This window comes from Mytilus californianus, unplaced genomic scaffold (genome assembly GCF_021869535.1).
Source record: "Mytilus californianus isolate M0D057914Y unplaced genomic scaffold, xbMytCali1.0.p SCAF_4, whole genome shotgun sequence".
Classification (NCBI taxonomy): Eukaryota; Metazoa; Mollusca; class Bivalvia; order Mytilida; family Mytilidae; genus Mytilus; species Mytilus californianus.
In genome coordinates this window covers 18559209-18628411 of record NW_026262690.1, presented here as the reverse complement: position 1 = coordinate 18628411, position 69203 = coordinate 18559209, and the positions used below count along the sequence as shown (strand labels likewise).

The 69203-nt window shown below is 34.5% G+C and overlaps 2 long non-coding RNA genes across 4 annotated transcripts; one reads left to right on the top strand and one right to left on the bottom strand.

Annotated features, from left to right (window-relative positions):
• Positions 1–10034: 10034 nt before the first annotated feature.
• Positions 10035–45715, top strand: LOC127737615 (uncharacterized). 3 transcript variants are annotated; one of them, XR_007999709.1, is made up of 11 exons: positions 10035–10350; positions 24371–24450; positions 33411–33464; positions 34399–34581; positions 35426–35530; positions 36419–36724; positions 38554–38680; positions 39786–39915; positions 40868–41023; positions 42729–42836; positions 43629–45715. It is a non-coding gene; the product is annotated as an uncharacterized LOC127737615 (long non-coding RNA). The 3 variants fall into 3 exon arrangements; XR_007999710.1 differs by lacking the exon at positions 10035–10350 and adding an exon at positions 23146–23972; XR_007999711.1 differs by lacking the exon at positions 36419–36724.
• On the bottom strand, positions 20677–21839 carry LOC127737618 (uncharacterized). Its single transcript, XR_007999715.1, has 2 exons — positions 21792–21839; positions 20677–20786 (listed from the first exon to the last, which is right to left on the bottom strand). It is a non-coding gene; the product is annotated as an uncharacterized LOC127737618 (long non-coding RNA).
• Positions 45716–69203: the final 23488 nt, after the last annotated feature.

Here is a 69203-nt window from a genome sequence, read left to right as displayed (position 1 = left end):
GTCGATGACTTGTCATACCTCACGTATCAGAAAACTCAACATTTGTTGATTCCAAGTGGACATTCAGAAATAATAACATTTGCAATAAGAGGCGGAAATATCAAATCTGTAATGTAAGTGTAAATGCCAGCTTATGATTTTTTATTTAGAGTTCAATATTCAAATAAAAACAAAACAACAATACAAGCAAATCCCATGGCATATTTACAGATGGAAACGCTCTTAAATTAGTATTATATAGACATGTGTTTACAGTTCACCTAATCTGCTTCTAATGTAAACTAGGCTACAGGAATTATATAGTGCTTGATATGCTCCAAATTATATGCCATGGTTAGCGGGAGATTTGGCTAGCCATAAAACCAGGTTCGATCTACCATGTTTTTCTTAAAATGTCCTGTACCAAGTCAGGAATACGACAGTTGTTATCAGACAGCCCGTTTCTATGTATGTTGGCGTTTGCTTTTGTTGTAGTTCAGTGTTTCTGTTGTGCCGTTGTTTTCCTCTTATATTTGATTTATTTCCCTCGGTTTTAGTTTGTTACCCAGATTTGTTTTTGCTTAATCGACTTATGGCTATTGAATAGCGGTATACTGCTGTTGTCTTTATTTATAGCAACAACAACGACAAAAAGACATACAAAATCATTGATGTTATATCTTACAAATAGCTTCCTTTTATTAGAGTGTAACTCGTAGGTAATTCATATCGATTTCTTGTACTTTTGTTTTTTAATAAAGTTTTTATATTTGCATTTGTTTATCACGTTATAATACAATTACGTTTTGTGCCATTGTTAATTTGAAAGTATTATATAGACATGTGTTTACAGTTTACCTAATCTGCTTCTAATGTAAACTAGGCCACAGGAATTATATAGTGCTTGATATGCTCCAACCTCTATGCCATGGTTAATGTTGTCGGTTAAAACTTCCGAGATACTTTATCATTACGCTACTAAAAAGTACAAATATATCATCTAAACATGAATCAATTTGACATCCAGAACCAATCGAAAAAGTATTCTAAGTTAACTCAAAGAATAAGCATAGCTATAAGAAAAAAACATAAAAGCTACACATTCAAATTACACATGTACACAACACTTAAACTGAATCCCAAAACATATAAAAAATATATTGATCAAGCCCTTCGGTTCTCAATTTTTCACACATATGACCTATGGTAACGAAATATATGTAAAAGGAGACAATGACACAATACACCTGAGTTTGATGTATAAACAGTACTAATGTATTTTTGGTGGGGTTCGTGTTGCTCTGCTTTTAGTTTTCTATGTTGGGTTTTGTGTACTGTTGTTTGTCTTTAGGTCTTTTTCTTTTTTATTTGCTATGACATTGTCTGTTGATTTTCGATTTATGAGTTTGAATGTCAATTTGGTATCTTTCGCCTATCTTTGACAATAGTTGTATATTGTTTCATAGTGTAATACATTAGAAGCAATCAAAAGAAACGTAGTACCCTATTGAAAGGATACTGTATATAGTTTTGGTGCTGCTGCTGCATGGTATGTAATGATATTTACTTTTTATTTAGAAAAACACAAATGTAACTCAGACCAATTAATATTATGATGAATAAACAAACTTCAATAATGTGATCCCGTATCTAATATTTCAGGACAGTTAGAATATCAGTAAAAAACCCTGATAATCAAGTTCTGCAGGAAAAGGTTTTGAAATATATGGTAAGTTTGCAACATCCATGCGAAGTAAATAAAAGGGGGGAAATCAATAATGATAGATAAATACATGTAATTTAAACCAAAAAAAATAATTAAGTAATTATTGCAAAACGTTTCAAAACGATGTGAATTTGGAGAGCCATATATTTTTTCTGCTCTATCATTTGGGAAGAAAGCTTTCCATGCAGATAGATATTTGAAAAACAGTAATATAATAAAACACTGAAAGGTTATTTTTCAGAGGCAATCACATTGTTTTCAATAATCTTTGCAAACGCATTTATATTGACCCTGTTTTATTATTCTGTCGAGGCAGTTAAATTATTATTTTGATGTACTAACAGGTAGAATTATTTTGGCTTATAAATAAACCCATGTATTGCATGAATAAGATTCAAATAAGAAAATCATTTGATACATGTACGACAGAGATTTTCACAACAAACCTTAGTCTACAATAACTACATTTTCAACTTTTTATAATAAAAGATTTTTAATGATTTCAATGTTTCCATCTTTTATGTATTTCAATTTAGATTCGATTTTAAGGTATCGTTGACCATGTTCAAAAACATGTCATTACTCTTTAAGGGTCCATCGGTGGCCTGTTATAAGCACATTTCTGTCCCTATCTAACACATTGTTTTGCTATTGTATTCATTGACAGTTCAAATCTGTCGACAGTTGTTCCGACAAACCCTTCCTTTCGCATTAATCATTTAATTTATTTTTGTCCCGGGTTATGAATGAAATACTTATCACTGGGCGTTACATAAGTTTCAATCAGTTTAAGTTCAGGGCCATTTTAAGCTCACCTTTCCAAAGGAAATGTGAGCTTTTGCCATGACTTGGCGTCCGTCGTCGCCCGTCGTCGTCGTCGTCCGTCCGGTGTAAACTATTTCAAACATCTTCTCCTCTGAAACTGCTGAACCAATTCCAACCAAACTTAAGCTGAATGATCCTTAGGATATCTAAAAAAAAGTTTGTGTTTTATTTTCTGTTTAGTCAAAAAACATGGCTGCCATGGCTAAAAATAGAACATAGGGGTAAAATGCAGTTTTTGGCTTATATCTCAAAAACTAAAGCCTTTAGAGCAAATCTTCTGACGTGGGGTAAAAGTGTTCATTAGGTGAAGTTCTATCAGCCCTGAAATTTTCAGATGAATCTAATAACCCATTGTTGGGTTGCTGCCACTAAATTGGTAATTTTAAGAAAATTTTGCAGTTTTTTGGTTATTATCTTGAATATTATTATAAATAAAGATAAACTGTAAACAGCAAAAATGTTCAACAAAGTAAGATCAACAAATAAGTTAATACGACAAAAATTTTCAATTGACCCCTTAAGGAGTTATTGCCCTTTAAGGACAGTTTTACACAATTTGTTTATCATGTTTTCTAACTTTAAAAAATCTTCTCCTCCTCTGAAACTACTGAACCAAATTAAACTAAACTTAAACTGAATGAGTTTCAGAGTATCTAGTATAAATTTTGTATTTTATTTCCTTGTATGTTAAGAAATAGTTATCAAAGGTACCAGGATTATAATTTAATACACCAGACGCGCGTTTCGTCTACATAAGACTCATCAGTGACGCTCAGATCAAAATAGTTATAAAGCCAAATAAGTACAAAGTTGAAGAGCATTGAGGACCCAAAATTCCAAAAAGTTGTGCCAAATACGGCTAAGGTAATCTATTCCTGGGATAAGAAAATCCTTAGTTTTCCGAAAAATTCAAAGCTTTGCAACAGGAAATTTATAAAAATGACCATATAATTGATATTCATGTCAACACCGAAGTGCTGACTACTGGGCTGGTGATACCCTCGGGGACGAAACGTCCACCAGCAGCGGCATCGACCCAGTGGTGTAAATAGTTATCAAAGGTACCAGGATTATAATTTAATACGCCAGACGCGTGTTTCGTCTACATAAGACTCATCAGTGACGCTCAGATAAAAATAGTTATAAAGCCAAACAAGTACAAAGTTGAAGAGCATTGAGGACCCAAAATTCCGAAAGTTGTGCCAAATACGGCTAAGGTAATCTGTTCCTGGGATAAGGGGACATAGCCACTATAGCTAAAATGGAACATAGGGGTAAAATGCATTATTTTGCTTTTGAAGAAAATATGACAGATACAAAGAACATTTAAATGGCATTTTTAAGCCACTCATTAATATATATTGAAAAGCAAAAATTATCATTGATGAAAGATTTAAGCAAAAAATTACAGGTGAGCGATTCTCTTGAGAGCCTCTTGTTAATCTTTTTATTCATATTTTAATCTACCGTTTGAAAAATTCATGTTGCCTTCATAATCAAATGTGTATTAGCTTTTATTGGTCTTGAGAGTGGAAAATGAGGAACAGAAAGTAACAGACAAAAACAAAAAGCCTCAAACGCTTTAGTCCATGACATATCAGATCATATATAAAACAAAATATTTGTTTTTAGAAAGATTTCTTTTACCTTTGGGAAAATCGAGTCGGTAGTTTCAATTTTAAAGATAGGAACCAATATTGCAAGAATTAAACATGCCCGGGATAGGTGAAATGATTCTTGAAATCAAATAATTGTCAGGGTTTTAGTAAAATGGTTCTTTGGCAGCATACAAAAGAGAGGCGAAAGATACCAAGGGATGTTTAAACTCATTTGTCGACAGACGAACTTACAATGACAAGGCAAAAACGAAAAACGACCAAAAGACAAACAAAAATATACAAAACACAACATAGAAAACAACGGACTTAGTTTCACGAACCTCACAAAAAAAAAACGGGGTGATCTCATGTGCTCCAGAAGAATAGGTATATCCTGTTCCACATGTGGTACCTGTCATGTTTCTCATGTAAGTACAACGCCAGTGATAAAAGAGAGGCGAAAGATACCAAAGGGACATTCAAACTCATAAGTCAAAAATTCACTGATAACGAAATACCAAAAAAAAAGAAAACGACCAAACGAAAAACAACAGTATTCAAAACACAACATGATAAGTTTAATTCGGTAGGTCAAATTCGAGGAAAAAAGTTCGGGGTTGTTGTTACGACAATAGGAATATATCTGTCGTCATCTGTAAAACATATATTCCATAACGGTCAATCAACTTGTGATGTCGTCTGTAAAATTTTCAAAGGGATGATTTTAACTTCAGCACTTGGAACCCTTTGTTTAATTGCATCATTGTAGGCAGCAACCCTCTGTCAAGAGAATGGTGATGGAAAATGGAAGCTCTGGAATATCGTATCAACTCTATATGAAGGCACTGCTGGAATATAGCTAGATAGAAATGGAAAGTTTCCACTTGGGATGCTGAAGGCATCTCTTAAGTCGTAAAGTTTTGTTCTCAACCTCCCTCATTGTCAATTTCTAGATGTTAATCAGATAGTAATGGTTTTGTTTTTTTTTTGTTGTTGTTATTGCTAGTATTTCACAGGTTTTGTTTCATTTATTCACAACTTCAATAAAAAAGAAGGAATATCGGGTATACATCCATGCCACAAAATCAATATGTGCACAGCAAAAAACAAAAGAAGCAAAGGAACAGCGCTTTTATTGCTGTTCTTCATCTCAAAGTCACAGTGAGGCCTTCAACACTGAGCCCATAAAAAAAATTCATTGCAAGTTTTAGACGGCTCCCATCACTGGTTTAAACGGAATTCTTTTCAAAAATAATTCGGATAAACTTTGTAAATATCAAACTATGCAGAATATATTTTGGTGATTTAGGTATCAAATGAAAGGTGAAGGACTGGTGATTTTGTTTCATTTATTCAGAACTTTGTTAGACATAAGATGATACAGACCTTGGTATTGTATTAAAACTTACTGTATGTATTTGTTTGTAATTTGTATTGTTTAGGTGCGGTATTATTAATGTATACACGACATATACGATCATTCATATTACATGAAGATGACATCGACTTGCTGAAAAATCGACCGATAAAAATCAAAGCGTAGATAGTTCTTATTGGCTACGTTTACTTTTCATTTTAGGTTGCTGAATTTATTCCACCATTTTTAAACGATATCAGCATAAGCTCCATGTGTATGTTAGAATCGCTCAATTTCGAAAATTGTTCCTACCAGAATATAGGCTTGAATGTCAGCGTGAAATCTACATTAGGTCTTCAAGCTGTTTATTGCAAGCCGAAGTCAATCGACGTAGTAGTTAAGAATGGAACGGATACCTCGTTCAATAACATTGTCATCAGGTATGTGTAGGAAACTAAATAGAGAAGGAAAAACAAATTATTACAGTATTCTAGACCTGCGATGTCCAGTTTAAAAATAACTTTAATATATGAATGCAAGATACTTTAAGTATATAATTACGTCGCTTGTGTGTTTTTCTCTTTTGTAACAAGTAAGCTATTTCTTTGTTCTTTTTTTAAGACAATAATAACATTTTGTAAACGAAACTGTTTTGCTATAATTTGGTTGCTTTTGTAAAAACGTTTATGTTACCTCTTAACTTAACGTCTCGTAAACATCCAAGCCACTGCTCTTCTTCTCCAAGAAGGGAAACTTAGTAGCAACCCTTAATTTCGATATAGTATCATTATGACATAATTTCGTGGTAATACAAAGTATATATTCTTTAAAATCATCAATGCCTACGTATAATGAACTAAAATATACTTACTTTTACTCATGAAATAAATTACTTTCTAATTTTGCAAGAAAAAACGTTTTAATCAGTTTTACTACATGGTTTTAAACTTGCGTCAAAGTAATATATGATAAACAATATTTTCAAATGCAATGGTACTGATTTATGTCAAATTCTGAAATGGACAGGCCGGTCTGCATTAAATTTATGTTTCTTCTCTCTTATACTATTCATAAGGCAAAATTTGGGGTACTTTGCTAATTTACATAGCGGCCATATTGCCTTATCAATGACGACAGCTATATTGCAATAGGATTTTTCATGCCCTGAAATAAAAATGCAAATATATATAAGTCAAATCAACAATTTTTCGCATATAGTGAATTACACATTTTTTTTTGTCTTTTGTTCGTGTACAAATGAACATTGTCTACTTTGAAAACTTTCGGCCTTTTCAATTTGAAAATCAGAAGAGTGACCGTAGTATAATAGTTATATAAAATAACGCAAAATCGTGAAAAAGCAAAATTCAAAATAGAAACAAAGATACAAGAAGAGGTAGTTCATGATTAGTTCACATATAGGGTTGAATTTTCAGGTAAAAAATCTTTTATCTTACCTGCTTTCTTAAGTTTTCGGCCAAATTCTTTTAAAAACATGATGATTTCATCCTTCCCATTTCGTAAATATTCAAATATTTAGCTTTTTCCCTTGGAATTACACAACATATTAGTAAATATCCGCCAAAGGAAGTTTTCTGGGACGCGTTAGTTTCAGATCCAAGACGGCAAAAGACTGGGTTATTCGTAAATTTGATATAATACATATTTTAGATTTACAACTAAGGGAAGTAATTTAATCAAAAGGACCCAGGTCACGTGGTGTAAACCATAAGCATAAAGTACCTTGGATTTTGCCATTTCGGGCGGGTCACAATCAATTACCACCATATTCAATAGTGGCACTCCAACTTTCCATCTCTTACTTCTGGTCGACCAACTTTGCAAATTTGACCTTTTAGATGCATTACTTTTATCCCTGTATGTTTGTTCGTGCAACAGTTCGTGCGTCCCATGAAAGTCCGTCGCATTTTCTCAAGAACTTCTACATTTGGTTCAATTCTTCACTCTATGATGGAATGTCAGAGTTATCAATCATCAACGTCCTGTTGACCAAATTCCTATATATTCCTACACATAATGACCATGTATAACAATTTCGTCACATTTTCGCATATGGATCAAGGCACTTTGATATTATGTATCAGGCTCCATGTGAGCATGCTGTACCGTATGCTCCATTCTCACATCAACCTTCTATTTACCGAATACTTAGCGAGAGTATCGTTAGTGAGCAGGAGCTAACAGTTCAACCTGCTATTTATTTGTTGCCGTTCTGAATGAACTTGGAACGTAGATTTAAAGCAAAGAACAACCTATCGTTTCATATGGAATCGGCATCGTTCGCATGGCTTGCTACGTATAATATACACTCTTGATGTGTTATTATATGGTGTGAAAGGTCACCTAATCATGTTATGATAAAGTATGCAGTAAACGTTAACTTCAAATAATGTAGTCTAGAAAATATGATAGGTAATGCTGTGTCGAGCAAACCAACCTAAGAGCTTTTACGTAATATTAAAACATAATTGTACTATTTTGAAATATTTCTACATGAAACTGTCAACGACAATCAAATAACACATGTAAAGGATAACAGAAATTACTAAAACTACTGGAAAAACAACAGAACACGGTTAGCACACACAGTATCTCCAAGAAAATACAAGTACAAACAAAGACAAACAACAACGAACAATACATGGTTCAAATAACCTGGCTTGGTACAACATTTTGTTGGGTTAAACCACATATAAAGACCTCACACTTATTCATCTTGTTACATTAAATTTCAGCGATAATGCCTCTCCAAAACATTAACCTTATATCTTAATTTGGCGGAAGTTAATCTAAAAAGGTTTAATTTAATAATTAAGGTTTAAATGAACTTTTGTACAGATATGTAAATTTGTAAAAAGTTACCTTTGTAAACAAAAACAGTAACCGAAGATTGCTCATCTTGCTCATATTTCAAACATATGTAGTTTTAAGTTCTTTTCTTTGAAATAAGGGACATGATCAGCTACGTCCGGTTAAAAATAGTCACTTCCGGTGACAACTGATAGTTTGTTTTTCACTGAGATCAAAAATATATTGTTCTTATGTTTTCCCTTTGAAATAAAGGCTGGAGATAATAGGTTACTTCCAATGTGTAAAATTGCATTACCGGTGTCATATCATAGCTTTCATTACAGTGATTTAAAATATATCTGGTTTCTGTATATTTTTACTTGAAATAAAGGAGATGATTTGCTACTTCCGGTTTACAGAATATCACTTCCGGTTTCAAATGATAGGTTACTTTACACTGATTTTAAAAATAATTGGTTTCTAGGTACTTGTACATAAAATTAATTCAAAACTGGCTTCTTCTGGTTTACACAAGGTAACTCCGGTTGACCCTTTTCAAGGTCACATATCGTCATGCTTATGGAAAAGACAGCATGAAGTTACAGCAAAGGTCAAAATTTAGAATGTTAAATTGAACTTGGATCTCAGTTAAGTTCAGTGATATATCAAAAGACCCTATATATATATATATATATATATATATATATATATATATACAAGTCTAAATTGAAAACAACGTTCATACCTATGATTGCGTTGGATAAAAACCGCAATTTTTATACGTGTGCATGTAAAACAAATTTCTTGTTAAAGGGGTCTAAATACAGCACAAACAACATTTTCCAAAAGACCAAAAAAGTGAAAAAGTATATTTTAACAAAACGCATTTGACTAACAGGTCGAACAACGGATGTTCTTAAACCCTGCTGACTGCCATTGGCGATTGCCAAATAAATTGATCACAGATGTAACAAAATGATCGTAATAGTAATTTAATACAAAACAGAAAAAAATAAACTTGTGGAAAAGATGGTATACCACAACCATGAGGTGCAAACATTTGTACACCATATCCGGATTTCGACAATTAATGTCTCTTCAGTGATGTTAGGGATCGAAACGGTATTTGGAAGGCCATATAATTTACCTCAATTTAGGATAGACTCTTGAATTTTAAAGAGTCGAAATAGGATGAACGGATCATATAAACCCGAAGGAAAATATAATACAAGCCCAAACGAAAAAATATAAACAAGTCTAAATTGAAAACAACGTTCATACTTATGATTGCGTTGGATAAAAACCGCAATTTTTATACGTGTGCATGTAAAACAAATTTCTTGTTAAAGGGGTCTAAATACAGCACAAACAACATTTTCCAAAAGACCAAAAAAGTGAAAAAGTATATTTTAACAAAACGCATTTGACTAACAGGTCGAACAACGGATGTTCTTAAACCCTGCTGACTGCCATTGGCGATTGCCAAATAAATTGATCACAGATATAACAAAATGATCGTAATAGTAATTTAATACAAAACAGAAAAAAATAAACTTGTGGAAAAGATGGTATACCACAACCATGAGGTGCAAAAATTTGTACACCATATCCGGATTTCGACAATTAATGTCTCTTCAGTGATATATATATATATATATATATATATATATATATATATATATATATATGTGTGTGTGTGTGTGTGTGTGTGTGTGTGTGTGTGTGTGTGTGTGTGTGTGTGTGTGTTCTGGTACACGTATGTCAATGAGGACATGTGTAAGTATACACACCAGTAAGTGAGGACTTCACTCACAACTAAGGACGTCCTCAGATGTAAATTGTATGATTATCGCTAAATTGCTTTAATTTTCAATCAAACATAAAATAAAAAGAAAAAATAAGCAAGTCTCACTCGCCGTCTATTATGAGGAAGTGTGAACTATGTGTGTACATCGATATTATTAAACGCCATTTTTGTGGTCGTGCTATAACACAATATCACCAGTGCGCATGCTTCAAAATCGGAACAAGATGGCGGCATCTGGAGGAGCAAGGTACTTTTTTTTTCAACATTTTATCACGTTTTACTTTTCATTACCATTCATGTTTTTTATTTAGGAAGGGCAATGCCTCTAAAATTTAGCAGGAGCTGCCGATCGACCATAACTACAGTCCCAGGCTGGGGCGGATGATGGATTCAGCTTTTTTCAAAGGGGCGTAATTCCATGAATTGCCTATAAAATTGGTAGATTTTCACGCCGAGTGGAGTGATGCAAAACAAATTTGGACGATTTTATGACATTTTATGCTAAAAATGATACTGTTTCAGATCAAAAGAGGGGAGGGGAGTATGCCCTCTACCAGAGTTGGTAAATTTATCAGCCTGCCCGAGGATGCACGGCTGGTAACTTTCAAACAGGGCTTGCTATTTTTTCCCAAATTTGTATAGCTATATAAATAGCAGAAATTTTTGTTCAGGATTGGCTTGAAATATGAATGAATTTGCTACCCTTACATAATTTCCCATTCTCAACTCTAGAAGTATGAAAGCGATTTAATGAAAATATGTGGTCAGTCACTGTGGCTCTTTTATTTCAAGAATGCATGGACCTCATTTGATGAGCAGTTTGCAGTTATAGCCTTCTATTTCCATTTTAATAGTAAAAAGGATTTGTCTGATCACGGAGTATGACCAGTGTTTGATCTATGTTTGAGAAAAGTTTTTTTCATTCAAAGTCCACAATGGATGATTACAATGATAAAAAATGTACATGTAGTTGTAAACAAGGTTTCCAGAAGTAAGCAGCGGGAATGTCTTACGAAATCCATCGCTGAGAATGCTGCATACATTACAAGGCTTAAATATAAGGAACAGGATCCGATTATGCATGCATTGTTTTATGTTTGTAGAAATTTTCTGTCCAATTCAAGTAACAAAGACCAACCCTTGTTCAATGCAGGGCTCAGAAAAGACCATAAATAACTCTTTCATGCATGTTATAATATACGACTATATTGTCTTACATTGTATACAGTTCTTTTACTAATTTTGATTTCACTTTGAGAATATTATTTTATAAATATAACGAAAAAAAAATTCGCTGAACTATTTTACATTATTGTTTAGGGGCCAGCTGAAGCCCACCTCCAGGTGTGGATTCTCTCACTTGTTGAGACCCATTGGTAGGCTTGCAAGGTTGGGTCACAGGTAAATACACATACCAGAATATAAACCTGGAATGTGTTTCAAAATACAAGTACCTGGGTTTATATTTAAGCTCATCTGGCTCATTTAGTTATGCTCAAAGTGAACTGTACAAGTATCCTTAAAAGCTTATTATCAATTGCGGAAAGATTTTTTATCTCTAAATCCTAACATCAAAACAAGTATTCATGCTTTTGATCACACTGTGAAACCTATTTTATTATATGGTAGTGAAGTATGGGGAATGTTTAATTCTCTTTCCTCTAAATGTAAGAAGGAAGATGTATCTCTTGAAAAATTATATTCAGGTTTACCCGGTGAGAAACTTCACATTAAATTTAACAAATTTATACTTGGTGTGCACAAAAAAACAACAAATGTTAAATTTCCAATTTATTTTAATATAATTAAAGCATTGCTATTGTATTGGTATCGATTAGAGAATTTAGGAAGTAATTTTCCTCTATTAAAAGAGGCATATGAACAATTTAAAACACTTCACCAACTGAATAAAACATCATGGTATGGTTCAATAAATGTTATATTGAAGTTACTTGGAATTGATTGTACAAATGCAGTGTGTGAAACCTTTTGTTTTTCTTACTCGCCAAATTGACGAGCAGCTTTTCATTTCAACTCACCAAATTGAAATTCCACTTGCCAGCTTGGAGAGTGACTTACTTTTGGGACTCACCGTCTTTTTCATACATAATTATTAAAAGATATTATTCCAAGTCCACTTACTAAATGTATGTACTTACATGTATGTACGTTAGTTTTATCCATAACTGGTAACTTGACAATTTAAATTACTATTAACATATAGTAGTCTCAGTTATATAAGGGAGCAGTCAACTTATCTTTTGATTAACTTGGGAGAGGGGTATCAAATAGATTTTTACCACAGCTGACAAGTCAAAAGTTATTTTTATGTCATAACCAGATCTAGACTTCCTTACCTCAATGATTATGGATAAATCTTAGTACAAATGCTGGATTTTGAGCAGCCTCTTCTACTATAATTGTCACTTTTTTATTTTATAAAAACATGAATATTACACTGTGTGGAAAAGTTCTGCACCAAAGGCTTTTTTATATTCAGTTTCTGGTTTTGCTTTTTTATTTAGTTTCTTTTGTTTTTTTAAATTATTTAGCCTTAAAAACTTTTCCATATTGAAATTACTATTTCATAATTTGCCTCCAGATTGAACTTGTTTAACATTCAGAGAAGTATAAAAAATGGCTTTCAAATCTGGTCAACGAATACAATGTCCATCCTGTATTTTGCTTAGGCAACAACCATTTTCTTATCTGGGGGGGGGAGGGGCTGGGATTTTTTTGAAAAAAATATTTTGATGGCCTAGCTGACCGAAAAAAAATTTCGATTTTGCACTGTAGCTGAAATTTTTTTTATGGTTTTGTGAAAAACATGATAGGGAAAAAAATTTTGCTTTCCTTCTCATAAGAAAAAAAATATTTTATCAGAGGAAGGTTCTGAAAAAAAAATTATGAACACAATGAAAATCCCAGGCCCCCCCAGATAAGAAAATGGTTGTTGCCCTAAAATAAACATACATGGACCATAGGAAAGTAATAAAATTATAAAATGTTTTATTTGTAACCCACTGATAGTCCCCACTGTATGCAAATTACATTTATTTTAGTCATTTCAAGAAATTAAAATCAGTGAGGTGGGGATCGTATAATAGGTTTTAGCACGCTGATTCAATGAAGTGTCAAGGTCGTCATAATAATGTTTTAGTTTGCCATCACTTCCTGGGTATATGCACAAGGATATGTCTTTTTTACCCTCTTTGCCATGGTATTTGCCTTTTTACCCTTCACACAATGCCTGATCATTTGTGTGTTTTATTAAATACAGTTAGTGAAAGAATTATGGTATAAAATCAAATATTTAACTTAATCATCCATATTGATATGCAGTGTAATTAAACAAATAATGCCCCAAGGGTGACTGCATGGGGAATAGAAATATGGTCACTACAGGTCTTCTTCCGACCGGCAGTAAAACCCTTGCCAAAGTGGGGCGGCCATTTGGCTGTGCGGGATGTATCAAGTATGCAGCCACTTCCGGTCAGAAGGGGACGTTAAATCTGATGCCTCGTGGAGAGAGTGCCACGCTCTCTGCACGTTAAGAACCCTTTTAACAACTCTCTGAGGGGTCCGTAGGTGGCCTGTTGCAAGGCAAAATTTCTGTCCCTATCCAATATACCCTCATTTTCCAGTGGCAGCAGGGGTGTGGAAATGCTATGCCCGACTCGCCCAACTCGTCCATTTGAACAACCAGACAAGTAATTTTTGACGAGCCTAGCTCGACATAGGGATAGTGATCCGGCGGCGGCGACGTTAGCTAACTTCTTAAATGCTTTATATTTTAGAAGCTAGAAGACCTGGATGCTTCATACTTTGTATATAGATGCCTTATGTTACGAAGTTACTGTCTGTCATACGTCAATTGTCCTTGACCTCATTTTCATGGTTCAGTGACTACTTAAAAATAATTTCTTTCTTATTATGAGTAATAGGACAACAATATTTAGTATGTGCGTACCTTGCAAGGTCCTCATGCCCGTCAGACAATTTCCATTTGACCTTGACCTCATTTCATGGATCAGTGAACAAGGTTAAGTTTTCGTGGTCAAGTCCATATATCAGATACTATAGGCAGTAGGTCTACTATATTTGGTATATGGAATAATTGTAAGGTGTACATGTCCAACTAGTAGGTGTCATCTGACCTTGACCTCATTTTCATGGTTCAGTGGTCAAAGTTAAGTTTTTGAGTTTTGGTCTTTTTTTCTAATACTATATGCAATAGGTCAACTATATTTGGTGTATGGAAATATTTTATGATGTACATGTCAGTCTCGCAGGTTTTATTTGACCTTGACCTCATTTTCATGGTTCATTTCTCAGTGTTAAGTTTTTGTGTTTTGGTCTGTTTTTCTTCAACTATAAGCAATATATCAACTATATTTGTTGTATGGAAGGATTGTAAGGATTATATGTCTGTCTGGCAGGTATCATCTGACCTTGACCTCATTTTCATGGTTCATTGGTCAATGTTAAGTTTTCATGGTTAAGTTTGTTTCTTAGATACTATAAGCAATAGGTCCACTATATTTAATGCATAAATTGATTGTTAGGTGTACATGTCTGCCTGGCATGGTTCATCTGACCTTGACCTCATTTTCATGGTTCATTGGTCAATGTTAAGTTTTCTTGGTTAAGACTGTTTCTTAGAAACTATAAGCAATAGGTCAACTATGTTTGGTTTATTGAATGATTGTAAGGTGTACATGTATTTCTCGTTTGGTTTATCTGACCTTGACCTCATTTTTTTGGATCATGTTAAGTTTATGTGTTACTTGTACTAAAGCTTTATATTTAGGACTATCAACATAAAATCAATGGTTAGTAAAGAAGGCGAGACATTTCAGTGTGTGCACTCTTGTTTTTGTCTGGGTTGCCCGTGGACAAGTAAAATGTCCGTCAGACAATTTCCATTTGACCTTGACCTCATTTCATGGATCAGTGAACAAGGTTAAGTTTTCGTGGTCAAGACCATATATCAGATACTATAGGCAGTAGGTCTACTATATTTGGTATATGGAATAATTGTAAGGTGTACATGTCCAACTAGTAGGTGTCATCTGACCTTGACCTCATTTTCATGGTTCAGTGGTCAAAGTTAAGTTTTTGAGTTTTGGTCTTTTTTTCTAATACTATATGCAATAGGTCAACTATATTTGGTGTATGGAAATATTTTATGATGTACATGTCAGTCTCGCAGGTTTTATTTGACCTTGACCTCATTTTCACGGTTCATTTCTCAGTGTTAAGTTTTTGTGTTTTGGTCTGTTTTTCTTCAACTATAAGCAATATATCAACTATATTTGTTGTATGGAAGGATTGTAAGGATTATATGTCTGTCTGGCAGGTATCATCTGACCTTGACCTCATTTTCATGGTTCATTGGTCAATGTTAAGTTTTCATGGTTAAGTTTGTTTCTTAGATACTATAAGCAATAGGTCCACTATATTTAATGCATAAATTGATTGTTAGGTGTACATGTCTGCCTGGCATGGTTCATCTGACCTTGACCTCATTTTCATGGTTCATTGGTCAATGTTAAGTTTTCTTGGTTAAGACTGTTTCTTAGAAACTATAAGCAATAGGTCAACTATGTTTGGTTTATTGAATGATTGTAAGGTGTACATGTATTTCTCGTTTGGTTTATCTGACCTTGACCTCATTTTTTTGGATCATGTTAAGTTTATGTGTTACTTGTACTAAAGCTTTATATTTAGGACTATCAACATAAAATCAATGGTTAGTAAAGAAGGCGAGACATTTCAGTGTGTGCACTCTTGTTTTTGTCTGGGTTGCCCGTGGACAAGTAAAAAATTACAGTTGACAAAATTCATTTAATCAAAAATATAGAATTATTTTCATAATTTATTAAGATGTATTATTTTATGTAAAAGAAACCAATGATCAACACGTGAAAAACATATATTTAAATCAAAACATCAATGTTCATGATGACAAGTATTAAAAAAAAAAATGGAAATAGATCGATAACCAAAATTAATAAAAATAAGGCCACATTTAAAAATATTTTGGTTTGCCCAAACCCTACCCAAAGGTAGAGACAGTGGGTAGGTAGGTAGGCATTTTCTTTTCTTTTTTCTTCAAAGAGAAATTGAAGTGTCAGATGTTTGTTAGTCTTCATGCCGATCTGATTAAAAAAAACTTTTTCACATCAGGACAATAAAAGATTTTGAGTAGGCAGCTATTTTCTGGGTAGGTAGGGTTAGGGCAAACAAACATATTCTTTTTTATGGCCTAAGTATGCGAACCCGGGTCTCATAAACATTGCAATATCTTTGTCCATTGACCCGGGATCGTCGATTAGGTTTTATTTGCCATCTCACAGAAGTGTTATTATAATTTTTCATGATTGCATGGGTCTTATCGAGATGGATAAATACCTAATAAAAACACCAAGACCTGGTGATCAAGACAAAAAGAATGAAAATAATAATGACGAGTCGAGTAAAAAACGGAAAACACAGGTGGAGAAAGACAAGGAATATGAAAAAAAAAAAAAAAAAACAGAAGCGAGAATTCCAGACCTCGTGGCTCTTCAGTGAGAAACTTCTGAAAATAAATTAAATTTTTGCACAATTTGTAGGAAACGCCTACATCTTGCTGATCAAAAGTCTTACTTATTTGTTGGCAAATTAATAGATAGAAGGGACACCAAAATCAATGTTCTGCAAAACACCAAGCTTGTCTGATGAAAGAAAACAGTAAAATTAAACAGGTGTCTGGGGAAATGGACAAAACATTGCCCTCTAGATGTCTTTTGGTTGTTTTGCTTTTGGGTTTCTATCTGATTGATGTTAACCCCATACCACCTTTTATTTATTCACAAACAATATCACAAACATCATTTATATTGTAATACAAAACAGTTTTACGGTGACCTATAATTGTTAAATTCTACGTCATGTGGTCTCTGGTAGAGCAGTCAGAGCTCAGACATAAAATTTACAATTTAACTTGCCCAGGGACAAGTGCTCACAACAAATATTTCCACACCCCTGGGCAGTCTAAATTTCCCTGACCTTCATCCCGGACGGCCTCTATTACAGGACCTACCTATTATATTTAATGTTAATTAATTTGTTCTCGTCCTGAACATGCATGAAATATTTGCCACTGGACGTTAAGCAACCAACAATCAATCAATTAAGTAAAAAATATGTGAACATGATATATATCTGTTCAATTATATGGTTAGAATTTTATATATGGGTAAAGCCATAAAGGTGGTCTGGAAAGTGTGACATTAGGATATAAAATTGAAGTTTTTGATATCTCTATCAATTCACATTATTTTGTTAGCAACCATCTGTATCTTACTACCTCTATTTATTTGAAACCCATGGTCTTGCTATGTTTTTATACGACCGCAAAAAATTCGTCGTCCGAAGACACATTGGTTTTCGCACTCTAACTTTAGTTTAAGTGAATGGATCTCTTTGAAATTTTACCATAAGGTTCAATACCACAAAAGGAAGGTGGGGATTGATTTTGGGGGTTATGGTACCAACAGTTAAGGAATAAGGGGCCAAAAAGGGGCCAAAAATAAGCATTTTCTAGTTTCCAGACAATAACTGTGGAACGATGTATGGATCTCTCTGAAATTATACTACAAGTTTACATACCACAAAGGGATGGTTAGGATTTGCTTTGGGGGGTTATGGCTCAAACAGTTTTGGAATTAGGGGCAAAAAAGGGGGAAAAACAAGGTTGTCCTGGTTAATTGACAAATACTTTAGTACAAAACATATTTTAAAGCAGTGTAAGGGAGATAAATCAAATACATCATTGAAATTATCTCCCTTACACTGCTTTTAAATTATGTATAAAGTAATGGTTAATGAACAATTAAGATAATTTAAAACAGTGTAAGGGAGGTAATCCAAATACAACGTTTTGGTTACTTCCCTTACACTGCTTTTAAATTATGTTTAAAGAAATGCATATTTATAAAGGAAGACCAGTAAAAATATTTGCAAATGTTGCATCTTTTTTTTTACAAAAAAATCCATATGAAAGATTTGACACTATATTTTAAATTCTATTATAAAATAGATTAAGTTAGCACTATGGTAAATTTAAATGGGTAATTATGGCTGCAAACTCCATTGGAAATTTGAATTGAGATAATGACCATATCTTCAGGGAAAGAATTTTTTGGGGAAACAAAGGGGGTGGGGGGGGGGGGGGGGGGGGTAAAAAGAAATTGTGGGGGTCATTTTTTTCTCATTTCAGATTTCAGAAATTAAAAAGAATTATTCTTCAAATATTATTTTTTTTCAAATTTCAAATATTGAAAAATTTCAAGAAGTAATCTTTAATTGCACAGTATAGCGCATTAGATTTGTAAAATCTTTGACCACATTTATTTATTTGTTATGCCGAATCTAACCGTGTATTTAGATTTTAAATTTTGGGTCCAGTTTTCAAATTGGTCTACATTAAGGTCCAAAGGGTCCAAAATTAAACTTAGTTTGATTTTAACAAAAATTGAATTCATGGGGTTCTTTGATATGTTAAATCTAAACATGTGTTTAGATTTTTTATTATGGGCCCAGTTTTCAAGTTGGTCCAAGTTGGGGTCCACAATTAAACTTTGTTTGATTTTAACAAAAATTGAATATATGGGGTTCTTTGATATGCTGAATCTAAACATGTATTTAGATTTTTGATTTTTGGCCCAGTTTTCAAGTTGGTCCAAATTTGGGTCCAAAATTAAACTTTGTTTGATTTCAACAAAAATTGAATTCTTGGGGTTCTTTGATATGCTGAATCTAAACATGTGTTTAGATTTTTGATTATGGGCCCAGTTTTCAAGTTTGTCCAAGTTGGGGTCCAAAATTAAACTTTGTTTGATTTCAACAAAAATTAAATATATGGGTTTTTTTGATATGCTGAATCTAACCATGTATTTTGATTTTGGACATTGGACCATAATAGGTAAATTAAAAAAATTCAAGTGCTTAGACCACATTCTTTCTGTGTCAGAAACCTATGCTGTGTCAAATATTTAATCACAATCCAAATTCAGAGCTGTATCAAGCTTGAATGTTGTGTCCATACTTGCCCCAACTGTTCAGGGGTCGACCTCTGCGGTCGTATCAAGCTGCGCCCAGCGAAGCATTTTATTGTAAAATTGACCTTCCTTGTATATTTTGTGTAAGTTATATTGACAATAGTGCAATCTTTTGTTTTAAATAGTTTCTTATGGGATTAATGAAATGTATCAATACTTAGCTGCACATAATATCTTTCAACATCATTATATCATAGACCAATTCACAGAGATATCCCTGATGTTCTGAAATGTCAGTGCTCTGAGCAAGATCAGTATGTTATAGATGTCCAAAATAAAGTTTTCTTCTAGTAACTTGTGTAAAACGTTTTTTGAACAGCAATTATATTTGTAAACATAATTATTATAGTTTAAATGAAATATTTTATGTAGTTGTTGTAAACCCAGATCTTCGTTGACAAAATTAAATCCAAATTCAATGTATGTTATTTTGACAATAACCCTTTTTGATAGTTTTTCTGCCTTAATTTTAAAACAGGCCACTCAAAAAACAGGGGGGCAACACTAGCTGATTTTTTAAGTAGGGGAAAACTTATCCAATACAGCTTAATCTTCTAAATGAAGAAGATGACTATTAAATCTTGTATACCATATCTTACATGTAGGTTATATTGACAAATAGTGTTTAAATTTAACCTTTTTCAAAATCCTTTTTTTTAAAGATTTTTTTTCTACTATTGCCTAGGTAACTGATGGTTATTTTTCATTTTACCAAATTATGATTGAATGCTTATATTGCTCACAACACTACCGTCTTTTGGTTGTTATATTGACACAGTGTCAAGTAACTTACTGGAAAAAAACAGGAAATCTGGTGTAACATCTGAACACAAAGAGTTTGATCCATTATGTTTATTTCGATATAAACTTAATTCTTGAATGCATGCAGGGGTTCATGTTCATTATTGTTCAGCTAATAATGAAGTCACAAGCTCATAACCAAAACTATCTGAGATCTATCAGATCAAAGTGACAACTATAGAATGCAAGAAAATTAAAGGTGCACTAATTCACAAATCCAAAAGGGAGAGGAGAAATCAAGATAAATAACAAGAAAAGAACAAACCTTAAATAACAACTCAAACCCAATAAAACTATCCGGTGCACTGCAAGAGTTAGCTTAGCCTGATGGTAAACATACACTTAATGAGTTACTCACAGTATTTAGGGGAACATATTGTTTACTGTTGGTATTAAGGAGTATTGTTAAATAGGCTCACTTGAACTGACTTTGTACTTTGGTCAAAGGTTGCTCATTTAATATGTACAGTTATGATACTCTTGGCTATGTCAGATGGTGACTTTATTGATCAACTGTTTTCAACAATTTTTTTTCAAGAGCTTATTAAATCAACACTTTTGAAAGTAAAGTATAAAACACATTAATGTATGACATGTATGAGTTTGACTGTCCCTCTGGTATCTTTCGTCCCTCTTGTATGACAATACTAATAATTAAACCACTATTCAAGAATCAAACCATAAATCATTTATTTAAACAAATTAAAAACATTTTTTTAAAGTTCATTCTGCTGTCTATTCCACTGTTCATACTCAGTTGATTTATCTCAAAGATCTGAAAAGCAATAAATAAAGTTAAAATAGTTTTATACATGATTTTGAATTGAAATGAATGAAAATGTGAGTCAAGGCTCCATGATGAAGGCCATAACGTGACTTTATAGGCTATAATTGTTTTTTTTTTACTTCTTTAGGTCTTAGGTAGAGAGTTATTTCTTTGGCAATAATACCACATCTTCTTATGTTTATGATGTTGTATATATATATGTTATCCATGTTGAAAACAGCATTGGAAATAAGTACCACTTCACATTGATTTGCATTGTGTCTACATTCATGTTTTTATTGTCAAATTCAAGGGTATGGGGAGGTTGAGTGCTTAAAATAAACTTTAGGACCATTGTTATATTGACTTGAATCCTTTAGTCGTCAACTTATGCTCTATTTCAAAGAAGCAGGAAATATGCTTACAATTTCACTAAAAGGCTTAATTTTTTTTATTGTACAAGAGATTTGTAGGCTAAAAGCCAAAGTCAACATATTTCAGTAGTAATAGTAGCTTTAGGACTACTGTGGGAGTAGGAGTTACATGTATATTGACCCTAACATTAAGGTGTCAACTAACTCTCTTAATGACCATGGTTATATTGACTATGCATATAATTGTCAATTAACACCCTGTGAAAAAGCACTGAAAATTACTTCACCCTTTTTAAATGTATATTAACTTTCCCCCTTTATTATCTGTAAGTTGAAATAGAAGTTAAATGAAAAGAATGGTGCAGTATATCTCTACAAAGATCATCTACATCCTAGGTGTTATATTGACTGGGTTGATAAAATTGGTCAAGTAACGGTCATATCGATGTTACCGTAAAAAGTGAACGAACGGTTTGACTTGGGTGTTTGAATGCGTTGTTTTCGTTAGTTCTTATCATTCGAAGCATATTATTTTGGCAAAAATTATATAATACAGTGTCAATTTGACAGAATGGTTTGGTCGTTATACCTTGTTTGACGCCCAGGTCGTTATTAGTTTGACATTTTGCTCAAAACTTACCATCGAGTTCTTCTTCCATTTTCATCCATGAATGATAGTGATGTTTACATTTATAATAGTTTCATATATATAGCAATTTTGAAATGAAACAAAGTATTTTTTCTCCCTGGATAAACTCTTTACGTCAATAATAAGGAATAAACATTTACGTACGTTTAACGTTATTTTGACATTACAAACTTGCCATTCTATGTTTCTCATAAAACGGAATACGAAACCAAAACTAGAACTATTTGAAACAGCCGAGATATGACGGCGCATGAATATGACAGGAACCAATCAAATGTTCCGCAGATGACGATATCGCGGAAAACCCCGTGCGTTATTTTTACCATTGTAGTCTATTGTCAATATAACATTACTAACCCTGTCGAAATAATCGTTTCTTTGATTAATTTTATTGCATTTCATGCAAAACTTTGACGGATTTATAGTGCAACAACACTTTTCTGACGATTTAACTTACTTTCCGTTTTTCTTTTGCCCATAAAAACAACCAGGTATATTTTTTGTTAGAAGGGGATTTCCATGTCACGCTTGGGACACAGGAACGTACAGATCTACGTTTGACAATTCAAACTTCAATAACAAGACACATTGAATTAGCGGATATTTGATATTTATCAAATCTTCTGCTTCATCATGTCACTGATGCACAATAACAAGTTGTAATCAAATAACATTCATTAAATATTTTAAAATTGGGATTTAAGCTTCAGATGGTTATTTGACCAATTTGGAGCACCTTTTTGGCTTTACCAATATGTATTAGATACACCTATGAGCGCGTAAGCCCGATTGGGTGAATCTAATTTACACCAAGATATTATTGTGAATGCAGAATGATAGTTTTCCATAATTTAGGAGGGGGGTCTTTCAGCGATTTGACCATATGTTATAGAAAAGCATGATAAATGCAGGATATCCAATTTCATTTAACGACATCTTGGTGTAAATATATATCTATATCTTTTAAACCTACCAATATTGTTTGGTTTCTATTGCAATGATTGTAGGTAAAATAACATTCATTGCTGAAATATATCCAAATTAGAAATGTGAATACATAAGCAACACAACAGGTGCCACTAGTGCCGCAGGAACTGCTTACACTCCCAGAGTACCTGTCCACCCCTACTTTTTTTTATGAAAGGGTTTATGCTGCTCAATCTTAGTTTTCTGTGAAGTGTTTTATTAAGTTGTCTGTATTTCTGTTGCTTTTCTTATTCACTATGGTGTTGTCCGTTTTTTTTATTGCCCTATGGTATCTACTTTCTCTTTTTAGACCGGTCATTTTTTGTTACATGTATGTATTAGATGTAAGCTTCTCATATCTGAGGGTGGTCAGACCCGAAGATATGAGACGATTACATCTGATTTACATAGAAGTAATAAATAAATATTTCATCTTTTCTCTTGTTCTAAAAAAGAGCAATTAGTTTTTTTATAAAACAGGAAAAGTGTCATTATCTCAAATTTTCCAGATGCAGTAACACTTTCAGAAGATGTTTTTTTTTTATATGGATTTGGAATGAAATCTTGATTGCGTCTATTTTTCTGTCATCAAATTGATACCTTATCACTGCTTTTGTATGGCAACATGAATCGCTGTACTATCTTGTCTTTTTTCTGGTTTAGTTGCCAAAACCGGAACTTTTTGCTGATAAATGATAACACTTCTATATATAATTTAAATACCCTAATAAAAGCTATAATTACCAAAGTCCTCCTTTCCATACATCTTCTCTTTTTTAACTGTGATATACATGTATTTAGTTGATTTTGACAACTCATGTTCACGGATAGCTTGGTGAACTTCCTCCAAGGAATGTACACATAGAACCTCATATGTATGCAGATGTATCTGGGGTAGTAAGTCAGAAATCAGGCAAAGGTAGGTCACTTGGACCCACATTTCATGCTTCAATGACTGGTTCAGTTTAATGTTCATATCTCAGCAACTATAAGTTGTAGGATCATGTAAACTTTTATGAACAGGGGTAGTAAGTCAGCATCCAGGCAAAGTAAGTCACTGTGACCTATATTTAACTCTTTATTGACTTTATTGACTTTAGTCAGTATTTCTTAATGAAATTCAATGAAACTTTCACAGATTATTGTCATGGTGGATAACCTACGTCATTGTCACATGATTTGACGGACAAGGAACCCACGAAAAAGGTAAACAAAGCCCACTTTAAGACACAATATCTCAAGTTCTCCTAAAGCAAATAAAAAACTAATAAATGGCAAGACCCCTTTTTATGCCATATTAATCATTTGGAACAGAAATCAGATTTTGCAAACCCTTCGAAAACATGACGTAGGTTATCCACCATGATTGTGCACCTTCTATTTTAAATTTTAATTCAAATGAATTTTGGGGTTTCCCATAGCAAAACATCACATAGGGGGGAGCAGGGGGTATCATTTAGTGAGCTTTGCTCACAGTATTTCTGGTTATATTACATATTAAATGCTGTTTTGTTCATAAAAAGACAAAGTGTTAACTTTGAAGAATGTCGTACATGTATTAGAATTTGGATTTTAGCATGATACTTATTATATCGTATAAGTAGGTTGAGGAAAAGGAAGAAAGATATCGATGGACATGGTGGATTGGAATACAGATCAGACCAGACGGCGGACAGTCAAATAGGTATATCATGGTGATTATGGAAGTTGCTGTTTTTGCCTTGTTGCTATTGTAGTCTTGCCCATTTGTGTACAGATCATTGTGTCTTCTATCCATGTAATATATGAATATTGTATACACAATTTCTAGTGTTATCCTCTTGCAGGCCTTTAGGGTTTTCGACTCCTTCTTGTTAGAGAACTAATTAACAGAATTTGACCAAACTTGGTAGAGATTATCCCCATGAGGTCCCTTCCAATTTGTGTGACTTTGGTGCTGTTTCGTCAAAAAGCATGGCTGCCAGGACTAATCATGCTAATTGAATTTTCTTATTGGCCGATTTTCTAAGATCTTCTTGAGAACCCATGCTGGATTGAACTGAAATTTGGTAGATATGTTCCCATTGAGATGTCTTAATCAAGTTAATAAGTGTTGTTACTTTAGTAGTTGTTTGAAGATTGTAAATACATATAGCCATCAACTAAGGTCAAAGTTTACCATGTTACCCTGAAATCCTATTGGGAATGACATTTTTGTCTCGCCTGCAACAAAAAGTCTCGGTATGCGAGACATTGGGATTTCAATCCAGTAGCAGTGGCAGCGGCTAAAACTATTTGTATTAGGCTTTTATATTTCGGAGGTAAGTAGACCTGGAGGCTTCATACTTTGTATATAGATGCCTTATATTACAAATATTCCGTCGGTCATATGTCCATTGTCCTTGAACTGATTTTCATGGTTCAGCGACTGCTTGAAAAAAAAGTAGTTTTTTTTGTTACATGAATTTCTTACTTACAAATGTATTATCATGATTATGAGTAAAATGATAACTATATTTGGTATATAGGTTCCTGACAAGGTCTACATGTCTGTCAGACAGGGTTAACCTGACCTCAACCTCATTTTATGGATCAGTGATCAAGGTTAAAGTTACATGATCATGATGATTTAGGTCCGTTTCTTAGATGCGGTAAGCATTAGGTCAACAATATTTGGTGTATGGAATGATTGTAAGGTGTACATGTCAGTCTTGCAGGTTTTATCTGACCTTGACCTCATTTTCACGGTTCATTGGTCAATGCTAAAATTTTGTGTTTTGGTCTTTTTTTTTCTAATGCTATAAGTAATAGGTCAACTATAGTTGGTGTATGGAATGATTATAAGGTGTTCATGTCTGTCTGGCAGAGTTCATCTGACCTTGACCTCATTTTCATGGTTCATTGGTCAATGTTAAGTTTTCCTGGTTATGTCTGTTTCTCAGTTACTATAATTTAGCAATAAGGCCAACTATAAGTGATATATGGGATGATTGCAAGATGTACGTGTTTGTCTGGCAGGGTTCATCTGACCTTAACCTCATTTTCATGGTTCATTGATTAATATTAAGTTTTGGTTTGGTATGTTTCTTGTATACTATAAGCAATAGGTTAACTATATTTGGTGTATACATGCAGTGATATTGTTGTCTTTTTTCAAAACTACCTCTACCGTTTTTTATTGGGAAAAATGCATATTTTTATGGAAATTGGGAAATTTGGAAATTTTATTCTAAACACATCTCCGATTTTTTGCTGACCTTTGCTGTCTTTTTTGCACTGTTGTTTTCATGTATATTTTGGTTGTCAGACATTTTCAACCTGAAAGGTACTTTTCGGGAAAGAAACAGAAGCAATGATGGTACTTAATGCATTGAAAACCACATGTGTTGCAAACACCATGATGATTCTGATCAAAAAACCGGATCTCAAAAGTGCTTTCTAATATCAAAATAATAACATGAGTACGATATTTACAAACATTACTACCAATGCCATCACTGTTTGGGGAAAATGTAAAACTTTTTGGGAGGAATTTTAAGCCATTTTTTTAGTAATTGGGAATTTTCTATAGGGGAAAAGGCCGAATTTCGGCTGTAATCTGAGGCAAACAATATCACTGACATGTAATGATTGTAAGGTGTACATGTCTGTTTAGCTTGGTTTATCTGACCTTAACCTTTACCTTATTTTAATGGATCATTGATAATGTTAAGTTTATGTTATACTTGTTGTAAAACTTTATCTTTAGGACTTACAACATAGAATAAATCATATAAAGCAGGCGAGACATTTCAGCATGTGCACTCTTGTTTTCTGTTTGAGAATTACTAATCAGAATTTGTCATTATTTGACCAAACTTAGTAGAGATCCTTCCTATGAGGTCCTCAACAAATGTTGTTACTTTGGTGCCAATTTGTCAATAAATATAGTTGACAATCATTATCTTAAGTGGGGGAATGCTTTAGTGGGTGGGACATATTATTTTTTTTTGTGACAAATACACTTTTTCTGCTTTATTCTATTAGATGGATGGATGGATGGTTGCTTAACGTCCAGTGGCAGGTCAGATGCATATTCAGGACGAGAGCATGATAATGAGAATTGAATACTAACCCTGCTTTGTACTAGACCGACACGCTGAGCCGGATTTTTTACGTGCTAGCTCACAAGGTAACAGTTCGCAGGAAGACATGTCACCCTACCCGGACACATTATTCTGACTCCGGGCCGACCAGTCTTTGCTCTTACTCCTTAATGCTGCGTGCTTAGCGGAGAAGCAGCAAATACCAATTTTCAAGTCTTTGGTTTGACCCGGCCGCATTTCGAACCTACGACCTCCCGCACTCGAGGCGAGCACGCTAACCGTTACACCACCGAGGCGGTCTATTCTATTAGAAAAAACCAATTTATTTTTATAACATACTCTAATATCAAAAAAAATATTTATTGGCTCTTCGCGGTTAGAAGTGACAATGCATGCTGGGAATAATTGGTAGCTAATTTCGTACCTAATATAGACTAAATTAAGACATGTGATTGGTTTAATTAAGCACATGGAAACTTTAATAGTTTTGATTAAATAAATAAAAGGTACGAAATGGTCAGGGTACGAAATGGTTTTTGACAAGGTATGAAACTGAGGGTACAAAATGATTAGGGTACGAAATGGTTTTTGACAAGGTACGAAATTGAGGGAACAAAATGATTAGGGTACAAAATGACTATAATTCAAAAATGGGTCACCCATTCACAAGTTAATTTTAACAACTTGAACACTAACGTCATGTGTGAACGTCTTGGTGAGCAAATATTTTCCTTACAATTCTGAAGTGATATACACATATATTTCTATAAATAGACTGAAAGCTGGTTATCGATCGATTTGAGATCAGAATCTAGTGTCACAAATTACCTCCCTTGCAAGCAAAACATTATTATGTAATCGTCGTCTTGAGTTGATAGATTTGATAGTAATAACTGAATTACAGGCTCCTGACTTTGGACAGGCGCAAAGTAAATCATGTACCCTGTAATCACAGCTGGTCCTCACTTTTTGGTTTGTGACCTTATCTTCTAAATTCGATTTATGATTACCCTTTCAAGTATAACCCCCCCCCCCTCCCCCCCTTTTCAACATATAGGCTAACCACACAGATTCACAGTTCTGTCATCAACTGACCAGTTCTTATAAGTTTATCCCTTTTCCCATGGCCACCTTCCATCAAAAATCAAAACCAATTTTGTAAATATTTCTTTTCCTTGAAAATAATCCCATAATTTTTCTGTGCAGATTTAATTCCACATTGTTGCATAAGTAGAAACATTACAAATAACCTATAACCATGGAATGGGGATTGTTCGCCAAACATAACATTTTTGCCCTACAACCATTCGCCCACAGAGTCTGTTAACCCTGGGTTCATTTGCCCTCTTTTTAAATTAATACATTTTTATTAGTAAATACAAGTGATATTTGGTTTTTGAATTCATATATCAGGAACGTGCGGTCAGAAAGGGGATGTTAAATCTGATGCTTCGTGCAGAGAGAGTGCAACAAACTCTACATATTAAAGAATCATTGCAACAACTGTTTGAGGTTCTGTAGGTTGCCAGTTGCAAGGCTAAATTTCTGTCCCATTTCAAACATTGATCGCTAATTTCCAGTGGCAGTCCAAATCCACCCCTCCTTTCCTGGTAGGCCTACCTTGCACAGAATCTTCCTATTGTATTTATTGCTAATTTGTTCTCTCCCTGAGCATGCATGAGGTATTTTCCACTGGACATAAAGCAAACAACAATCGATCAATCATATACATGTATCATTATACCAATACATGTATATATACAACACAACAAAATTAAGGACCATTTTACTTTGGGGAAGGGTTTAATATGGTTTTTTTTCCATTTTGAAAATTTATTATGAAACCATGCAAGCATCAAATTATTTGGGTTTTTTTCATACAAAGTGAGAATTTTTTTAAAGAACTAAACATTTTGAAAATTTAATGACAAATACTCTGAGTATGAAACAGAATTTTTTTTCCGTTCTCCCCTATCAAAATATTTTTTTCTTCGATGTTGGGAATCAGATTATTTTTTCATTACAAAAAAAAAAGGAGAAAAAAGCCATCGGTCAGAAAGAAATAGTAACTTTTATATGCATGATCCACAAAGTACTAATATAAAAATAAGGAATTGCGGTATGATTGCCTTTTTTCCTTCAAAGATTTTTATAGAGGTTAAAAAGAGGGGGGTGCACTTACTATGTATGGGTTGTAGGGAAACAACTGATGAGTCCCATCAAATATAATAACATTTTAACCAGTGTAAAAGGGACAAAACTCCCAAGGCCAAACAGACGCTAAATCTGTTTATTGCACTTTTGGTATCATATATATGATTACCAAAAATTTTCTCTAATATTCTGATGTATTAAAGTATTGCTTTTTATACGACCGCAAAAAATTTTTTGTGGTCGTATATTGGTACGACGTTGGCGTCGTCGTCGTCCGGCGTCGTCTGAAGACACATTGGTTTTCGCACTCTAACTTTAGTTTAAGTGAATGGATCTCTATGAAATTTTACCACAAGGTTCAATACCACAAAAGGAAGGTTGGGATTGATTTTGGGGGTTATGGTACCAACAGTAAAGGAATTAGGGGCCAAAAATAAGCATTTTTGTAACTTCCAGACATAACTTGTGTGTTAGTGTATGGATCTCTCTGACATTGTACCACAAGGTTCCATATCACAAAAGGAATGCTGGGATTGATTTTGGGGGTAATTGCCTCAAAATTTTAGGAATTAGGGGCCAAAAAAGGGGCAAAAAACAAGCATTTTTCTGGTTTCATGACAATAACTTGTGTGTAAGTGTATGGATCTTTCTGAAATTGTACTACAAGGTTCCATATCACAAAGGGAAAGCCGGAATTGTGTTTGGGGGTATTTGCCGAAACGTTTAGGAATTGGGGGCCAAAAAAGGGCCAAAAATAAGCATTTTTCTAGTTTCCAGACAATAACTTGTGTTCAAGTGTATGGATCTCTCTGAAATTGTACTGCAAGGTACCATACCACAAAGGGAAGGCTGGGATTGATGATGGGGGTAATTGCCTCAATATTTTAGGAATTAGGGGCCAAAAAGGGGCAAAAAACAAGCATTTTTCTAGTTTCAGGACAATAACTTGTGTGTAAGTGTATGGATCTTTCTGAAATTGTACGACAAGGTTCCATATTACAAAGGGAAAGCTTGGTTTGAGTTTGGGGGTAATTGCCCTAAACGTTTAGGAATTTGGGGCCAAAAAGGGGCCAAAAAAACACATTTTTCTAGTTTTTCCAGACAATAACTTGTGTTCAAGCATATGGATCTCTCTGAAATTGTACTGCAAGGTACCATACCACAAAGGGAAGGCTGGGATTGAGTTTGGGGGTGATGAATCATAAGGGGGTTCAAAAAATTTGGGGGGGGGATTTTTTTTTTTTTCCTTTTTTTTCTTTTTTTCCTTTTTTTTTTCTTTTAAAATTTTCCATTTTAAGTTGGTTATTTCTGATTTATATTTAAAAGCAAATAATAATGATATGGTAGGAGATACACACCAAACAGGATGTGTAAATTTTTATATAATAAGTATTGTCAGGGCTCACACTACTTCAGAATCATAGGGAGAAGTGACTTCTCTTTTTGAAACTGATAGGGAGAAGTGGTGAGATTTGAAAGAGAAGTGCTCCTTCGCGCGCTGCGCTACAATGTTTTGATTTTACTATAGTATAAAGGGTCATATGTAAATAATGTTCTTTTTATATTGTTCAATTCATATCTGAGTATACAATTAAATTCAAAGTTGTTTAAGTTTAGGTTCTTGTGAGAAACTACCAACTAAATATCTAGCACTAAAAAGATTTTTTTTTATGTCAAAAAGGTAAAGAAATTATTATATATGAATTACAATTCAATTAAAAACTATCTTATTTATCATGTTTATGAAATTCAGTGTTTCTCATCCAAAGATATACAAAGTTAAGCTGGGCCATAATATATTGATATTAGTAGCTAAGCAATTTTAATCAATGTTTTGAAACAATCCATATAAATCATATGGAATTATATACATTAATCAATTAGATCTAACCAAAAGTCTGTTAATGCGTGTGGAATGCGTAATTTTTCCTTTTGTGATCAATATTCCTCTGTCAGCTGTTCCATTCATGCGTCCGTAGTTATTATTGTAAAAATACGGATTTCGGTCATAGCTGGTCCGGTTCCGATCCGTACTTAGTAAATGGTTAATGGCGGACGAAGAAAATTTACAAAAATAAACGATGTTTGACAAGCTATTTGGAAAGGAATATGACGTTTTTAATGCAATAAATGGATTAAACATTTACTGAAGGCAACTTTTATCACTTTCAAATGAAGTCACAAACATATTTTGCCGCCGAAAGTTAGATTGATGTACGCTCTCTCAGTAACAAGCACCAGAAGTGCATGCAGTGATAAAAAGTTGTCTTTTTATTAAATAACCTGCTACACACTGTAAAGTCAATGCCTAAACCTCTTTTCTTAAGAAAATGAATCGTTTATTTTTGAATTTCTTTAATAATTAATAAAAAATTGATGGTTTATCAACTTGGTAAAAATTGAAAATGTCCGATGACGAAAGCGACTGAAAGCGAGTATCGTAAACAACAGGGCGACTTGTTTTCGCTTTTGAGGTCGGGCAAAGCGAAGTGACGGACGGGAAAGCGACATCTTCGCCCTAGTCGCCTGGTAGCGTGAGCCCTGATTGTGCAATAGCAAGAAATTTTTAATTGCACAGTATTGCACAATAGCAAGAAATCTTCAATTGCACTGTATTGCGCAATAGCAAGAAATCTTCAATTGCACAGTATTGCACAATAGCAAGAAATATCCAATAGCACAATATTGCGCAATAGCAAGAAATTGTCAATTGTACAGTATTGCGCAATAGCAAGAAATATTCAATTGCACAGTATTGTGCAAAAGAAGATACTTCCTATAAATTGCTTATTTCTTGACCAATTTCAATGGGGTTTTATTCTTGAATTCTTTGGGTTCTTTAATATGCTGAATCTAACCGTGTATTTAGTTTTTGGATTTTGGGCCCCGTTTTTAAATTGGTCCACATTGAGGTCCCAAGGGTCCAAAATTAAACTTTGTTTGATTTCATCAAAAATTGAATTATTGGGGTTCTTTGATATGCCGAATCTAACCGTGTATTTAGATTCTTAATTTTTGGTTCCGTTTTCAAATTGGTCTACATTAAGGTCCAAAGGGTCCAAAATTAAACTTAGTTTGATTTTAACAAAAATTGAATTCTTAGGGTTCTTTGATATGCTGAATCTAAACATGTATTTAGATTTTTGATTATGGGCCCAGTTTTCAAGTTGGTCCAAATCGGGGTCCAAAATTAAACTTTGTTTGATTTCAACAAAAATTAAATATATGGGGTTCTTTGATATGCTGAATCTAACCATGTATTTAGATTTTTGATTTTTGGGTCCCGTTATCAACTTTGTCCACATTGAGGTCAAAAGGGTCCAAAATTAAACTTTGTTTGATTTCATCAAAAATTGAATTCTTGGGGTTCTTTGATATGCTGAATCTAACCATGTATTTAGATTTTGGATATTGGACCATAATAGGTGAATGTTCAATTAAAAATTATTAAGTTCTTAGACCACATTCATTCTGTGTCAGAAACCTATGCTGTGTCAAATATTTAATCACAATCCAAATGCAAAGCTGTATCAAGCTTGAATGTTGTGTCCATACTTGCCCCAACTGTTCAGGGTTCGACCTCTGCGGTCGTATCAAGCTGCGCCCTGCGGAGCATTTTATTATATCTTGCATTAAAATAAAATTTAAAAAGATTTGATCAGCTTTTATTTTTACTTAAATCCTTTAAATTTAAGTTTGGCCTTAGGAGTCCAGGCATGATGAAAACAAATACCAAATGCATAGCCAACTAATGCGTTCCATGACAAATGATTACATTTTTAACAATGTAAATTAGATGAAACTCACAAGGCTAAACAGATGCTAAATTTATTCATTGCATTTTTATTATCATTATCAAACTTTTTCACTGAAATTCTGAAGTATTGACCCTTTTTATCTTGCATTAAATTCATATTTCAAAGTTTCGATCAAATTTTATTTTTATTTAAATCTTTTAAATTTCAGTTTGGTCTTGGGAGTCTAGGCATGACAAAATCAAATATGCAACATATTTGTAGAACCACATCAGTCATAGTAATTTTCAAGTGTTTCTCCTGAGAGTTGTCCTTCATTGTTAATGTTTTGTGACTTCCTGATGTGTCTGCAGTATTACTATTTCAATGTGAAACAGTGTCCACATTCGCCCACCAGACAACACAACAGAATTTTAGATTTTGGAGTGCAAATGCGCCTGCTGGTACCCACAAGAATCCACCCCTGCACAAGTCATTATCAAAATTCGCCATCAGACAACACAAGTCTGTGTCCACATTTGTAACATATAAGATGAAATATTTTTGAAACAAGATGTTAAAAGGCCACACCAAATTAATTTCTAGTTCTTCGGACCCCTACTATAGAATAAGAGGAGTGAACATGAATAATTTTATTTTACTCGCATGACATAATTATTGTTGTTTTGTAGACAGTGACACAGAAGATGACTACATTGATGTTAGAAAAGCAAAGCACAAAATAGGTGAGAACAAAGAATTAATTAAAATATGTTAAAGGCATGAAACTTGGACAGAAGCTTAACAGTATTCAGAGGAAAATTTGAAAAGTATTTATTCTCATTTTCCATGTTTTATTGATAAATGGACATATTTTTTCTGCATCTAACATTGATATACAGTCTAAGATTAAAGTTTTTCAAACACCAATAACCATTATAAGATTTTACGAAACTTTGACAGATGCTTCTTATGATCAAAAGACAGTATCAAGAACAATATTTTGAAATTATTTTTTTCATTTTCCCTAATAAACATGATAAACTGAATAATAGAAATTTACAAATGGACTTAAAGTCTTGGGTTAAATTTTTATGACATCAATAACTTTGTTTATCCTTCATGGAATGTTACGAAACTTAGACAAGTATCTCCATGATTAAGAAATAGCATCTGAAAAAAAACATTAGATTTACAAAAGAAAATTCAGATATAACTGATAAATGGACAAGTTTGGTTGTTGGCAACCTCACACTTTAACATCAACAGCAGCAATAGCAGGCGAGACACATGATTACGCCAAACCCATTAAAAATTTATATTTATCCAACATATACACTTATGTTGAAAAAGACTTATCTGACTTTACGTCAATACTATCTACTGTTCACTAATGTTGAAATTAGAGTTATCTGAGTAAATTTATAATTTTTCAAGTTTTCTTTTTTCTCAAAAAAGGAAAGTTTGTTATATTGTCACTGAATAAAAGATTTGGCATATGTATCAATGAGACTTCGAATCATGTCTTTCCATTTAAGACCAGGCGATATTTAAAAAAAGTCTGTTCCCCAAACCTTGGTCATGGTTTTTAGATAGAATAGACTGGCAAGTATTTTTTTAGAATTGCAAGGCTCTGATATTTCTCCAAACAACTTTATCTTTTATTCTTTTTAATTTTAGCCAGGAAACATGAAAAAACATCAAAGGTATTAAAAGACAAGGAGACTGACTTCAATGTTATAAACAGCCTTGTGAGAAAAAATGTTTAAGTACCAGTAACATTCAGACAATACAGACCTGTCAAGCTATGTTGTATAAAAAGACCCATGAGGAACAGTCAGATTTCATTGAGTGAAACATAAGGTATACTCAATATATATATATATGAATAGAATTTATTTGATTGTTTGATATGCAACAATACTTGGATTTATACAATTTCATAATGCTATATAACATGCTATAATTTGGTTGAGAAAACCATATTAAACCACCAAACCAATAACTGGCAAGTACATGTACTTTCACATACTGATATACTGAGTGTACATGCTGCCTTCTGCTTATAGCTACCTTAACTTATTAAGAAGTCTAATAGAACTTAATTTAAAGTAAGTTTTATTTAGATATTTTTTTTGTTTTGTCTGCAACAAAGATAGCAGACATCTGGTAGAAAAATAAAAAGATGTGGTATGATTGCCAATGAGACAACTCTCTACCAGAGACCACATGACGTAGAATTTAACAACTATAGGTCACCGTACGGCCTTCAACAATGAGCAAAACCCATACCGCATAGTAAGCTATAAAAGACCCCGAAATGAAAAATGTAAAACAATTCATACGGGATAACTAATGGCCTGATTTATGTACAAAACAATAAACGAAAAACAAATATGATATACAGCAACAAACGACAACCACTGAATTACAGGCTCCTGACTTGGGACAGGCACATACATAATGTGGCTGGGTTAAACATGTTTGAAGGCGCCAACCCTCCCCTAACCTGGGACAATGGTGCAACGACACAACACAAGAACAAACTATGGTGTTTATTTTCTGAAAAATAAAATGTCTCATGATACATACAAATAATGTAGGGATATCCTTTATAAATTTTACTCATTTCTTTCAGATCAGATGAAAACATGTGTTCTTGAGATCTATTTACATTTTTCCAAGTGTTTTTTATTTTTGTACACAGGTGCAATGATGCCAGTTTAGAAGACAAACAGTTGACTTTTGTGCTGACTGGTAGGAGAGTATGTGAATATGCATGAAGGATTGTGTATGGCATAAAAAGAAGGAGGTATAATACCATATTAGTATGAATAAAATAGTTAATAGGCTACACATCCATAAGACAGCAACCCAACATCAAAAGTAGCGATTCAACATTCTGTTGTAGTTTGCCTGGTTAATTTTTAATATATACAACATTTGTATTTAAAAAGGAGATGTGGTATAATTGCCAATGAAACAACTATCCATGACGAGGATGCAAACAACTACATGTCACTGTAAGGCCTTTAACAAAGAAAAACCCATTTTGTATAGTAAGCAAAAAAGCTCACAGAATGTGAATCAATTCAAACAAGAAATCCAACAGCCTAATTTATGCTAAAGCAATAAACAAAAACAAAATATGACAGACAGCAATCAACAACCATTGATTTACAGGGTCCTGACTTGGGACAGGCACATAAAGAATGTGGCAGGGTTAAGCATATTCGAGCTGGCTAAACCCTCCCCCTAGTATGCTCAGTCTTTGGCTCCATTTTTTAGACATAAATAACTTTTGTCAAACACTCATGTAATTTATACCAAGGGTGCCACATGTGGAGCAGGATCTGCTTACCCTTCTGGAGCACCTGAGATCACCCCCCGGTTTTTGATGGGGTTCGTGTTGCTCAGTCTTTAGTTTTCTATGTTGTGTTTTGTATACTGTTGTTTGTCTTTTGGTCTTTTTGCATTTTTAAGTAAAAGTTAAGGTACAGTCTGGAGGTTTTTTTTTAACAATTTACTTGAACGGTGTTCAATTTCCACAGTTAAAACAAAATGAAAAATGTTTGTTATGACAAAAGACAAAATTTCAATAAAAGGATTGGTCAAATGGATCCCAAATAACCGAAGAAAAAAACACATGAATTAGGAGTGGTATAAGCCCTGTAATATTTTTTACATTTATAACATTCAGGTATTACTACATGAAAAAGAAATGTTTGTCTACTAACGAAGATTTAGACAGTTCTGATAAAAGATGTAGCCAACAATACAAGAGTCGCCAGTACCTTGAAGCAAAGAGTTTTGTGTCTGGTCTATGCAAGAGATATGGTGATGATCAGCCTGACATACTAGAAATACATTTTCCATCATGTCTCTCTCTTCTGCAAGTTTGGACGGATTATAAATCTTCCTGTGAGAATTTAGAATCCCCTATTTGTCTTACCCAAGGTTCTATGGAATGTGGAGTGAAGAGTTTCCTCATGTTAAAATTCCAAAGGTTTGTATGGAATAATATTCAGAACAAAGGTGTTGGTTTATGAACATGATGAAGGGTCAATAATGGCTCTTAAATTCATTGAAATTCATTTCAAGGTATAATCAGTAAAAATTTGATAACAAAATATGCAGATGTCTAAATCATATCTGAAAAATAGGAAATCATCAAGGTCTGACACATCTCAACAGTAATTATGCCAATGCTTTACCTAAAAACATATGCTATCAAATGTATTTTACAAAGATGTTAATGTGTATAAAATATATTTTTGGGTAAAGTCATGACAGACATCAATTTTGTCCAAAAACTATGTGTTAAATGGTCAAATATGTTAATGTCAACATGTTTATGAAAAAAAATTTCCTTTCTGCACTCAAGTATAAAATAAGTAATGTGGTATGATTGCCAATGAGACAACTATCCTATAGAGTCCAAATGACATGGATTTAAGCAACTAAAGGTCACCTTAGGCCTTCAAAAATTAGAATAATTACTATATTTCAACCTTTTTATTTATAAAAAAAAATGAACTTAATGTTGAAAGTCTTGAATAACTTAACTTTTTTTGAAATTTCATTGGCCTGATAAAGGCTATTTATATCATACCTCCTGCTTTATGGCAGATAGTTAACACTTCCGTCATATAAAAAAAATGTCCATTCATGCATAAATTAATAATTGTACATAGAATTAAATAGATGTCCTTTTTGTTGAGCCTGCGACATTTATGTCGCGAAAGCGAGACATAGCGATCCTAGATTCCTTCGTCGGCGGCGTCAATATTTAGGTTCAGTCTGTGGTTAAAGTTTTTTTAGACATCAATAACTTTGTCATGGAATTTTAGGAAATTCGGACAGAAGCTTGTTTATGACCAAAATACAGTATCCAGAGCAAAATTTTAAAAATATTTATTTTCATTTTTCCGTATTTTACTGATAAATGGACTTAGTTTTTTTTTTACAGTTAACATTCAGATTTAGTCTGAGGTTAAAGTTTTTCAGTCATCAATAATTTTGTCAAACCTTCATGGAATATTAGGAAATTTGGACAGAAACTTGTTTATGACCAAAAGACAGTATCCAGGGCAAAATTTTGAAAATATTTATTTTCATTTTTCCGTATTTTACTGATAAATGGACTTAGTTTTTTTTACAGTTAACATTCAGATTTAGTCTGAGGTTAAAGTTTTTCAGTCATCAATAACTTTGTCAAACCTTCATGGAATTTTAGGAAATTGGGACAGAAGCTTGTTTATGACCAAAATACAGTATCCAGAGCAAAATTTTGAAAATATTTATTTTCATTTTTCTGTATTTTACTGATAATGGACTTGTGTATTTTACTTATAAATAGACTTAGTTATTTTTACATTTAACAAATAGATACAGACTGGGGTTAAAGTTTGTTACACATCAATTACTTTATCAAACCTTCATAGAATTTTATGAAACTTTGGCAGAAGCTTTTTTATGATTAAGAGAATGTCTGAAGCAAACTTTTGAAAATATATTTTTTTCATTTTCAGTATTTTTCTGATAGATGGACTTAGTTTTTTACAGTTAACATTTACAGACAGTTTGGGATTCAACTTTTTTGACATGATAAATTTGTAAACCTTCATAGATTGTTATGTAACTTGGACAGAAGCTAATCTTCAAGACCATGAAAAAAGCATCCAAAGAAAAAGTTTGATTTTTTTTTTTAAATTCTGTATTTTACTGATAAATGGACTCACTTTTTAAGTCAACATTACACTTTTACACTGACAGCAGCAATAGCAGGCGAGACACAGGGTTCCGCAGAACCTCTTACGAATTTTTTATTTGTAGTATCAGAAGCTCAGCAAATGTAACGAGTGTGTAATCTTTAAAGAGACCATCAGCGAAAAACTGACAAAGATTGATTTGGGGTGCTGAAGGACAAGAGAAGATCTAGAGCACATATGCTTCTTCAATAGTAAGAATTCTTTCCACACTTGAATATGAATTTCTTGTATTTTTCATGTTTAATGCAGATACATCCCCATTTTTAGCTCACCTGACCCAAAGGGCAAAGTGAGCTTTTCTCATCACTTGTCGTCCGTCGTTTTTCATTAAAATGTTCTCCTCTGAAAGTACTGGGCCAAATTTAACCAAACTTGGCCACAATCATCATTGGGGTATTTAGTATAAAAAAGGTGGTCAATGACCATGCCTGCCAACCAAAATGGCTGACAGGGCTAAAAATAGAACATAGGGGTAAAATGCAAGTTTTGTCTATTATCTTGAAAACTGCTATTAATAGAGATAAATCTGACAGGGCAGAAATGTTCAGAATGTTGTGATCTACCTTCTGTCCATTTACATCAAAACCGTCAGTTGACTCTTTATTGGAGTTATTGGTCTTAAATGGCGATATTTACCAATTTTTAGTGTTTTTGCCTATTATCTTGAAAACTATAAAAGATAGATACACTTTAAAAAGCAAAAATGATTAGCAAGGCAAGATCTACAAACAAGTTAAATTTTGCTGAAATCTTTAGTAGACACTTTATATGAGTAATTGCCCTTAAATTACTGTTTTTTTACCCTTTTTTTGTGTTTTGGGCAAAAACTAGAGAAGATGGAGAGAAACTATCAACAGAAAAATGATCAGCAATACAATATCAACAAAAAAGAGATTATTGTCATAAATTCTATTTTAGTCTACAATGTTGGAGAATGTCCATTGTTGAAGATGCACATAGACCTAGGTGAGCGACACAGGCTCTTTAGTTTAGTCACCCCCATGCATAGGTATAAAGATAGTTTACGCTTCCTAACATCACTACACCTTGATGTTGGGTAATGAAACCTGGCATGATTAATCACCACTTCTAGAAGGTGTGTTGGGTATAAGGAAGTCATGGTCATAGAATTAGCGCAACTTAGTCGTGCATCCATGTGCGTATTTATTTTTTTTAAATACATTTTTTTTCTCTAACTTTAAAACCCGTTTGAGTTTTGGGGTGTATTGATAGTGGTGCATCAGTGAAATTCTGCCATTTGTGGGTATATTGTATATATTTTGATTTTTTTTTCAGTCTCTGCAGAGAAAAATATTTTAAACACATCAAGAAATCCAAAGAACATCCAAGCATGTATACATCTGTTATCAGTGACAATATGGATCAGTCCAAAACAAATCTGCCAAGATTTATGTTACATTTTAAGGTGAGTTTATTTTGGAAGTGTGTATAAAATTGCAAAGTCCATTATGTCTATACAACTAGATTTAGGTTATTTGGTCTGACCACTGGGATGATACATCACTACATACTTCTTACATAATACATTTCATGGTAGTTACTTTTATGTATATTTCTGAAAAGAACATGATATTTCACTGCAATAATCAATTTCAATATTGAAAACGGGTTGACAGTGTTAGATTAATCATATTTGTACTTTATAAAATCACTTTTACAAATATTTGGTATATCATTCGAATGGTCTCTTTTAATTTTGCTACGAATGTCAGGCAAATGTTAGAATTTGTGATAAGGTCACACATGGGAAACCTATCTCTGTGTTGACATTTTATTTAGTACTATATTTACTTGTTATTAAATGATTGATTAACTTAAGGCGAAGCAGCAATCATATGAACTAACTGGATGTGTAGCTAAAATAAACATTCTGACAGGAAAAAAACTTCTAGCAGTATTTATTTTCTTTTAGGCATTTTGTATGAGACAAATATTATACCATTCTAGAAGGGGGGGCTATATTGGTATCACCTTGTCTATCTGTTTGTACAACAAATATTTCGTTAAACTTTTCTAGAAACTACTAAACAGAATGACTTCATATTTGGTCAGCAGCTTGACAGTGATGATTTGTGATATGTGAAGCATCTGAAGATCTGTCAGATACCTACTTCCTGTTTACTAATACTTTGAATTTTTCAATATTTGAATGAACTTAACCTTTTTTGTCACATTTTTCTCAGAAACTACTGAACACAATGACTTTTTATTTGGTCAGCAGCTCAACAGAGATGAGTTGTTAAGTGTGCACCTTTCAGATATGTCAGATGACTACTTCCTGTTTGCCAATATTTTGAATTGTGAGTGCATTCTGGTTTAAGTTATGAGCACATGTTTTTCAACAAATTTTTTTTCAGAATGAAACAACACTTGAAAAAATGCACCACCATGTCACAGGTGTTTTATGTCACGGATTAAATAAGGCATACACATTTACATGGAAAGATCAGTTTTCCTCTGATTGTAATATCACCTTGAATTGTTTGATGTCTGTGTTAGGCGATGTAACAAAAGTAAGTATTAATTATCAAGTTCAAAGTGAAACAATTGACTAAAGTTCACATGCAGGAGAAAAACACATTTTTATTAACTTTACAATTTATGTATCTACAAGAAAGTCAAAGTGTATGGAAGCCACTTTTAGTCCATTAATTTTAAACATCAAAGAACCATCTACAATATAAAAAATAAGAGATGTGGTATGATTGCCAATGAGACAACTATCCAAAGAGTTCACATGATAAAGTCATGAAAAATAACAGATGAGTCCAATCTAGCATATTATATTAAATTGGAAATAATAATTTGACAAGGTTGCTTTAAAACCCTTAAAGTTAGATACATCGATATCACTAACAGTTATAAACTTGTATGAACTTTTCATTATTGGACTGTGTGGTGCCAAGTTTGCAACAAGTATGGAAATCAGTATGAAATTTTGGTGGCTTCATTTTCATGACTATGATAAACATCATAAGAGGATAGGCCTATAATTGCTTTTCTTTTATGAATACAATTATAGTATTGTTCTTAACCCTGCTTTGTAGGCTTTTCTCAAAATCAATACTTAAAAGTCATTGACAGATGTGGTGGGTGTAATGTTGCTATATATTTCATATAAAAATAAGGATAGGTATGATTGCCAATGAAACAATTATGCATAAAGACTAACGGACAATGATGTTGACTATTGCAGGTCAAAGTATGGCCTTCTGCAGTGAGCAAAACCCATACCCTATACTTAGCTAAAATGCCATGTGATGACAAAATGGAAAACAAATTCAAAAAAGAAAACCAACAGCATGCTTGTGTCAATCTCTTGCTGACCCTGATAGTTTTAAAAAACAATTCTGAAAGTCTATTTTGTTTACTTTTGCACTTGAACACTATGTAAATCTCATTTGATGGAGGATTATTTTCACATTCACATTTCTGAATTATATATATATCTAAATGCATGAACATTATTAATAATATAGTCTATAAATTTCAATTGCATTTTTATTTTCTGTGGTATTTAATGGTTTTCTTTATACCAAAAATTAAGTAAAATATTATGGAAATATAAGCAAAATTTTTGGCCGGGAAACGGGATTATAGTATGGTGATGATGGGCAGGCAGGCAGGCGGGGAAAAGTGGGTACCTAATTTGTGTAATCAACTCCACCTATAGTTTTCAACCCAGATCCCTGAAACTTCACAGGAAGATTGCACATATGTGAAAGTTGTGCACCTGCTATTATGGAATTGTTTGAGGAATTTTTTCTCATTTTTCCAGACTTGGAAACTTAGTCACTTTTCAGCAAAATTTATGAAAGAGGGTACAAGTTTTTGTGTAATCAACTCCTACAGTTTTCAACCCAGATACCCATAGACCATTCTCCATTGTTTAAGAAACAATGTGTGCAACCCGGTCATTTTAGTCTTTGATCTATTTTTTTTCGAAGAAATATGATAAATTCACTGAAAAAGTGGAGAACAAATTGCCTATCTCATGATAAGAGGTGAAATGAAACAATTTATTCATGCAGTTTCACCATAAATTAACATTGTTGAAAATACATCTTTTCTTAAAATTCAGCTGTGTTACTTTAACTTTGGCATACTTTATATGCTAGGTAATATGTCTTGTTCAGTATTAAAGGATTGGAAAACTTTTTATTGTAAAGATATCATGAATATATAATATGTATAGCTGTTTCACTTTTTTTCTTTTAGGAAAATGGTGGTTTACCTCCTACACTTTATATTCAAACTGATGACAACAAAAATAAGTTTGTGATAATGTTCCTAGCAATATTGGTGAAAATGGAAATTGTAAAAAAGGTAATTATTTATTTTATTCTTTTGCATTTTTTTACTGATAGATGGACTTACCATGGTAACAAAATTTGGTATTTGAATATTATTATAGAAGTTCTTTTGCATACATGTATGATTTTTTGTTATCCTTACTTCCAGTTACTGTTAAATTAAGACATTACAGCATGCAAAACATTTTTAGTTCCAATATTCGTTTATTGCAAATTTAAACACTTTATCACTATATCATGTATATGTTTGTCATTACAAAATTTCACAAAATTTCCTATAAAATTATATCATCAAAAGAGAAAATGTTTCACATAACAAAGCAAAAGTGCTAGTCGTATGACCTTATAGTAGGTCAGATGTCACAGAATCTAAAAATCACAATTGATTCAATTGCTTAAAATGTACTGAAATTCTAAAGTTCATTTAAAAACACAGATTAAGAGTTCAACTTGATCATTTGATCAGTGACACTGCCTTGAGCAGCTTGTCAAGTTTGTAAATTGTCAGTAAAATGTATAGATGCCAAAAATTACGATTTTCAGTAATTGGAATTATTTCCCGACCATAGACCATAACGTGCTATAGTCCATATTTTGCTTGTTTTTGTTCTGTTAATTATTTGTGTTGAACAGAACAGTCCCCACTAGATATTGTGGTGATCATATTGAGACTTGATTTTCTGTTATTATCCTGCACCAAAAAAGGGTTGGCATCTATGTAATTTTATTTGAACTATATGAGAATTGGAATTGAAGCATTAGTTACTTATTTCAAATCTATATCTATTTATGTTTTTTTTGACAGATCAAGCTGACATTCCTCATGGTTGGTATAACCGAATAAGGAAAAAATTAGTGGTATCATTCTGTTGATGAGAACAGATCTACCAAAATGGGTAAAGAATGGTAAACTAAATAGAGAAGATGAACTTTGGTGGATCAACTACTTATCAGCCTTGGAGAAGAGAAGACGTCCTGCGCCAAAGACTCCCTTGCCACAAAATATGGGAAGATACAAGAAACCACAACATCCACAACCAGCTATGGAGGATTATATGTTGGCGGCAATTAACAACCACATACAGACATTTAATAGGAACACCAATGTCAGGATTGTCACACATCGACCACGGGTTTAAGACCTCAAAACTGATTTTTATTACTGAATTGTATTTTTTATATTTTGTCTGTAATGAACCTCATAGGAACATTTGATAGATAAACCATCTTCTAATGAGCACTGTGCTGCCAAATTTGTGTTGCTATTAATGAAATGACTACAGCATGTTTTGTGTCAAGTTTAATTCCCAGAAACTTGTAGCTATGTATAATATTTCACTCTCTTATTAAGTTGCTATACAGCAAAATTTCAGTCACGATCACAAAGTGTTGTTCTTGAGTGACTTTAGAAATATCTGTAGTAATAAATCATTCTACTGCTGCCCTTTTGTAAAGACAGCTCTGCAATATAGAAGTCACAATGATTTGAGTTAAAGCTGTAGTGACTTTATCAAATTTTACTTCATGAGTTTATTTTTTAAAGCAAAATGGAATATATATATCAATGAACATGTTAGTAATGTATCATTTCAAACCGTTTTATCTTGGCCAATATTTTAGAAACTAATGTTGTTGAAATGGTATGAATGTATAATTTGACACAAAGGTGAAAAGGCATTTCTAAATTTAAAATCTGAATCGATTGAATGCAAGGCCACCCTTAAAAAATTCTTTGTTACATGTTTTAGACAAGAAAACGACGTTAAAGCAGGAAAAAATCTTTTAAAAAAAAATTGGAAACAGTTTGTGTCATAAAATTTTTCGGGTAGGTAGGCAACATCAAACAATTTAAATTTTATTTTTGGCCCAATGGATATAAAGTTTTAAAAGCTTTGAAGCTGATACTTAGTTTGGCTTATTGTTGGATATGTTATGGTGTTATTAGACATTCCAATTAAACATGGAAGGAAGACATACTGACACCACTTCTATGTCTGGACTTCCTTATGAATTGAGGGTTTTAGCAGATGTCTGTATGAAGCAAAATATCATCTGCATTGATGTACTATAGTTTGCCTCTGTTGCATGGAATTCTGTTTTTAACTTTAACACACAAAAAAATCATGATTATTTTGAAAACTAAGTGTTTATGTATAGCAGTGCAATATATATAATGTTCACAATTGTATAAATGTAAATATAAAACAAAATATTTGTAAATAATATTTTAATTGCTTCAGTGAGTGTTTTGACAAATTAATTCAGTGATTATTTTAAAAATGGTGAAATTGCTATTTCTATTCTGAAAGGAGTAGATGTGGTAAGTGCCCTATTATGTCCCAATTTGAAGTAAATTATTTCAGGCTGAAAAGCTTTTGAAGATGATGCATAAAAACCTATTGAAATTAGCCTGTTTTAATTGGTAGGAAATGAAAGTTATACTTATTTTTATTTCATGAAAAAAATGCCGATAAATTAATAGATAAAAAAAACAGCATTTCTCCTATCTATTCATTGTTTTAACTATGATGCATTGTAATAAAGGCCATTCAATAATAATTTGTAATTATAGGTAGTAGTAGGGGTCATATTGGGGCCTTATTGAACCTTCTCTTTTGTACAAGATAAGAAATAGAAAGCTTTACTTAGCCTTAAAATTCAAATGTATGCATGTATGATTATTAGACAAAAGAACTTACTTTTTTTACTCGTATTTTTTTTATTAGTCAGGCTTTATGCTTTGAAGTATTGACATTTAATGAAAAAGATGTATATCTTAGATAGAATTCACCAGTGTAAATAACAACTTTCATTTGGAAAGAAATGTGTTGATGTATCAATTTTCCATAGTTCTTTTGTAAATACAAAATAAATATTTTATGTCAGAAATAATTGTCTTTTTTTTTAATTTGTTTGTCTTAATACAATAGTAGAGGTTTTAATTTATAATTTTGTTTGTAAAAGGTTCTGGGTTGTCCTTTCATCAACTTACTGGTCCTTCATTTTCAATTCAAGGCCAAGAAACCTCATTACACTGTAGTTAATGTATTATTCAAGAAAAAAAGAGAATGTGTGAAATATTTGTAAGGTTTCTAAATGTAATCATTTAATGGTCAAAGTACCAGAATCAAAGGCCAAGGCGGGAAACATTTCAAATTTTTAATTATTCTGACAAGTGAAATATTAAAAAAAAAGAAGACTTTTTTGATGGTCATGCAAGCATGAGAAATAGTTTGAATATTCTAGATGTTTATTTGGATTGTCAAAGTAATAAATTGCCATTTATTTCATGAGAAATGTGGTCCTTGCTATTGGATAAGAAAGAATGTTGGGTAGAAAACATTTTCATGAAATATTACGAAACAACTACACATAAAAGTAATTGCACTATCATCAGTGTTCCCAGCTTCACATGTATTTGGTCTTCAAAATGAGCTAATATGTGCACATCCAACTTCAAGACTCTCCTGAGCAGCACCCTTTGAACCTATTCAATGATACAAATAGGTTTTGTCCTGGCTGGACAAAGTAGAAAACGCCAGACTTAAACATGATTATTTTTCTGGCAGTGTCAGCGTCGGCGTCAACAATCTACTAGTTTGTGATTAGGTTAGTTAAAGGGGCACCACTGGTGGTAGGTCAATGATATTTAGTATGCAGCTGTATTGACATTGGCACATCTCATTTCCATGGATATTGTTAGTCCCTGCCCCCTCAGTCATGGTCTTTTGGTTTTGAAACTTTTGCATAGTCTACATGTTAAAGTTTGTGTTTAGGTCAGTTTTAAGGAAGGGAAACACTTGTGAAATTTGGTATGCAATTGTATTAGTATTGGCATTTCTCATTTCCAAGATGGTTATTTGTCCCTGCACCTTCAGTTATGGTTCATTGACTTTTATTATTTTGCACAATTTTAATTTCAAACAATTGCATCATACTATCAAAATTGAATAAAGACGAAATATATCACTGCGTCAACAATTTATTAGATACAAAGCGTAATCTATTGACCACATAAATACTGGTGCAGTCTCTTCAAATTGATTTTTTTGTCATTTCAAGCTTAACTAGTAAGTGTAAATGAAAATTATTCACAGTATCTGTTTCTTGGTATTTTTAAACATTGTTAAATTGCTTCTTTGTGGTAAAACATTTATTTGAAAGGTAAAAATCATGAGGACATTTGTTTTGTTGAGTTGTTTTGTTTTTATTGTCTTGCCTGTGACGAAAGTCGCAGAGTGAGACAGGTATTACTATCAGGTGGCAGCGGCGGTGGCGTAAACTATTTCTATAAAGCTTTATATTTCAGAAGGTAGAAGACCTGGATGCTTCATACTTTGTATGCAGATACCTTATGTTACGAAGTTTCTGTCAGTCTTATGTCCATTGTCCTTGACCTCATTTTCATGGTTCAGCGACTGCTTGAAAAAAAATTATAGTTTTTTTGTTATGTGAATTTCTCACTTATTATGAGTAATAGGATAACTATATTTGGTATATGGGTTCCTTGCAACGTCTACATGTCCGTCAGACAGGGTTCACCTGACCTCACCCTCATTTCCTGGATCAGTGATAAAGGTTAAAGTTACGTGATAAGGTCCGTTTCTCAGATACTATAAGCAGTAGGTCAGATGTGGTATGAGTGCCAATGAGACAACTCTCCATCCAAGTCAAAATTTTTAAAAGTAAACCATTATAGGTCACAGTACGGTTTTCAACACGGAGCCTTGGCTCACACCGAACAGTAAGCTATAAAGGGCCCCAAAAAATTACTAGTGTAAAACCATTCAAACGGGAAAACCAACGGTCTAATCTATATAAAAAACAAGAAACGAGAAACACTTATGAACCACATCAACAAACGACAACTACTGAACATCAGATTCCTGACTTAGGACAGGTGCAAACAAATGCAGCGGGTTTAAACGTTTTAATGGTACCAAACCTTCACCCTTTTTCTGAAACAATAGTGTAACATCACAACATAGAAAGACACACTATAAAATATCAACTGAAATAGCTTAACTCAATCAAAGGACATATCAACACCATTGAACATACACTGAACAAATAAATTTGACCTATGACACAATGTAAATACAAAATAAATAAACTAAGGGAAGAATAATAAAAGTAACATGTTATATCGGTAAGAAATGTTAAACAATTAAAGAAAAACAATATGCACGAACAAAAATACCATCCATTTGCAATAACTTTAAACACAGGTAAATGAAAATAATTTTGTTGTTAGGTATACGTGTACAGTACCAATAGAGAAAGGAAATATTTTTACAAAATAAATAATTTTGATACAAAATAAATAAACTAAGGGAAGAATAATAAAAGTAACATGTTATATCGGTAAGAAATGTTAAACAATTAAAGAAAAACAATATGCTCGAACAAAAATACCATCCATTTGCAATAACTTTAAACACAGGTAAATGAAAATAATTTTGTTGTTAGGTATACGTGTACAGTACCAATAGAGAAAGGAAATGTGGTGTATGGAATGATTGTAAGGGGTACATGTCAGTCTGGCAGGTTTCATCTGACCTTGACCTCATTTTTACGGTTCATTGGTCTATGTTAAGTTTTTGTGTTTTGGTCTGTTTTTCTAATACTATAAGCAATAGGTCAACTATATTTGGTGTATGGAATGATTGTAAGGTGTACATGTCTGTCTGGGAGGTGTCATTTGTCCTTGACCTCATTTTCATGGTTCATTGGTCAGTGTTAATTTTTTGTGTTTTGGTATGTTTTTCTAATACTATAAGCAATAGGTCAACTATATTTGGTGTATGGAATGATTGTAAGTTGTACATGTCTGTCTGGGAGGTGTCATTTGTCCTTGACCTCATTTTCATGGTTCATTGGTCATTGTTAATTTTTTGTGTTTTGGTCTGTTTTTCTAATACTATAAGCCATAGGTCAACTATGTTTGGTGTATGGAATGATTGTAAGGTGTACATGTCTGTCTGGCAGGGTTCATCTGACCTTGACCTCATATTCATGGTTCATTGGTCAGAGTTAAGTTTTCCTGTTTAAGTCTGCTTCTTAGATACTATAAGCAATAAGGTCAACTATATTTGATGCATGGAATGATTGTAAGGGGTACATGTCTGTCTGTCTTAGTCTATATGACCTTGACCTCATTTTCATGGATCATTGATAATTTTAAGTTTATGTGATACTTGTAGTAAAACTTTATCTTTAGGACTTTCAACATAAAACCAATCATGGTTAGTAAGGCAGGCGAGACATTTCAGCGTGTGCACTCTTGTTCTATTTAAGAAGGACGATTAATCATTGATCCTTTTGCATATTCTGAGGTAAAGTTTACAACTCTGGTTTTGAATTATATAGATCTATGAGACTGTAAGCCAACAATACAAGTTAAATCAAAGTACTGAAGTACTGAACATCGGATGACCGCAAGTTATGTTGGATGATGAATAAATGACAGGCGGTAATATGATACCTGCCAGACAGGGTTCGCCTCTCAATTTCTTTCAAGCCCGCTCTTGTTGGAATGCGTTTTCGAGATATTCATCCGCAAACACAATTTTTCGGTACGTGTGCATAGATATTATTGATTGTTTTACTTATATATATATGTTTCTAACGACAAAACATTTTCATATTATTTATTTATGTTCTTAAAAATTATTTTCATGAGTATTCATTGATGAAATGAATTTATAACAAGCGATAAGGAATGTTATTTTGCACTCGATAATATCCGCGTATTTATACGAAATACGTTCGGTTATCAGTCAAAAGCGCAAGGGACGTGTGCAGAATTTCTGCGGCAACATAACACCGGTATGACCTCTCAAGGTCACATCCGATGTAAAATGTTTTTATTGTCGCAAGGTCAAAATATACCTTTCCTATTGATGTTTGATACTCCATGTTCTGGACCACGCAGACTATTCACATTGACGAGCATAAAAGTATTGGAATTTTTGAAGTGCATGATGTATTATTTTGAGGTTTTATTTTTAATCAAATATGGAAACACTATACAAACAACACCATAAATATATTGTGTAAAAAAACAGCAAACCTAATAAAACTGTCCTACAGGACAAAATGTACATGTATCCAATAGAAAAAAAATCCTACATGACAAAATTTATCCTAAGGGAGAAAAAAAAATCCTACGGGACAAAATTAATCCTATGGGAGAGAAGAAAATCCTATGGGAGAAAACAAAATCCTATAGGAGAAAAGAAATCCCATAGGACAAATTAAATCCCTTAGGAGAAAAAATAATCCTATGCGACATTTTTAATGGGAAATAGTCTTTCATGATAATCCTGTAGGATAGCTAAGGCGGGAAACATTTCAAATTTTTAATTATTCTGACAAGTGAAATATTAAAAAAAAGAAGACTTTTTTTATGGTCATGCAAGCATGAGAAATAGTTTTGAAGATACAAAGTTCATATAACTTGATAACGTTCATACAAGACTTATATTGTGTTTAACGTTGTGTATATCGTTAAGTGGTTAAATCGGGCAACTATATAGCTAACAATAACAAAGGCGTCTAGAATGTATGGATCTCTATTCAAACTCTAATATCAATACGTCACACTTAGGTGACGTTACAATGAATAGCGGCAGCGAGAACGTTATGTTTATGCATTACTTCCAACAGTGTATGACCCTTCGGTAACGTTCATATTAAACTGGTACACAGTTGTTCAAGGCGTGTGACTTTACCAGATAGCATTCATATAGCAGAAATACTTACAATTTAGTTCCAACAGGTCTATGACCCCTGGGTCACGTTCATATAACACTGGTACACAGTTGCTCGAGCAATATCACCACTTGATTTATGGATTATAACATTGAATTTTCCATACCGGCAGAGTATCAACTCGAGACTCCTATATATAGCCCGAGAGCTGTGCGCGAGGGCTGATATGGGTCAAGGTGTGATGCGAGGGACGATATGGTCTTTTTCATTTTGCCCTTGTTATCAGCCCTCAACTGATATCGTCCCTCGGACTAAAGCCCTCGGTTCCGAATTCAATGTCTTGGGCTGATAACAAGGGCAATATGAAAAAGGCCATGTATATATATTTCAAACAGCAAAAATACTTACAATTTAGTTCCAAGAGGTCTATGACCCCTGGGTCACGTTCATATAACACTGGTACACAGTTGCTCGAGCAATATCACCACTTGATTTATGGATTATAACATTGAATTTTCCATACCGGCCAGAGTATCAACTCGAGACTCCCATATATAGCCCGAGATCTGTGCGCAAGGGCTGATATGGGTCAAGGTGTGATGCGAGGCACGATATGGCCTTTTTCATATTGCACTTGATATCAGCCCTCAACTGATATCGTCCCTCGGCCTAAAGCCCTCGGGACCGAATTCAATGTCTTGGGCTGGTAACAAGGGCAATATGAAAAAGGCCATGTATTAACGTATTAATGCAAAGTCATTACTTTTTTATCAAATATTTTCAATGAAAATGCAGTCTCATACGGACTACGTCAAAGCGTTTTTGATTCGAATTCATTCATTTATATACACTTTTTCAGATTTCTAGTAAGAACGTTGCTTTCCTTAACCGATGACATTACAATTGACGATGGGCTGATATCGATAACGTGGCTATTATCGACGGACCGATAACCGGTTATCAACCCGGGGTGATATCGGCATGCAATTTCTGGTCTATAACATGGGCAATACATCCATTTTAAATAAACTGATATAACATGCTGATAAAAACGTTTTTTAACACTGATACTGAGTTCCTATAGACGTATAACCCTTCATAACATTCATATAACACTGGCACTATAATGTTCGACTCGCCTGACCCCTAGATAAGGTTTTTATACCTGTTATACGGTGTTTCTCGAGGTGTTTGAACCACAGACATCCTTCATATAAAACTGGTACTGAGACCTTTGTGGTGCCAGACTCTAGATAACGTTCATATAACAGAAATATTGTGTTCCTAAAGATGATTGATCCCCCGATAACGTCCATATAAGACAGATAAAGAATGTCTTGAGGCGTATTACCTCAGATGACGATCATATAACAGTGATACGGAGTCTTCGAGGTGATTGACCTCATGACAGCGTTCATACGATCGACACTCGTACTGAGATATTCGAGTTAAAAGACCCCTACATGACGTTCATGAAAGTGACCCTGACCTCCTCGAGGTGTATGACTCTTTGATAACGCACACACAACAGTGGTACTGTGTTCCTTTGGGTCTATAATCTGCAGAAAACGTTCATATTACACTGATAGAATGATGCCCGAGGTTGCAGACCCCTTTTCTACAACAGATATACTTAGTTCCTCGAGGTGTATGATCATTTAATAACGTTCATATAACACTTATACTAAGATGTTTGATCCCTAGATAACGTTCATATAACACTAGGACTGAGTTGTTCGATGTGTACGGGCCCTAGATAAAGTTCTGTAAACAGTTATATGGAGTTACTTAAGGCATTCGACGGTTAGATAACAATAATATAACATTACTACATAGTTATTAGACCCCTTCAGTGTACCATTCACATATATTAACCATGATACTAAAATGTTCGAGAAGTAGGATCCCTAGATATAAACATGTTACGTTCAGCTAACAGTGGCACTGAGGGCAACACGCACATACGGTTAATTGGAGACTTTTTTTCAAACTGAGGACATTTTACACACTGAGGACATCGGTCACAATCGGAAAAAAATATACATTGGTTTAGCAAATTGGGTTAGACGACTTGAACGACCCCTGCTTTTTAAGCAATGAAATTTATGGCTCAAATATAGGTCCAATGCACTGACAAAATATGTCATAAAAACCATATCAGTATTCCGAAGGTCCGATAGACAATGTTCATATAACACAGGTACAGATTTCCTCGAGGTGTTTGACTCCTAGATAACGTTCATACAAGACTTATATTGTGTTCAAAGTGGTGTATGACCCCTCGGTAACGTATATATTAAACTGCTACACAGTTGTTCAAGGCGTGTGACTTTACCAGATATCTTTCATACAGCAAAAATACTTACAATTTAGTTCCAACAGGTCTATGACACCTGGGTCACGTTCATATAACACTGGTACACAGTTGCTCGAGCAATGTCACCACTAGATTTATGGATTATAACATAGAATTTTCCATACCGGCCAGAGTATCAACTGGAGACTCCCATATATAGCCCGAGACCTGTGCGCAAGGGCTGATATGGGTCATGGTGTGATGCGAGGGACGATATGGCCTTTTTCATATTGCCCTTGTTATCAGCCCTCAACTGATATCGTCCCTCGGACTAAAGCCCTCGGGTCCGAATTCAATGTCTTGGGCTGATAACAAGGGCAATATGAAAAAGGCCATGTATTAATCTATTAATGCAGTCATTACTTTTTTATCACATATTTTCAATGAAATTGCAGTCTCATACAGACTACGTCAAAGCGTTTTTGATTCGAATTCATTCATTTATATATACTTTTTTCAGATTTCTAGTAAGAACGTTGCTTTCCTTAACCGATGACATTACAATTGACGATGGGCTGATATCGATAACGTGGCTATTATCGACGGACCGATAACCGGTTATCAACCCAGGATGATATCGGCATGCAATTTCTGGTCTATAACATGGGCAATACATCCATTTTAAATAAACTGATATAACATGCTGATGAAAACGTTTTTTAACACTGATACTGAGTTCATATAGACGTATAACCCTTCATAACATTCATATAACACTGGCACTATAATGTTCGACTCGCCTGACCCCTAGATAAGATTTTTATACCTGTTATACGGTGTTTCTCGAGATGTTTGAACCACAGACATCCTTCATACAAAACTGGTACTGAGACCTTTGTGGTGCCAGACTCTAGATAACGTTCATATAACAGAAATATTGTGTTCCTGAAGACGATTGATCCCCCCGATAACGTCCATATAAGATTGATAAAGAATGTCTTGAGGAGTATTACCTCAGGTGACGATCATATAACAGTGATACGGAGTCTTCGAGGTGATTGACCTCATGACAGCATTCATACGATCGACACTCGTACTGAGATATTCGAGTTAAAAGACCCCTAGATAACGTTAATGTAAGTTATCCTGGCCTCCTCGAGGTGTATGACTCTTTGATAACGCACATACAACAGTGGTACTATGTTCCTTTGGGTCTATGATCTGCAGAAAACGTTCATATTACACTGATAGAATGATGCCCGAGGTTGCAGACCCCTTTTCTACAACAGATATACTTAGTTCCTCGAGGTGTATGATCATTTAATAACGTTCATATAACACTTATACTAAGATGTTTGATCCCTAGATAACGTTCATATAACACTAGGACTGAGTTGTTCGATGTGTACGGCCCCTAGATAAAGTTCTGTAAACAGTTATATGGAGTTACTTAAGGCATTCGACGGTTAGATAACAATAATATAACATTACTACATAGTTATTCGACCCCTTCAGTGTACCATTCACATATATTAACCATGATACTAAAATGTTCGAGAAGTAGGATCCCTAGATATAAACATGTTACGTTCAGCTAACAGTGGCACTGAGGGCAACACGCACATACGGTTAATTGGAGACTTTTTTTCAAACTGAGGACATTTTACCCACTGAGGACATCGGTCACAATCGGAAAAAAATATACATTGGTTGAGCAAATTTGGTAAGACGACTCGAACGACCCCTGTTTTATAAGCAATGAAATTTATAGCTCAAATATAGGTCCAATGCACTGACAAAATATGTCATAAAACCATATCAGTATTCCGAAGGTCCGATAGACAATGTTCATATAACACAGGTACAGAGTTCCTCGAGGTGTATGACTCCTAGATAACGTTCATACAAGACTTATATTGTGTTCAAAGTGGTGTATGACCCCTCGGTAACGTATATATTAAACTGCTACACAGTTGTTCAAGGCGTGTGACTTTACCAGATATCTTTCATACAGCAAAAATACTTACAATTTAGTTCCAACAGGTCTATGACCCCTGGGTCACGTTCATATAACACTGGTACACAGTTGCTCGAGCAATATCACCACTAGATTTATGGATTATAACATTGAATTTTCCATACCGGCCAGAGTATCAACTGGAGACTCCCATATATAGCCCGAGAGCTGTGCGCAAGGGCTGATATGGGTCATGGTGTGATGCGAGGGACGATATGGCCTTTTTCATATTGCCCTTGTTATCAGCCCTCAACTGATATCGTCCCTCGGACTAAAGCCCTCGGTTCCGAATTCAATGTCTTGGGCTGATAACAAGGGCAATATGAAAAAGGCCATGTATCAATCTATTAATGCAAAGTCATTACTTTTTTATCACATGTTTTCAATGAAAATGCTGTCTCATACGGTCTACGTCAAAGCGATTTTGATTCGAATTCATTCATCTATATACACTTTTTCAGATTTCTAGTAAGAACGTTGCTTTCCTTAACCGATAACATTATAATTGACGATGGGCTGATATCGATAACGTGGCTATTATCGACGGACCGATAACCGGTTATCAACCCGGGGTGATATCGGCATGCAATTTCTGGTCTATAACATGGGCAATAGATCCATTTTAAATTATACAATTATAGCCTTTGTATGAGTTCGATACGAGGTTATATCGACGTAAGAGAAACATATTGACTGAGGACGAGGTCCGAGGTCGATATGCTTCTGTTGGTCGATATAACATCGTATTGACCTCAACCAAAGGCTACAATTGTTATATTATTAATCAACAAACAACTATTGCACGAACAATGTAAAATTGGGGATTTCTAGCATGTATTTTTAGTTACATGCTGTATGCCCTGTGCAATATGCTGTCTTTGAATTACGAAAAGCTAAACACAACAGTATTGGCGTGCAAACTGAGTAAACACAAATGTACATGTGTTCAAGTTTTAACGAATCACAAATCATTAAAAATATTCGATTAATAATATAAAATGATATTACATGCTGATAAAAACGTTTTTTAACACTGATACTGAGTTCCTAATGACGTATAACACTGGCACTATAATGTTCGACTCGCCTGACCCCTAGAAAAGGTTTTTATACCTGTTATACGGTGTTTCTCGAGGTGTTTGAACCACGGACATCCTTCATATAAAACTGGTACTGAGACCTTTGTGGTGCAAGACTCTAGATAACGTTCATATAACAGAAATATTGTGTTCCTGGAGATGATTGATCCCCCGATAACGTCCATATAAGAGAGATAAAGAATGTCTTGAGGCGTACTACCTCAGATTACGATCATATAACAGTGATACGGAGTCTTCGAGGTGATTGACCTCATGACAGCATTCATATGATCGACACTCGTACTGAGATATTCGAGTTAAAAGACCCCTAAATAACGTTCATGTAAGTTATCATGACCTCCTCGAGGTGTACGACTCTTTGATAACGCACATACAACAGTGGTACTGTGTTCCTTTGGGTCCATGATCTGCAGAAAACGTTCATATTACACTGATAAAAGGATGCCCGAGGTTGCAGACCCCTTTTCTACAACAGATATACTTAGTTCCTCGAGGTGTATGATCATTTAATAACGTTCATATAACACTTATACTAAAATGTTTGATCCCTAGATAACGTTCATCTAACACTAGGACTGAGTTGTTCGATGTGTACGGCCCCTAGATAAAGTTCTGTAAACAGTTATATGGAGTTACTTAAGGTATTCGACGGTTAGATAACAATAATATAACATTACTACATAGTTATTCGACCCCTTCAGTGTACCATTCACATATATTAACCATGATACTAAAATGTTCGAGAAGTAGGATCCCTAGATATAAACATGCTACGTTCAGCTAACAGTGGCACTGAGGGCAACAGTCACATACGGGTAAATAGAGACTGTTTTTCAAAATGAGGACATTTTACACACTGAGGACATCGGTCACAATCGGAAAAAAGAATACATTGGTTGAGCAAATTTGGTAAGACTACTCGAACGACCCCTGCATTTTAAGCAATGAAATTTATGGCTCAAATATAGGTCCAATGCACTGACAAAATATGTCATAAAAACCATATCAGTATTCCGAAGGTCTGATAGACAATGTTCATATAACACAGGTACAGAGTTCCTAGAGGTGTATGACCCCTAGATAACGTTCATACAAGACTTATATTGTGTTTAAAATGGTGTATGACTCCTCGGTGACGTTCATATAAAACTGCTACACAGTTGTTCAAGGCGTGTGACTTTCTCAGATATCTTTCATACAGCAAAAATACTTACAACTTAGTTCCAACAGGTCTATGACCCCTGGATCACGTTCAAATAACACTGGTACACAGTTGCTCGAGCAATATCACCACTTGATTTATGGATTATAACATTGAATTTTCCATACCGGCCAGAGTATCAACTGGAGACTCCCATATATAGCCCGTGAGCTGTGCGCGAGGGCTGATATGGGTCAAGGTGTGATGCGAGGGACGATATGGCCTTTTACATATTGCCCTTGTTATCAGCCCTCAACTGATATCGTCCCTCGGGTCCGAATTCAATGTCTTGGGCTGATAACAAGGGCAATATGAAAAAGGCCATGTATATATGTTTCATACAGCAAAAATACTTACAATTTAGTTCCAACAGGTCTATGACCCCTGGGTCACGTTCATATAACACTGGTACACAGTTACTCGAGCAATATCACCACTTGATTTATGGATTATAACATTGAATTTTCCATACCGGCCAGAGTATCAACTCAAAACTCCCATATATATCCCGAGAGCTGTGCGCGAGGGCTGATATGGGTCATGGTGTGATGCGAGGGACGATATGGCCTTTTTCATATTGCCCTTGTTATCAGCCCTCAACTGATATCGTCCCACGGACTAAAGCCCTCGGGTCCGAATTCAATGTCTTGGGCTGATAACAAGGGCAATATGAAAAAGGCCATGTATTAATCTATTAATGCAGTCATTACTTTTTTATCACATATTTTCAATGAAAATGCAGTCTCATACGGACTACGTCAAAGCGTTTTTGATTCGAATTCATTCATTTATATACACTTTTTTCAGATTTCTAGTAAGAACGTTGCTTTCCTTAACCGCTGACATTACAATTGACGATGGGCTGATATCGATAACGTGGCTATTATTGACGGACCAATAACCGGTTATCAACCCGGGGTGATATCGGCATGCAATTTCTGGTCTATAACATGGGCAATAGATCCATTTTAAATTATACATTATAGCCTTTGTATGAGGTCAATACGAGGTTATATCGACGTAAGAGAAGCATATTGACTGAGGACGAAGTCCGAGGTCGATATGCTTCTGGAGGTCGATATAACATCGTATTGACCTCAACCAAAGGCTACAATTGTTATATTATTAATCAACAAACAACTATTGCATGAACAATGTAAAATTGGGGATTTCTAGAATGTATTTTTAGTTACATGCTGTATGCCCTGTGCAATATGCTGTTTTTGACCTACGAAAAGCTAAACACAACAGTATTGGCGTGCAAACTGAGTAAACACAAATGTACATGTAATCAAGTTTTAACGAATCACAAATCCTTAAAAATATTCGATTAATAATATAAACTGATATTACATGCTGATAAAAACGTTTTTTAACACTGATACTGAGATCCTATAGACGTATAACCCTTCATAACATTCATATACCACTGGCACTATAATGTTCGACTCGCCTGACCCCTAGATAAGATTTTTATACCTGTTATACGGTGTTTCTCGAGGTGTTTGAACCACAGACATCCTTCATATAAAACTGGTACTGAGACCTTTGTGGTGCCAGACTCTAGATAACGTTCATATAACAGAAATATTGTGTTCCTGAAGATGATTGATCCCCCGATAACGTCCATATAAGGCTGATAAAGAATGTCTTGAGGCGTATTACCTCAGATGACGTTCATATAACAGTGATACGGAGTCTTCGAGGTGATTGACCTCATGACAGCGTTCATACGATCGACAGTCGTACTGAGATATTCGAGTTAAAAGACCCCTAGATAACGTTCATGTAAGTTATCCTGGCCTCCTCGAGGTGTATGACTCTTTGATAACGCACACACAACAGTGGTACTGTGTTCCTTTGGGTCTATGATCTGCAGAAAACGTTCATATTACACTGATAGAATGATGCCCGAGGTTGCAGACCCCTTTTCTACAACAGATATACTTAGTTCCTCGAGGTGTATGATCATTTAATAACGTTCATATAACACTTATACTAAGATGTTTGATCCCTAGATAACGTTCATATAACACTAGGACTGAGTTGTTCGATGTGTACGGCCCCTAGATAAAGTTCTGTAAACAGTAATATGGAGTTACTTAAGGCATTCGACGGTTAGATAACAATATTATAACATTACTTCATAGTTATTCGACCCCTTCAGTGTACCATTCACATATATTAACCATGATACTAAAATGTTCGAGAAATAGGATCCCTAGATATAAACATGTTACGTTCAGCTAACAGTGGCACTGAGGGCAATACGCATAATTGGAGACTTTTTTTCAAACTGAGGACATTTTACACACTGAGGACATTTTACACACTGAGGACATCGGTCACAATCGGAAAAAAATATACATTGGTTGAGCAAATTTGGTAAGACGACTCGAACGACCACTGCTTTTTAAGCAATGAAATTTATGGCTCAAATATAGGTCCAAAGCACTGACAAAATATGTCATAAAAACCATATCAGTATTCCGAAGGTCCGATAGACAATGTTCATATAACACAGGTACAGAGTTCCTCGAGGTGTATGACTCCTAGATAACGTTCATACAAGACTTATATTGTGTTCAAAGTGGTGTATGACCCCTCGGTACCGTATATATTAAACTGCTACACAGTTGTTCAAGGCGTGTGACTTTACCAGATATCTTTCATACAGCAAAAATACTTACAATTTAGTTCCAACAGGTCTATGACCCCTAGGTCACGTTCATATAACACTGGTAGACAGTTGCTCGAGCAATATCACAACTTGATTTATGGAATATAACATTGAATTTTCCATACCGGCCAGAGTATCAACTCGAGACTCCCATATATAGCCCTAGACCTGTGCGCAAGGGCTGATATGGGTCATGGTGTGATGCGAGGGACGATATGGCCTTTTTCATATTGCCCTTGTTATCGACCCTCAACTGATATCGTCCCTCGGACTTAAGCCTTCGGGTCCGAATTCAATGTCTTGGGCTGATAACAAGGGCAATATGAAAAAGGCCATGTATTAATCTATTAATGCAGTCATTACTATTTATCACATATTTTCAATGAAAATGCAGTCTCATATGGACAACGTCAAAGCGTTTTTGATTCGAATTCATTCATTTATATACACTTTTTCAGATTTCTAGTAAGAACATTGCTTTTCTTAACCGATGACATTACAATTGACGATGGGCTGATATCGATAACGTGGCTATTATCGACGGACCGATAACCGGTTATCAACCCGGGATGATATCGGCATGCATTTTTTTGGTCTATAACATGGGCAATACATCCATTTTAAATAAACTGATATTAAATGCTGATCAAAACGTTTTTTAACACCGATACTTGGTTCCTATAGACGTATAATCCTTCATAACATTCATATAACACTGGCACTATAATGTTCGACTCGCCTGACCCCTAGATAAGATTTGTATACCTGTTATACGGTGTTTCTCGAGGTGTTTGAACCAAAGACATCCTTCATATAAAACTGGTACTGAGACCTTTGTGGTGCCAGACTCTAGATAACGTTCATATAACAGAAATATTGTGTTCCTGAAGACGATTGATCCCCCGATAACGTCCATATAAGACTGATAAAGAATGTCTTGAGGCGTATTACCTCAGATGACGATCATATAACAGTGATACGGAGTCTTCGAGTTTATTGACCTCATGACAGAGTTCATACGATCGACACTCGTACTGAGATATTCGAGTTAAAATACCCCTAGATAACGTTCATGTAAGTTATCCTGGCCTCCTCGAGGTGTATGACTCTTTGATAACGCACATACAACAGTGGTACTGTGTTCCTTTGGGTCTATGATCTGTAGAAAACGTTCATATTACACTGATAGAATGATGCCCGAGGTTGCAGACCCCTTTTCTACAACAGATATACTTAGTTCCTCGAGGTGTATGATCATTTAATAACGTTCGTATAACACTTATACTAAGATGTTTGATCCCTAGATAACGTTCATATAACACTAGGACTGAGTTGTTCGATGTGTACGGCCCCTAGATAAAGTTCTGTAAACAGTAATATGGAGTTACTTAAGGCATTCGACGGTTAGATAACAATATTATAACATTACTACTTAGTTATTCGACCCCTTCAGTGTACCATTCACATATATTAACCATGATACTAAAACGTTCGAGAAGTAGGATCCCTAGATATAAACATGTTACGTTCAGCTAACAGTGGCACTGAGGGCAATACGCATAATTGGAGACTTTTTTCAAACTGAGGACATTTTACACACTGAGGACATCGGTCACAATCGGAAAAAAATATACATTGGTTGAGCAAATTTGGTAAGGCGACTCGAACGACCACTGCTTTTTAAGCAATGAAATTTATGTCTCAAATATAGCTCCAATGCACTGACAAAATATGTCATAAAAACCATATCAGTATTCCGAAGGTCTGATAGACAATGTTCATATAACACAGGTACAGAGTTCCTAGAGGTGTATGACCCCTAGATAACGTTCATACAAGACTTATATTGTGTTCAAAGTGGGGTATGACCCCACGGTAACGTATATATTAAACTGCTACACAGTTGTTCAAGGCGTGTGACTTTACCAGATATCTTTCATACAGCAAAAATACTTACAATTTAGTTCCAACAGGTCTATGACCCCTAGGTCACGTTCATATAACACTGGTAGACAGTTGCTCGAGCAATATCACAACTTGATTTATGGAATATAACATTGAATTTTCCATACCGGCCAGAGTATCAACTCGAGACTCCCATATATAGCCCTAGACCTGTGCGCAAGGGCTGATATGGGTCATGGTGTGATGCGAGGGACGATATGGCCTTTTTCATATTGCCCTTGTTATCGACCCTCAACTGATATCGTCCCTCGGACTAAAGCCTTCGGGTCCGAATTCAATGTCTTGGGCTGATAACAAGGGCAATATGAAAAAGGCCATGTATTAATCTATTAATGCAGTCATTACTATTTATCACATATTTTCAATGAAAATGCAGTCTCATATGGACAACGTCAAAGCGTTTTTGATTCGAATTCATTCATTTATATACACTTTTTCAGATTTCTAGTAAGAACATTGCTTTTCTTAACCGATGACATTACAATTGACGATGGGCTGATATCGATAACGTGGCTATTATCGACGGACCGATAACCGGTTATCAACCCGGGATGATATCGGCATACATTTTTTTGGTCTATAACATGGGCAATACATCCATTTTAAATAAACTGATATTAAATGCTGATCAAAACGTTTTTTAACACCGATACTTGGTTCCTATAGACGTATAATCCTTCATAACATTCATATAACACTGGCACTATAATGTTCGACTCGCCTGACCCCTAGATAAGATTTGTATACCTGTTATACGGTGTTTCTCGAGGTGTTTGAACCAAAGACATCCTTCATATAAAACTGGTACTGAGACCTTTGTGGTGCCAGACTCTAGATAACGTTCATATAACAGAAATATTGTGTTCCTGAAGACGATTGATCCCCCGATAACGTCCATATAAGACTGATAAAGAATGTCTTGAGGCGTATTACCTCAGATGACGATCATATAACAGTGATACGGAGTCTTCGAGTTTATTGACCTCATGACAGCGTTCATACGATCGACACTCGTACTGAGATATTCGAGTTAAAATACCCCTAGATAACGTTCATGTAAGTTATCCTGGCCTCCTCGAGGTGTATGACTCTTTGATAACGCACATACAACAGTGGTACTGTGTTCCTTTGGGTCTATGATCTGTAGAAAACGTTCATATTACACTGATAGAATGATGCCCGAGGTTGCAGACCCCTTTTCTACAACAGATATACTTAGTTCCTCGAGGTGTATGATCATTTAATAACGTTCGTATAACACTTATACTAAGATGTTTGATCCCTAGATAACATTCATATAACACTAGGACTGAGTTGTTCGATGTGTACGGCCCCTAGAAAAAGTTCTGTAAACAGTAATATGGAGTTACTTAAGGCATTCGACGGTTAGATAACAATATTATAACATTACTACTTAGTTATTCGACCCCTTCAGTGTACCATTCACATATATTAACCATGATACTAAAACGTTCGAGAAGTAGGATCCCTAGATATAAACATGTTACGTTCAGCTAACAGTGGCACTGAGGGCAATACGCATAATTGGAGACTTTTTTCAAACTGAGGACATTTTACACACTGAGGACATCGGTCACAATCGGAAAAAAATATACATTGGTTGAGCAAATTTGGTAAGGCGACTCGAACGACCACTGCTTTTTAAGCAATGAAATTTATGTCTCAAATATAGCTCCAATGCACTGACAAAATATATCATAAAAACCATATCAGTATTCCGAAGGTCTGATAGACAATGTTCATATAACACAGGTACAGAGTTCCTAGAGGTGTATGACCCCTAGATAACGTTCATACAAGACTTATATTGTGTTCAAAGTGGTGTATGACCCCTCGGTAACGTATATATTAAACTGCTACACAGTTGTTCAAGGCGTGTGACTTTACCAGATATCTTTCATACAGCAAAAATACTTACAATTTAGTTCCAACAGGTCTATGACCCCTGGGTCACGTTCATATAACACTGGTACACAGTTTCTCGAGCAATATCACCACTAGATTTATGGATTATAACATTGAATTTTCCATACCGGCCAGAGTATCAACTCGAGACTCCCATATATAGCCCGAGAGTTGTGTGCAAGGGCTGATAATGGTCATGGTGTGATGCGAGGGACGATATGGCCTTTTTCATATTGCCCTTGTTATCAGCCCTCAACTGATATCGTCCCTCAGACTAAAGCCCTCGGGTCCGAATTCAATGTATTGGGCTGATAACAAGGGCAATATGAAAAAGGCCATGTATCAATCTATTAATGCAAAGTCATTACTTTTTTATGACATGTTTTCAATGAAAATGCAGTCTCATACGGTCAACGTCAAAGCGATTTTGATTCGAATTCCTTCATTTATATAAATTTTTTCAGATTTCTAGTAAGAACTTTCCTTAACCGATGACATTATAATTGACGATGGGCTGATATCGATAACGTGACTATTATCGACGGACCGATAACCGGTTATCAACCCGGGTTGATATCGGCATGCAATTTCTGGTCTATAACATGGGCAATAGATCCATTTTAAATTATACATTATAGTCTTTGTATGAGGTCAATACGAGGTTATATCGACGTAAGAGAAGCATATTGACTGAGGACGAAGTCCGAGGTCGATATGCTTCTGGAGGTCGATATAACATCGTATTGACCTCAACCAAAGGCTACAATTGTTATATTATTAATCAACAAACAACTATTGCATGAACAATGTAAAATTGGGGATTTCTAGAATGTATTTTTAGTTACATGCTGTATGCCCTGTGCAATATGCTGTTTTTGACCTACGAAAAGCTAAACACAACAGTATTGGCGTGCAAACTGAGTAAACACAAATGTACATGTAATCAAGTTTTAACAAATCACAAATCCTTAAAAATATTCGATTAATAATATAAACTGATATTACATGCTGATAAAAACGTTTTTTAACACTGATACTGAGATCCTATAGACGTATAACCCTTCATAACATTCATATACCACTGGCACTATAATGTTCGACTCGCCTGACCCCTAGATAAGATTTTTATACCTGTTATACGGTGTTTCTCGAGGTGTTTGAACCACAGACATCCTTCATATAAAACTGGTACTGAGACCTTTGTGGTGCCAGACTCTAGATAACGTTCATATAACAGAAATATTGTGTTCCTGAAGATGATTGATCCCCCGATAACGTCCATATAAGGCTGATAAAGAATGTCTTGAGGCGTATTACCTCAGATGACGTTCATATAACAGTGATACGGAGTCTTCGAGGTGATTGACCTCATGACAGCGTTCATACGATCGACAGTCGTACTGAGATATTCGAGTTAAAAGACCCCTAGATAACGTTCATGTAAGTTATCCTGGCCTCCTCGAGGTGTATGACTCTTTGATAACGCACACACAACAGTGGTACTGTGTTCCTTTGGGTCTATGATCTGCAGAAAACGTTCATATTACACTGATAGAATGATGCCCGAGGTTGCAGACCCCTTTTCTACAACAGATATACTTAGTTCCTCGAGGTGTATGATCATTTAATAACGTTCATATAACACTTATACTCAGATGTTTGATCCCTAGATAACGTTCATATAACACTAGGACTGAGTTGTTCGATGTGTACGGCCCCTAGATAAAGTTCTGTAAACAGTTATATGGAGTTACTTAAGGCATTCGACAGTTAGATAACAATAATACCGTATAACATTACTACATAGTTATTCGACCCCTTCAGTGTACCATTCACATATATTAACCATGATACTAAAATGTTCGAGAAGTAGGATCCCTAGATATAAACATGTTACGTTCAGCTAACAGTGGCACTGAGGGCAACACGCACATACGGTTAATTGGAGACTTTTTTTTCAAACTGAGGACATTTTACACACTGAGGACATCGGTCACAATCGGAAAAAAATATACATTGGTTGAGCAAATTTGGTAAGACGACTCGAACGACCCCTGTTTTATAAGCAATGAAATTTATGGCTCAAATATAGGTCCAATGCACTGACAAAATATGTCATAAAAACCATATCAGTATTCCGAAGGTCCGATAGACAATGTTCATATAACACAGGTACAGAGTTCCTCGAGGTGTATGACTCCTAGATAACGTTCATACAAGACTTATATTGTGTTCAAAGTGGTGTATGACCCCTCGGTAACGTATATATTAAACTGCTACACAGTTGTTCAAGGCGTGTGACTTTACCAGATATCTTTCATACAGCAAAAATACTTACAATTTAGTTCCAACAGGTCTATGACCCCTGGGTCACGTTCATATAACACTGGTAAACAGTTGTTGGTCGAGCAATATCACCACTAGATTTATGGAATATAACATTGAATTTTCCATACCGGCCAGAGTATCAACTCGAGACTCCCATATATAGCCCGAGAGCTGTGCGCAAGGGCTGATATGGGTCATGGTGTGATGCGAGGGACGATATGGCCTTTTTCATATTGCCCTTGTTATCAGCCCCCAACTGATATCGTCCCTCGGACTAAAGCCCTCGGGTCCGAATTCAATGTCTTGGGCTGATAACAAGGGCAATATGAAAAAGGCCATGTATTTATCTATTAATGCAGTCATTACTTTTTTATCACATATTTTCAATGAAAATGCAGTCTCATACGGACTACGTCAAAGCGTTTTTGATTCGAATTCATTCATTTATATACACTTTTTTCAGATTTCTAGTAAGAACGTTGCTTTCCTTAACCGATGACATTATAATTGACGATGGGCTGATATCGATAACGTGACTATTATCGACGGACCGATAACCGGTTATCAACCCGGGTTGATATCGGCATGCAATTTCTGGTCTATAACATGGGCAATATATCCATTTTAAATTATACAATTATAGCCTTTGTATGAGGTCAATACGAGGTTATATCGACGTAAGAGAAGCATATTGACTGAGGACGAAGTCCGAGGTCGATATGCTTCTGGAGGTCGATATAACATCGTATTGACCTCAACCAAAGGCTACAATTGTTATATTATTAATCAACAAACAACTATTGCATGAACAATGTAAAATTGGGGATTTCTAGAATGTATTTTTAGTTACATGCTGTATGCCCTGTGCAATATGCTGTTTTTGACCTACGAAAAGCTAAACACAACAGTATTGGCGTGCAAACTGAGTAAACACAAATGTACATGTAATCAAGTTTTAACGAATCACAAATCCTTAAAAATATTCGATTAATAATATAAACTGATATTACATGCTAATAAAAACGTTTTTTAACACTGATACTGAGATCCTATAGACGTATAACCCTTCATAACATTCATATAACACTGGCACTATAATGTTCGACTCGCCTGACCCCTAGATAAGATTTTTATACCTGTTATACGGTGTTTCTCGAGGTGTTTGAACCACAGACATCCTTCATATAAAACTGGTACTGAGACCTTTGTGGTGCCAGACTCTAGATAACGTTCATATAACAGAAATATTGTGTTCCTGAAGATGATTGATCCCCCGGTAACGTCCATATAAGACTGATAAAGAATGTCTTGAGGCGTATTACCTCAGATGACGTTCATATAACAGTGATGCGGAGTCTTCGAGGTGATTGACCTCATGACAGCGTTCATACGATCGACAGTCGTACTGAGATATTCGAGTTAAAAGACCCCTAGATAACGTTCATGTAAGTTATCCTGGCCTCCTCGAGGTGTATGACTCTTTGATAACGCACACACAACAGTGGTACTGTGTTCCTTTGGGTCTATGATCTGCAGAAAACGTTCATATTACACTGATAGAATGATGCCCGAGGTTGCAGACCCCTTTTCTACAACAGATATACTTAGTTCCTCGAGGTGTATGATCATTTAATAACGTTCATATAACACTTATACTAAGATGTGTGATCCCTAGATAACGTTCATATAACACTAGGACTGAGTTGTTCGATGTGTACGGCCCCTAGATAAAGTTCTGTAAACAGTTATATGGAGTTACTTAAGGCATTCGACAGTTAGATAACAATAATACCGTATAACATTACTACATAGTTATTCGACCCCTTCAGTGTACCATTCACATATATTAACCATGATACTAAAATGTTCGAGAAGTAGGATCCCTAGATATAAACATGTTACGTTCAGCTAACAGTGGCACTGAGGGCAACACGCACATACGGTTAATTGGAGACTTTTTTTTCAAACTGAGGACATTTTACACACTGAGGACATCGGTCACAATCGGAAAAAAATATACATTGGTTGAGCAAATTTGGTAAGACGACTCGAACGACCCCTGTTTTATAAGCAATGAAATTTATGGCTCAAATATAGGTCCAATGCACTGACAAAATATGTCATAAAAACCATATCAGTATTCCGAAGGTCCGATAGACAATGTTCATATAACACAGGTACAGAGTTCCTCTAGGTGTATGACTCCTAGATAACGTTCATACAAGACTTATATTGTGTTCAAAGTGGTGTATGACCCCTCGGTAACGTATATATTAAACTGCTACACAGTTGTTCAAGGCGTGTGACTTTACCAGATATCTTTCATACAGCAAAAATACTTACAATTTAGTTCCAACAGGTCTATGACCCCTGGGTCACGTTCATATAACACTGGTAAACAGTTGTTGGTCGAGCAATATCACCACTAGATTTATGGAATATAACATTGAATTTTCCATACCGGCCAGAGTATCAACTCGAGACTCCCATATATAGCCCGAGAGCTGTGCGCAAGGGCTGATATGGGTCATGGTGTGATGCGAGGGACGATATGGCCTTTTTCATATTGCCCTTGTTATCAGCCCCCAACTGATATCGTCCCTCGGACTAAAGCACTCGGGTCCGAATTCAATGTCTTGGGCTGATAACAAGGGCAATATGAAAAAGGCCATGTATTTATCTATTAATGCAGTCATTACTTTTTTATCACATATTTTCAATGAAAATGCAGTCTCATACGGACTACGTCAAAGCGTTTTTGATTCGAATTCATTCATTTATATACACTTTTTTTCAGATTTCTAGTAAGAACGTTGCTTTCCTTAACCGATGACATTATAATTGACGATGGGCTGATATCGATAACGTGACTATTATCGACGGACCGATAACCGGTTATCAACCCGGGTTGATATCGGCATGCAATTTCTGGTCTATAACATGGGCAATATATCCATTTTAAATTATACAATTATAGCCTTTGTATGAGGTCAATACGAGGTTATATCGACGTAAGAGAAGCATATTGACTGAGGACGAAGTCCGAGGTCGATATGCTTCTGGAGGTCGATATAACATCGTATTGACCTCAACCAAAGGCTACAATTGTTATATTATTAATCAACAAACAACTATTGCATGAACAATGTAAAAT